The sequence below is a fragment of the Pagrus pagrus genome (genome assembly GCF_965226575.1).
Source record: "Pagrus pagrus genome assembly, chromosome: 6".
NCBI lineage: Eukaryota > Metazoa > Chordata > Actinopteri > Spariformes > Sparidae > Pagrus > Pagrus pagrus.
In genome coordinates, this window is record NC_140190.1 from 6,619,566 (window position 1) to 6,681,888 (window position 62,323).

At 41.6% G+C, this 62,323-nt stretch overlaps 2 protein-coding genes across 7 annotated transcripts; one reads left to right on the forward strand and one right to left on the reverse strand.

Annotated features, from left to right (window-relative positions):
• Nucleotides 1-1,727: 1,727 nt before the first annotated feature.
• Nucleotides 1,728-44,645, reverse strand: gabrb3 (gamma-aminobutyric acid type A receptor subunit beta3). Of its 4 annotated transcripts, none has more exons than XM_084355465.1 (11): nucleotides 44,601-44,645; nucleotides 44,086-44,276; nucleotides 29,447-29,494; nucleotides 26,713-26,804; nucleotides 26,528-26,595; nucleotides 14,797-15,017; nucleotides 13,606-13,688; nucleotides 12,530-12,667; nucleotides 11,040-11,192; nucleotides 6,732-6,976; nucleotides 1,728-4,473 (listed from the first exon to the last, which is right to left on the reverse strand). In XM_084355465.1, exons 2-11 carry the CDS (start codon nucleotides 44,172-44,174, stop codon nucleotides 4,126-4,128), a joined length of 1,485 nt encoding a protein of 494 aa, XP_084211591.1. In that variant the 5' UTR covers nucleotides 44,175-44,276; nucleotides 44,601-44,645; the 3' UTR covers nucleotides 1,728-4,125. The 4 variants fall into 4 exon arrangements, with proteins under 4 accessions (XP_084211591.1, XP_084211593.1, XP_084211590.1 ...); XM_084355467.1 differs by lacking the exon at nucleotides 44,086-44,276 and adding an exon at nucleotides 6,421-6,501 and having other exon boundaries at nucleotides 44,601-44,638; XM_084355464.1 differs by lacking the exons at nucleotides 29,447-29,494; nucleotides 44,086-44,276; nucleotides 44,601-44,645 and adding exons at nucleotides 6,421-6,501; nucleotides 26,880-26,971.
• On the forward strand, nucleotides 26,954-57,194 carry gabra5 (gamma-aminobutyric acid type A receptor subunit alpha5). 3 transcript variants are annotated; one of them, XM_084355469.1, is made up of 11 exons: nucleotides 26,972-27,045; nucleotides 29,834-29,884; nucleotides 32,438-32,522; nucleotides 32,712-32,836; nucleotides 34,415-34,482; nucleotides 35,600-35,820; nucleotides 40,555-40,637; nucleotides 48,610-48,753; nucleotides 51,360-51,512; nucleotides 51,654-51,865; nucleotides 53,147-57,194. In XM_084355469.1, the coding sequence occupies exons 3-11, from the start codon at nucleotides 32,440-32,442 to the stop codon at nucleotides 53,435-53,437; spliced, it is 1,380 nt and encodes a 459-aa protein (XP_084211595.1). In that variant the 5' UTR covers nucleotides 26,972-27,045; nucleotides 29,834-29,884; nucleotides 32,438-32,439; the 3' UTR covers nucleotides 53,438-57,194. The 3 variants fall into 3 exon arrangements, with proteins under 3 accessions (XP_084211596.1, XP_084211595.1, XP_084211594.1); XM_084355470.1 differs by lacking the exon at nucleotides 29,834-29,884 and having other exon boundaries at nucleotides 26,954-27,045; XM_084355468.1 differs by lacking the exons at nucleotides 26,972-27,045; nucleotides 29,834-29,884 and adding an exon at nucleotides 31,056-31,502.
• The last annotated feature ends 5,129 nt before the right edge of the window (nucleotides 57,195-62,323 follow it).

Here is a 62,323-nt window from a genome sequence, read left to right on the forward strand (position 1 = left end):
TACATCCAAGAACTTTTTCCAGTGCGTTGATTAATCTCATCTGTCACCCGAACAAAGCCATTTAATCAGAGTGCAGAGGAGTGGAGGTGGCTGAATACAGATTTCATGCTAATGCAGGAGAGAGAGAGAGAGATTTCAGTCCAGAAAATCTGCCGCTCGTGTGTCACATCATCATAACGTACAGCTCGCAGCGAAAACACACACCTGCTTTTCATTTATCTGAAGTGCGCGACTATAAATCAGATGTAATCTGCGAATTGAATTATTGCAGTGCCGGCGTAGCACGCAGCCGTTCATCCATTCATAAGGAACAAAACAGGCGTGGTGACCGAAATGAGATTAGAATGACTAATGTTTGTAGAGATATAATACAGCAGACAGAGGACGCAGAGGATACATGAAGAATGCAGATGACTAATGAATGAGTAAGGGCATGGTTACAGTTGTCTCGCAGCTTAAGAAAATAATAACAGTGCTGCTCATTTGACAGCCGCTGTGCCGTGACCTCACCGCCGTTGATGTAAAACTGTAAAACAGGGATCATATCACTGTTATGGTTTGTTTCTGCTGACGAGGTCCCGCAAGAAAATTGCCTCTTCTGGCTGGTTTATGGTATTTTTCTGCTGAAGATCATTTACGCTTTGACTTTATTACCCTGGAGCAGTAAATATACATGATATAAAAACAAACTTCGGTTTATTTCTAAGGGTTTGTGTGGTTTGTGAAGTTTATGAGTTGCCAAGAGGATTTTTTACCATGCTTGCAATGTTGGTAGTCCATGGGTGGGTCCACCACTTTGATCCGGACTGAACTATCTCTCTGTCATAGATTTTTTTACATTCAATGCCCCCAGAGGATGTTTCTACTGACTTTGGTGAAAATCTTCACTGTTTGCATGAGCTTGTGTAAACATCATGAGTGTTAATGAAGTCTTTTAACTTTTAACTAACTAGTCCCCATCTACTTCAATTGTTTAGGAGAACACTGCAACACTGGTTTGCTGTGAAGCTCCAGAAATGTTCTGTGGACTACAAAACTTCACCCGACTTTCCATCAGCATGAGGGTGGGGTAAATGAATTGTCCAAAGAAGTATTGGATTGATTTTTTATGTACCAGCCATGGTTTTCACATATTTTGCAACATCTACACGATCGATTGAGACAAAGTTTTGGACAGGCCCTTTATTGTCCCTGCAGGACGAATAAATGATCCTGGTGATCTATCTGCAAAACTTCTGACATTTCCATGAGCCCTATTTCTTTCCTTTGTCGAGTTTTGTCAAATCTGTTTTCTTTTGTTTATGACACACAGCAGAAACTTTTCTCTTCAGAGTCGTGGCTGTCAACACCTTGTTGGCAATTATCAAACATACTGACGAACAATTTTAAAGGAACATGCAGGAAATTCACCTGCAGTTAAAAAAAAAATAAAATCAAGCCCGACCTGGTTTATCAGTGATGCGTTTATGTTTGATTTCTTATGGGATGTTGGGCTCCGTCAGGCGGCTGCACATGGGTGTTGCTGAGCTCAGTGGACTCCTGACAGGTGGTGTCACTCCTACGCGCTGCGAGTCGCTCAGTCGAGCGGTGCAGATGGTGCGTCGCGAGCTATGTATGCCAAAAGTGGATGTTGTGGAGAGTCTAAAAACCCCCCACTCCTTTTTCTCCAAGAGCATTTCACGTCTATCTACTTACTTCTTCAGGAAATAATGGAAATAATCACAAGCTGTGATTTTGTGTTTTATATTTACAACACAATAGGAAATTATAATGTTGTGTCAAGACTGACAAAAACAAAACAGCGAGGCCAGAAATCACTGAGCAAAAACACTGTTGACAACAAAGCCATGTAATTAGTGTGAACTGAAAGAAAATGTTCAGAGTTACAGTATGTACATTAAATTGCATGGAGAATCAACAAATCTGAATGTGAAAGTTGTTTAAAATCTGACGTGAGACGTACAACAAGCAGTCTGAAAGAAAAAGAAAAAGGCCAAGTGAATTATGCTGCATTCAACAGGTGTTTGACAAAATCAATAATATATCGTGACAGCAGTCCTGAAAGCACAGTGACGACGGAGCGAAACAGTGTAAACTGACTGGATATTGTGCATATTTATGTAGAGCCCGGGAAGCTTTTTTCTACTGTCATGTGACATAAATTGACACATTTGTTTGTTGGGTATATGACATGCTGGGTTATTGTAATGGGTAATTGCAAATGTTACAGAAATAGTTTGATATTTTGGGAAATACTCTTTCTCACTTGCTTGTTGAGAGTGAGATGAAAAGATTGATACCTCACATGCCTATACAATAAATATGAAGCTACAGCCAATAGCCATTAGCCTAGCTTAGCATAAAGATGAGAGAACAGAGGGAAACAGCGAGCCTGACTCTGTCTAAAGTTAACAAAATTCCCCTACTAGCACCTCTTAAGTTGACCTTTTAACATCTTAAATCATGTTTGTTTAATCTGCACGCACTAAGAAATGTATGAATGACGAGTTGTTGACTAGTAGTAAATAGTTCCAGCGCGCAACTCCCCGTGAAACACAACATTTCATTTTTACATTCCTGTTAAAGTTTGGATTGAACAAATGAGATTAAACATGTTAAATAAAGTCATGCTTACCGTTTCCCCCTGCTTCCGGTCTTTATGCTAGGCTAAGCTAACTGACAAAGTGGTATTAATCTTCCCATCTAGATCTCAGCAAGAGAGCAAATAAGCATACTTACCAAATATCTTTGAATAATGGCAATGAATGACAGTTTTATAAAATGCTGGTCTGGATTCCATCAGCCTCTCTCCTGTTAATAAAAACTGGGCTTTGACATCAACGTTACGTTTTGACATCCTGACACAGTGTTACATCACCTGTTCATCACAGGAGCAAAGGTCACAGCATTTCCAGTGTCCACATCAAAAAACAACCAGTGAACAGTTGGCGGCATTAACTCCAAGGCAAATTAAAGGAATAGTTCGAGATTTTAGGAAATACACGTAGCTACTTACTCGTGCTTCCAGTCTTTGAGCTAAGTTAAGCTAAGCTAACCAGCTGCTGGCTTTAGCTTCATATTTTGCATACCTGTATGTGAGATATCAAAATTCTCATCTAAATCTCAGCAAGAAAGAAAATTTGAGTATTTCCCAAAAGATTGAACCAGAGACCGTATTCACATGGTGGCAACTGAAAAGATGATGGACAGTGAAAATCTGGAGGGACGTTAGGCCATATTGTAAGGTAAAACTTTGTATTTGATAATCTGTAAGCTAACTATAGCATTCAACCACTTTCTAGCTAACATACCCGTGCACTTCTGGGTTTAAATAAATGCATCTAAGGTGTGTGTTGATATTCAAGGTTGTGTAACACTATCAAAAGGTAATGTTGGCTAGAAAGTGGCTGAATGCTAACATCAGCTGTTTTACCTTAAAATACAGCCTGATGGCCCTCCTACGGCCTGTCCATTATCTTTTCAGTTGCTGATCAATCAGAAAGAGGTGAAATTACAACTATTTGTCAGATATCCCACGTTTATATGACAACCTGGACCACAGCAATACGACATTTGAGCTTCCCACCTTGAGCGGTATCACATGAAAATGGCCGCCTTGTGAATACGGTCTATTCCTTTAACTCTGCAAATCATTTCCAGATCATGAACTCAGAGTTCTGCATTCATATGATCGTATTTGTCCATGTGCAGATTAACTATAGATATATTGATGATATGAATCTTTGTCAGCTGTCGTGTCAATAGCAATCAGTTGTATTACAGTGACCACATTTCATACTGACATTACGGGTACAGTTGTAATAACCGACCCAACACAGCGTCCTGTAAACACTGCAGAGAGTCTGTGCCTCCACCCAGGAGGTACGATGTCCCAGCTCTTCACAGAGGTCATTCACAGCACACGAACGTCTGTAAAATACATGGTCTGTAGATCTGTGCAGATACAGACGCACACTGTCTGAGTGGCAGTTCGGTCATCAAAGTCTTCACGTGTATGATAAAAAAAAAGTTCAAGGGGAATTTACCGTATCGAGTTTCTTACATTGAGAAGTGTTCACTCATTCAAACAAAGACAGAAATGGGTTACAAAAAACAATCAGTGCATTAATTGACGTAGTAAAGCCAGTAGATGACGTTGAAGAGGGAGAAGCTGAAGGGGAATATTATCCGTGACCATCTGTCGATGGCGTTCACATCCGTCAGGTCTGGGATTTTGATTTTGAGCTGCGACGATCGTCTCCGCAGGCGGGTTTTCTTTAGGTGTGCGTTCCTGTCCAGGCTGAGGCGCCCCTGGTCTCGCGGCATGCTCGGCTTCCTGTACTGGACCCCCGAGTTGTCCAGTGTCATGGAGGAGGAGTTGTGGGTCTCGCTCACCGTGGTTGTGATCTCATTCCCTCCCACCTCGTTGTGGATCTCCAAGGTTGTCAGCAAAATGTTCCCCTGGGAGTCGACCTAGGTACAACAGACAAGAGCGCCGTTAAAAATGGGCTGCGAGCTGAGGCTTCGCTGACTGATGACACGGGTGCGGCATGCGTCAGGCCCCGGGGCCCGGCGTCTCGGAGCAGGCTGACAGATTACAGCCTGGGAAACAGAGGAGCGGCCTTCAGAACCAGGTTTCCTGTCCCAAAGTTAAATCACTTCTCACAAATCAGCTCAAGGTTAGACCGGATGCCTCTAATACTCGTGTCATGACAGATATTGCTTCCCACACAAAAACACATAAATCATTCGGAGCCGTGTGGCACAAATAGGAGGCACAGTATGTACACAGTCATATAACAGTGTGGGTACAAGACATGAGAGGAAGTGACAAGGTGAATATTTATTTTCTTGCTCTTTCCACTTCAGATGAATGAAAGAAACTGGTCCCTTTACATGAGCATTTTTCAGCTCAACCTCAGACCTCATGTATGTGATAAAAAAAACTAAAGTTCATGTGTTATTAAATCCTACAGCTGGTTGTTTGTAGGGGCGACACACAAAACATGTAAGTAGTATTTCTTTAACAGCAAATTTCAGTAGGCCGCTACGATATACACCACTTCCTTAAGCGTCCTCACCTTATAGTAGATCAAGAATTAAATCCTTAACATCTGCCTTAATTATATTTTTGATATATCTATCTCATTCATTTAAAGATGGAACTAGACCTCTTATTTATCGAGATATTTTCAAACGAGACACTCGATTAAGTTTATTTTGCGTTTCTTAAACAGCAATTTTCTTCTTAAATTGGTTTTAGTTTAAATAATAATGATGATGATAAAAAAACATATTTATGTTATGAACATTTATAAGTAATACATCTATTTTATGAGGCTTAAATGCAAAGTGGTAAAGATTACACTCAAAGTTTGTTATGTGTTCTTTTTTTATGAGACCTGCATACATTATACAGTTTATTACACCAGATATGAGTCACAATTAGTGGAAATGATCATTTCTGCATCACAGTTTTCATTTTCTCTGAAAAAAGCTATTAAAATCACACAGATGTGACATTTGTAGAAGATTTGTAGCTCTGCAGCTTCACAGTATTTCATTATAATACTGTTAATAAAACAATATTGCAGCTTCAGGTTATTGGATATTGCACATGGTCATATTACAGTCTTGATTATTTTTTGATGAGTTGCGAGCCCTAACTAGAAGATGTCATTTTTATGTCATGTTGTAAGAAACAAAAGTTTTTCTGCATATGTTTTGGACTTGTGACCTTCAAACAGCGATCAATATTTTATACATGCATCATGATATATCCTTATTGATGCTACTAATTAACTACTAATTGACCAGACAGGAGGAGTTCACACGATACAATATAAATTGATCTGGATCTATTGGCATGAGGGAATTGAACTGCGTCCTTCAGAGTCGTCGATTGAGGCTCACTGTATTATCACCAGCGTCTGAAGTGGGAAAAAAGTAAGTGCCGGCATTCACCTTCACATGTTGACGAGGGCGCAGGGGCTCTTGTCTAATCACACATGGAGCTGATCTCTAGAATAACCTAATGAATGTGTTACATGTAGCCTCTAATGTGTTTCTGGATAAACAGGACGTTGCTTCTTTTGCAACAATGAAGTTAAAAGGACAATAGATTCATTTGCGTGTATACATAATACATATGATAAATGAGATGTCTGGTTTGTTTACTGTCGAGGATACGAGGACCACAAACACACACCAACAATAAGAAGGTCAAACACTACAGAGGAAATGTAGAGATGAGTATATGCGATGGTGATTATGACTGTTATGACTGCTTGGTTGAGATGTTGTGATTCAACATGTCCGCTTGTTAAATGAGGTCAAACTTTGCCTCGCAGCAGCAGCAGCAGCAAAGTTTCAGCGGAGGGTTTCACAGATGTGACACAACAGGCAGTGACAGACACTCACCCGTCGTGAGTGACGACGCCCTTGTACCTGATTGGACAGTTTAACGGACGAAGACTTGCAATTGCCTCCTTCCAGAAAGGACTAGTCAGGAGAAACACAAACAGAAAGCCTTTTTGTCTGAGCTTCGGTCGGGTGTCAGCTGAGTGTTTGATGGGAGAAACAGGAAGTTGGTCCACTGCACGGAAACTGAAATTGCTGCAGCGGCCCTTTATTTTTCTCACATCATTTATACATCCAAACCATCTACTACTTGATGTTTTATCATTACATATAATCATACATGTACAGTATGTGTTAAAGGTCTTTCTCACCTTGGGTCTGTCAAACTTCTCCCGGTCGTTATTTGCCTTCTGCGCCTTCTCAGCCAGTTTCTTCTGCATCTGAGGGCCTCGTCCAAAGAAGATGTAGTTGACGAAGGCGTATTCCAGCAGAGCCAGGAAGACGAACACGAAGCAGCCCATCAGGTACATGTCTATGGCTTTGACGTAGGGGATCTTGGGCAGAGTCTCTCTTAAATGGGTGTTGATGGTTGTCATGGTCAGCACAGTGGTGATCCCTGGAGGAGAAGAAGAGGAAAACGAATTAGGAGCGCCACATAGATTATGTTCATGTCAGTAAAACAGCCAGTGTTTTATCTGTGTAGGGATAAGCTTGATTACAGATGTTCTCCTGAATCATTACTCATAAGTTAAAGAATAAGATGGCTCACTCCCATAATGAAAAAAGTTACCAATCATCCAATTTCTTTCACATTAAGCGAAGCCGGCACTCAGCCTTTGCTGCCAAACCTTCACTTTCCCCCAGTGCACGACCAGTTATGAAAGAAATGTATGTAAAACACTTGAAACTGCAAACAAGGTCAGTTATTTCAATTATTAATTCTTTGTAGTATGAATTTTTAAACCATGAAGGCTTATATTTGCAAAACTTTTCCAAGAGCCTGGAAACAATGTGTGTGAAGTCATCCTGCTGTGAAATCTATAGGCAGAGTGGGAACACACAACGTGACGTTTTCAAATTGCTTCTTTTGTCGAACCAACAGTCAGAAAATCCAAAGACTCTTCATTTACTGTCATTAATGACAAAGTGAAGCAGCAAATCCTTACTTCTAAGAGGCTGGAACAATTTTCTTCTTCCTTTTTTATCAAAGATTATCAAAATACCAAAGAAAATAGTCAACTAAATTTATTTTTATAATATTAATTAGGGAATAATACAAACTCAGAAATATTTATTTTTTCTATAACTGAATAAATAAGCTCTTCTGAGGAAAATAAGTTCCCAGAACACTGTTTGAAGCTAGAAAGGTGGCAGGGTCCGCCAAATATGAACCAAGTAAAACAGTATGAAGCTGTGTTGTCCTTTAAGGTCAGTTTGTTTATTCAGTCATGAAAACAAAGAGAGTTTGTTTATTTAGTTTGTTTAGGCATAAAAAAAAGAAGATCTTTCTCTTCCGTTTAAAATTTCTTCCACTAATTATTGCAGCTCTAATTATAACTTGAATTAAAAATCAGTTTGTGAAGCATTAAGGGCTAAATTTAAGAAAGAGCACTGTGCTCTTCTGTTGAGGTCGAACCAACAGGTACAAACATTTCTATCAAACCTGATTAGAAGTAGGTTTAAAAAAAGGTCAACATCAAGAAAAAGCTTTCTTTTTCAGATGAAAGCTCCTGGATGCCTCTCCTCTTCTTGGCGAGTCTGACCTTACTCAGCTCGGATAAGCAGAAATCTCTCCACAGCTCCTGTAGCACACGGCGAGTGAACGCACTCAGCAAATACACAACAAACAGCAGTGTAGTAATTCTCTCCATAATGTGCACCATCAACAATAAATGTGTCTGTGTTGTTTTTGTGTCTCCTGGATGGCTCACCGACCCGGACGGTGCGTCTATTTCTGTCGACTCAGGCTTACATAATTATAACCAAAATGTGGCACTGTACAGTACTGTATGTGTGGGGGTGTTAAGAGCACTGTGGGTTTTATGGCATCGATTTCTGCAGAACAAAAGCGAAGAGCAAGAATCTGAAGTCTCTCAGAGCTCAGAGGAGAGAGGGTTACTCAACAAATCCCTGGTATATTTTCAGTGCAGTGCTGCAGAGTTTACCGCCGTCTTTCACGTTACACCGGTAAAAGAAAGGTGCAGGGACAAGATCGAGCAGCGGTAATCAAAGGCGACATCTTACGGATGATCACCGACCGTTTGCTAAACCCCCTCCATTATAGCCTTAGCAGCTGTAACTAGTCACAGCAGGTCTGTCAAGTTTTTTGTTAAAACAGCTTGTGTACGGCTGTAGTAGGTGTGATATTTGGCATCTGACGAGCTTGGAGGATGGGGCCATTTTTAGCTTTTCAAAAGCAAAGACACAAGAGAAGAAGTATAAGGAATGGGATCAGCAGGAAGCTACAATCCTTAGCATGTCCACGATTGAAACAAGACAAAAATAATGTATTCATCTCTCCCTGTCCCTGTCCCAGGTCCCATGGGGCCACACTGGAAGGGGTAGGACTTTGCTTTTACAATCTAAAAGGTAGATGACGTCATTTTCCTACAGCCATTACAGTATTCAATCAACCATTACTTCATAATGATGGGTTAAAAGAAAAAAGGAGTCTACGGCCGGTTTAAACTGTCATTTACCTGATAGACCTGATCTACACAGTGAGATTTCAGGGTTTAATCTCCTCAGACGTCATTTTCCACTGCCCATCTATGAGGCTGTCCCTGCAAACTTCCTCAGGATACTCATTCCACTGTAATGGCAGAGTGAATGGAAACCTATAGTGAATCACCACATAGACGGTGATTGAATTTGGATAGTACAGTGAGTGTAAATGCTTTCTAACTGCATCGATCCCACCGTGTCTCAGACAGCGGTCTTCTCAATGAGGAGGTGTTACAGCAGACGTGAACCCTGAACGGCTCTGACCTCGCTCAGGTGCTTTCAACATCCAGCCGCTCAGCAGGGCCCTCAAACTGTACTACAACTATACAACTGAGATTAAATGAACGCTGCAACAACATCCTCTTTCTTACACAGCCATGCGCTCTGTGTGCATGGATGTTTTAATGGGGATTTCCATTAAGGAGAAATATTCTTGCAGGGATCGATGCAGTTAGGGATGGCAGGGTGTTTTCCTGTGGTGAGCTGAGCCTCGTATTCGTTTCAGTCCCAGAGGCGGGTGGAAAGTGTGAGTCTTAGATCCAGTTCAGTTCTTCTATTACAGCCTCAAACACACCAAGATGAACACAGAGGCATGATGAAATGTTTCACGTATGACTGAAGTGTGGGAAGACTTCATCAGTAGTGCTTTGTGTGCATTTAGTATCGATGAAACAATCTTTTTACTCTGAGACTCCAGACTAACACAGGACAGGAACAAGCAGTCAGTTTTAGAAACACAAATAGATCCAAACTGGGAGGGTCAGATCCTGTTTATGGTCTGCTGGCCAACAACATCCAACCTATCATCTGCTTGGGTCACAGTAAATAAAACATAAACATGATCTCCCAAAAAAAACTACTGCACAGCATCTCTGAGGGGGTGAAGAGAGCCCATCAGTTATAAAAGTATCTCACATAAGTCACATTTTCTTCTGTGTAGCCATCCATTCAAAACATCCTCGTTACCGCCCACTCACACGCCATCGCTCTCTTTTATTTCTCACTTCTTTTTTTGTTAACCTGTCCATTACCGCCTGCAGGAGTGAGATGGTGTACGACGATAGTGAAGTACAGGCAAACTGCTGGTGTTGAGGAAAGACGAGATTTGCAAAAATCACGTTCTGAAGAGAAAAGAGGAGTTGGAGCAGGAAAGATGAGCCTCCTCTGAGAGTCAATGCTTGTACCACAGTAATCTTTCAGAGGCTAGAGGGTTCATCTTTTTTTTGTTATGGTGTTTGTATAAAAGTGTATTCATTGCCACACAATTTCCTCTATAACCTGGTTTATGTGTCTCTTCTCTACCAATTTCTCTACCTTTTGTGGCTCAAGATAAAGCTGCCTCCAGTGATGTCACACAGTGGTTGCATTGTGGGTAACGTAGGCAGATAATAATACTTTGTGTTTTTTTCAGCAAATGAATATTTTGAATTTGTTTTTTAAAAAAAAGAGTTAACTGGGCAAGAAGTTTACAGGCTGATAACGTTAAAACGCCAATCGAAACATTTTCTGACTACAACAATTTAAACCACCAAACTACTGAAGCTTCTCATGAGCTCAATGGAGTCATGTTATAAAACTGCAGACGATCCCAGAAGTGTTGTTTGATTGACTGTCTTGATGAATAAATGCCGGGAGGCTTTTTTACTTTTTGCTCATCTCAACAGAACATGTCAGATTCTCTTTGTTCTTTAAACACTGTTTGACTACCCTCTCAAAAAACGGCTCTTGAAGTGCTTTGTGTCTCAGACATTTTGTACAATTTTGGTGCAAAGTTGCATAACGCTGAGCCAAACAAAATATGTTTTTTTTCCCTCCCAGTTAATCCACCTACAGCCACATTAACCATCAGTTCCCAGTTCACCCTCTGCAGGCCCAAACTGTGACACACTTCAGGCGTCTGACTGAAGGTGAAACTACAGCGCTGAGGTCGATCTCCTGCACGGGACACATCATACCTAATGCAACTCTGGCAGCCGAGGCATCATAATTTATCCAGAACGACACCCAGGATAGGATGGTGATGAGGATGGAGGGCATGTACGTCTGCAGGATGAAGTATCCGATGTTTCGCTTCAGCTTGAAGCTCAGAGACAGTCGAGGGTAGGCACCTGCAGGAAAACACAGTGAGGCTTTTTAATTCAAGAGGAACAAGGGGAATGTCGAGCACTTTGTTTTGGTTCCTATGGCAATGGCCTCATGAACTGTTTTTATCACCATAGAAACAAGCGAGCGTGGTTCAAATTGCAAATCATCTTATGAAACTTAGCCTTGAGATTGTCTGTGTGCATCACACCGATGAAAAGAAAAATATAAAACTTCTGTTCATTCAGTATACACACAAAAACACACACACCTATATATAAAAGTTTGACACCTTTGAAAACGCACTCATTTTCATGTAGAGGGCTAGACGAGTAGATCGTTACCATACACACCACGGTTCTATAAATATGAAGCTACAGCAACCTTAGCAGTTAGCCTAGCTTAGCATTAAGGCTGAAAACGGGGAAAATGCTAACTCTGTCGTTATCAAACTATGGTTTTTGTATGATTTAAACATAAACAAATAGATCTGCTGATAGGCAGATTTTGATACCTTAGGACAGAAAAAGGCTAGCTAGGTCCCCCTGTGTCTAGTCTATATACAAAGCTAATATCTAAGTTAGATTTAAGCTAATCAGCTGCTAGCTGTACCTCATATGTATCATACAAATATGAGAGTGGTATCAAACTTCTTCTCTAACTCTGTGCCAGACCTACCTTCTGACTGAAAAGATGCTAATAGCATCTGTAGACTCAACTTAGAGTTTTTTTTTATCAGCTGATCTGAGCTCTAATAGCCGTCTCAGTGTTTTCTGCTCAGAAATATTTGGACACTATCCATCCTACATGCTATTAATTCAGTAGTGGGGATAATCACTGTTTTGGTGGCACCCAGTTTGTGTATTATAAGAGAATAATTCATGCTGTCGGCACTCTGCCTCATGAATACATCACTTTACTGTAAGCACAGCTCCGATTACTTCATCAAAATCTTGAAGAAATACAGGGGAAATCGCCTCTCTGTTATTATTCCCAGCTCTGGTGTCAGAGTGCGGGAGGTCATGGTATGAAGTACATCCTATAATTAGGAAAGCCTATTGTGTACATGCAGTAAAACAAACAACACACACAGAGGCAGGCAGTTTGAAAAACAAAAAAGTGAGCTTTAATAATCAAGTCAAAGTCCCAAAAGACAAAACGCAGGTAACAAAAACAGAAGACACATAATGAAGCCATGAAGACCAGGGAACAGACACGAGAGACACAGACGGACCAAGATTTTAAGTTTTCTTTAAGGGCATGGGATTGAACATGGTGCAGGGGGATTTGATTTTTTTGATTAAATATTCTGATGTATAAACAACTATATAGCATGTTTGCAGCAGCAGTACTGTGAACTCACCTGTGGAAAAGACCACGTTCCTGGAAACCAGTTTGTAGTCGACGATGGAGAACTGAGGGAGCTCGATTCGTGTCACCCCGGTCACAGCAGTGTCTCCTCCTTTCCAGTAGAACTCTATATCATCTGTCGTGTAACCGTCTGCAGACAGCGACACAGGAGACAGAGCAAGGTGTGACGTGTGACGTGCAGCCATGTCAATTTGTAGAAGAGTTACAGTTGACAACAGATTTTTATTTGCTTAAAAAGGTGCAATATGTAAGAATTGACCACCTGTCAAATTCATGCTCAAAATAAACAGGTGGCAGCATATCACCAGAGTGACTGCTAATTGCTGCTAACAGTAGCTGCCTTAGCTAATTAGCTGAATTAGCCATGCAGCTAGCGGTTCAGACTGGGAGCTCGGGGATCAGGGGAGTGTTGGTGTTTGTGGCGCTAGCACAGGAGCTTTGGACCGGAACAGACTTGGGCTAGCCGATTAGAATGCTAACTTCTGTAGATATCTCTGCAGCAAAACAACACATAAACATTAATACATCAAAACTGCTATTTATTCACATTCTGTCAATAATTTTAATTAATTTTAATGTTCTCAACTAAAATTCTTACATATTGCAGCTGTAAATGAAATCTAGGGGCCTAACAGTTGATTTGCAGTAAGTCCCATGAATCATAGAGACTCGGCCGGCTGTAAGTGCTGATTGCATGAGATGTAAATCTTCATGGGGATGCGTGTCACTGCAGGCAGACTTGTGCCACATGCATGGGATCTATAACAGATAGCCAAACATGTCATCAAGACTGATGAAGTTAGACTAATCGTTAACGTGCTCCACTACGGAGATCACCGTCTGATAGTCACGGTGGCTCTTACCGGAGAGGGGTGGAGCAAGCAATCTCAGTGAGATACGAGCGCTTAATAAAGCGAAAGCAATTCAGCAGCGTGTGCAGCACGAGATGAGGAGGGTGAGAACATTTTTATGAGAACCCCGGTGCTGTTCAATATTTTTAAGGCATGAAAAAGTACAGATGCCCGCCGTATTTCTTTACCGGGCGCGAGATGTGTGGCTTAAACTTACAACTCTCAATTTCCAGAGTGCAGTTCTGTTCGTCCAGCGGGTATCTCCTCAGATCCATCATGCAGGCTGCTGTCGTCGTGATTCTGAATCAGAAGACAGGAGCGTATTACTCGGGTGACCTTGTTTTAAATGATGCAAAGAGTGATGTCAGATAGAGGAAGATACAATAGCAAACTCATCGAGATATGCTCCCTTGTAGTCAGAGTGCAGGGACTAGATAAAGGTAATTTCAAATAGATCAAATTACGATTTTCATACTGTATATTTGAGAGTCAGACACTGTCAATTACTGCTAATGGCACTTCCAGCCTTTTTCAGAGCTGCGGCGTTAACACTGAAAATCCAATTCTGAGCTGCACTACAAATAAACATGCGAGAGAAGTTATGCAATATGAGCTGATGAGACGAGAGAGAGTTTTCTGGCTTAAATGGCTTCAGCAAAACAGATAAAACACTCAGCCGCTTCATGCGTCTTGGGGCAGATTGGATAGCCGTGTGATAGCGTAAAAAGCCGAGGCTAAATGCAAACCAATAAGCATTAGTGATGGATTGCTTGCCAAACAGGAGGTGGTGTGAGAGGCTGAAAATGTGTAAATACATCCGTTGCCCTGAGATGCACACAGTGCAGCGCAAGTGGATCAGACTGGAGAGTGTGAAGGCGGAGGAGAGCCGAGACTCCTATCCTGATTTCCTGTCATGCTAATGGAGATGCATATACAGTAAGTGTAAGTGTTAATAGAAGTGCATCGTATCTGGATGTTATCAGGATACGAGACACATGTAAAAAGGCCTTCAGCCGTAATCAAAGTTCATATCTGTATTCAAGCAGTTGCTCCATTTTCTCTTTGCATAATGCTCCACTGGAATCAGAATGAAGATCATATCAGTCATATACGGCAAATTCTCGTATACTAACCAGAACTGTGGCGAGCATGAACACATTTCAGTGTCCACAGCAGCCATACGAGAACAGAGTCCTGCTATACTGTATTCACATGCATTCACTATTTCTGTTTTTGGCCTGAAAGTTTGGTCTGCATCTTTCCTCGAAAGGTGCTGCACAAGTAAAGACATTATTGGACATTATTCTGATATCAAGGCTATGAAAGCTACGGCACTGCAGTGACTGTGGAGCAGTTCATGCACCGAGGTAACAAAGGCCTGCTGTTTGAGAACAACAGCAGTGCTCACCTGAGGCCGTAGAGAACGGTGCCGTCCGGGTGTAGTCGGATCATGCGGTTCTTAACGGTGACACCGTGAACAAAGGACTTCTTGTCATTGAGGAAGTAGGTGTCGGGGACCCAGAGCTGGTCCGCTACTCTGTTGTCCAGCGTCAGGTTGAGAGGGATCCCTGTGTAGGCCAGTCTCTTATCTCTCCAATACTGCTGGAAGTACATTGTCAGCGTGTAGTCCTGTGGGGAGTAAAACAGCGTAATGTAGTTATACTCAACAATAAATATGAGTAATGCAGTGATGCTATAGATAGACAGCAGATGCAGTATAAATAAATACATTTCTGCGTCAGATGTTTGCAATCTGTTGCACAAACTGTCACAGTCAGACTTAATCACATTCAGCGCTGCAGTCCAGAGCTCAGGATGGATTTTTTTTTTGTAACCAAGGTGATATTTATAGAATTGTCAAACAGCTCTGATCCTCATCAGTCTGCCCGGGGTGACCATATTTCAAGACCTGTCTCCACGAGAAACCTCGCTCAGCTGTTCTGTGCACAAGACTGGTGTTAGCCCTCAGACTATAGATTTCAATTACTGCAGGCACAGCATGGACGCCAGCTCCACTCTATATACTCATGTAAAGGAAGATAAGTAGGTAGGTAGGCAGGTAGGTCGGTAGGTAGATTTCATTACATACTACCAGCCATACATGCAATGACACGAGGCCATTTCAATAATTCAGGGGCCGTTCGTTCGCAGCTGCCTCCACAAGTGTATCCATCAAATCACAAAAGCTTTTCCAGGCCTTTAATGGAGCTCTTTACTAGCTCACTTGGCTTTATTCTGCTGACTAATGTTCTCTTAAATAAATAAGCAGGAAATAAACAACAAAAAAACTTGGCCTGGTGCTGAAAATGCCTCCGTCTCAATCCTCCGGTGCTGTAACATATTTGTAATAAAGTGTTTGGAAAATGCCTGGATTTGCTTTGGATATAAAAATCAATACCACTTTTTCTGTTTTTCACGCTGAACTAATTATTAGGAAGGTGTAGTTCCTCGGCTCAGGAAACTGCTGACCTCATTTTGATAAAATAAAGAATTGCATTATTTTTTGTTGATTCTCTCATTATACACTGTACACAGCACGCTGGTGCAAAGAGGCAGCTGCAGGCTTGTTTTGTGTTTGAAATGAATTCAATGTGATTGACTGACAGTGTGATATAATATTAAATTGATTCCTATGTGGGTTTTCATTCGTTCTCTGGCCTTTTTGTATTTATTAGTTATGAGTATTTTGCCCGTTAAGGAATGAATTAATGATTCTCCTGAATACATTTCTAAAAGCGAGGCCACAGACTATTTTCCGAGCTGTCAGAGTAGGTGTAGGTTTCTGTAGTGATCAATGTTAAACAGTAAGTTTCCCTGGCTTCAGACTTGGCTGTTTTATTTTTTGAGATGCCTTCGCCCTCCCAGTTCTCTTTCACCCCCTGTGAAACACAAGATGATGCCCTCATTACGCTCGCTCCCACACGCAGCCGAGGTGTGGGCCGGCCGGGTGAATCAGCTTTACACAACAGCTCATATACTACAGAGATGGAGCCCATCTTCCAGCCCTCTCACTCAAAGTCTGGACCATGACTATTTTAGTCTGTTTTAGATCTTCAGATCCCACCTCGACTGCCTCAAAGACTGTTTTTTTTGTGCATTTTAGAAACAAAGCTATCATCATCAAGCCTCACTGTGCATGGTGTACAGTGCAACCTCCTGCTCCCCAGTACCCCGAGTAACCTGCCGGGTCCCACAGGGCTCTATTCCAGGCCTCAGTGTGTTCCCTGCAGAGGGTTTACAGACACCCTCTGGCAGCTGGAGGTCAGTGTTGCCATCACTTGTCCAATGAAACATGCTGCCTGCCACAAAAAGTGGGTTTATGATTATGACTACATCATACACACTAATACACAACAGCTACGTGTATTAAAGAGGTCATATTATGCAAATGTTCAGGTTCATACTTTTATTTGGGGGTCCTAGTAGAACAGGTTTACATACTTTAATTTTCAAAAAACACTCAACAAAAATACTTTTTCTCATATGGTGCACTGCTGCAGCACCCCGTTTCACACCGTCTTGAACGCTCTGTTTTAGCTACAGAGTGAGACATCTCGCCTCTGTTCAATCTTTGGTGAGAATTGCACATGCCCATTACTTAACGGGCCAATCAGAGGCAAGGTAGTGTGATCTAAAATAACGCCACCACAGCAGTAGCAACTCTGTACGTCTGCTGACTGACTGGAGTGACACGAGGAATAACAACCTCAATAACAAGCTCTTGTAGTGGACGTAACTTAACTGTCGGAGTTGCCCCAAAGGATCACACTGCACTAAAAATAAAGCAACTCCCCTTGAAGAAACTCATTAGTAAGTTGGTGTTTTTCCACCAGGATCCTCCAGAACAAATTCTCCTGGAGGGAGGGAACACCAGAGATGTTTTTTTAATGATGATGTTCCTGCAATTTGTCACCTGTCAAATAAAATCTTAGTTAAATCAACAAAACCAACGAGTTATGACACACGAGGAGGCTGGAGATTGGCGCAATGGATGTAGCTGTGGCTAGCATGCAGCGTTGGCACGAGCGTATCAGCAGGGTCATGCTGAGTAGCGTCAGCGTTAGCTGCAATAATATGAGCGGACATGTCAGCCGATAGCCACGCAGCTGGTGAATGAGCCGGTGACTGTGAAGCATGAATGAAACCGCTAATGCAAACGTGGCATCGGTGCACCGCCAGAACCTTATGCTATGATTACAATAAGCTTCTGCTAACAGATTTTGACTCGCACGATTTGTTCATATCGACGACTTCACTGAAAGTCGCTCACTGTATAATTTAGTGCAAATCGTCTCAAGAGTTTGAGTGTATTTTTCCCATCGAGGCAACGTCTGTATCTGATAACCACAAGCTCTTAAAGACCATCCTGTGGAGGAGATAAATGGTAACTAATTTAAATTTTGAGACTGTAGAATGAATGTACTCCCTTCCTCTGGTTTGTGTTTAGGCAGCCTAAAGGGTGCTGTTGTTTGTTGTCAGATATGTAAGACCTCATGAGACTGAGAGAGGTTTTGTTCTCAGCACCAGTGAGTAAATGAGGCCCAGTGGGAGGATGAGACTGTCGTGTCATCTTCGGCTCGCAGAGTGCACACTTTCATACTCGAGACGTGGTTACTGTGTGCCAGTCAAACATCGTCTACGTCAACTTAACACCAGGATATCTGCTGGGAATACAGGAATAGCACTCAGAGATGCCTGCCCCGTGCAGGAGGGGGGGGCTTTTCATCACTCCTTAAGACAGCTAAGAGTTCCCAGTGGAGTTTAAAAGTGTACTATATATGTTTTACAAACCATGCGTTTGATAATTTCACTCTCTGCGTCCTCCCACACGACATATTACAAAGCCTTCCATTAAGTGATTTCATTCCTTTCACCACCTTACAGCAGACTACTTGTCTGTACTATTATCTTACGATAGCAGAGTCGCAGGTGAGCTATTTTGGTGAAGCGAAGGGATGGAGGCTCAAGAGAAAACCTTTTTTCTGTGAGATTACTGAGGGGTGTTCAGTCAGAAGTTATTCCCTCAGGAACTGTCGCTGGTTCTGTGACAAACACTGGGTCTCAGACGAGCTGAGAGAAAACTTTTCAGATGAAATTGTCCTTTTAGTTCAGTTTAGAGAATCATTCAAGCACAACAATCCCAGAATACAGCAGTCAGATTTAGAGTTTTAAGCAGATGCATGTTGTAATCTTATAGGTCTTGTGTCGGGTTGACGCTGTCCTAACAATAACTATATATGAACCGTTCTTTTCGGTAGATATGGTCCATGATCAGATACATTTATAAAAACCAATAGCTATCATAGATCATTATAAGACATTGATATATCAATAACTGAGGAAACTTAAAACATGAACCAACTGAAGCCAAGATAAGACTAAAATTGAAAATTGTGAATTTGGAATAAGTACAAGTATTTTGTAATCCACTATTATGATCAGATTTATTTATTTATTTTTTTTACACAATGCAGGTTATTAATTTGCCTGATTTAAAACCAAAACAACGAGCTGAAAGAAGCTAAAGCACTCTGCAGAGCTGAGGGAAACTGTTGAGTCGAACTGTTGAAAACTCTGAGTGTGTTCACTGCTACAAGTGACCAATTTCACTTCACCAACGTCTCTTGGTCCACAGTTAAAATAAAAATATCGATTGGTGCAGCTTGAAAATGTTCGATGTTTTAACTGAGCAGTACATGAAACAGTTACTGCTAAACAGGATTTTAGATTTAGTGTACGAAGTGCTTTTCCAGCTTCGGATCTCAAAGGGTTCCACGTGCACAAAGCCAAAAGTTAACAATAAACGAGGCTGACTGTAACAAACTGATGTCTCTTTGGCAACTGTGCACACGTTTGAAGCCTCAACAGTGCAGCCTTCCTTCATATATAAACCAAACAGAGGAGGAAGAACAACACGTGAGGAAAGAGACGCCATTATACATTTTATTTTACCGCACTTTTATACTTCGAAAGGTAACAAAATAATACATTCACAGATGGACGATACGATTGTACTTATTCTAGCAGGAGGTCAGAATCTTTGGAGTGCCAAGTTGTCTGGGACACATCATCACATCGCAGAGTATATAATGGCGTGATTAAAACAGGAGTTGCACGGCTTGCGGGTTCACTTCAGTGTCAGCATTTCCGCACATTGCAACGCAGCTGATCGCAATAAATCAAAAGTTCTTCAGCCACAATTAGCTCCGCCTGATTCAGGCGTATTGACTCAATGAAAGCACTTGAAGTCCCATTTTTATTTTAAGCACCCTGTTCGAGTGACGAGCAGACGGATTCTGCTGCACAGAGGGTTTATATTCCTGTAGGGTCACATCCCACTATTGTGTAACAACAAAAAATGCAGCATTGTTCCAGCACAGAAGAAAACTCAGCATGTTGTGTAGAGACTACACTAGTATTTCTAGCTGAGTTTCTCCTCACTTTGTGGGTAGCTGGAGCCCGAGGCTATTAAGAGGCTGACTTATTAACCAGGCCCTTAGATATAAATCTGGGGGAGAACATCTGTAGTATGAGTTTTTTAAGGGTAACACTTCCTCCGGGCAGGAGGTGGATAATGTTAAAGTGTCAAAACGGATGGGTGTTTTAGCACATGATGGATCCGTCTTCCAGCTGACTCATACCGCGCCTGCAGAATAAATGTGTAACAACACCGCTGGGAGGATCTACTTTACACTTTAAGGTGCTTTATGTTTCCTGGACAGGTGCTTCTTGAAAAAGTGAAGTGAGACTCACATCTGATGGAGTGAGACCTAATAAAACACACACACACATATTGCATCCTGTTCCCAGAGCGCGCTTGTGTTGTGTAACATGAACGTCTGGTCGAGTTGGAGTTTTAAAATAACAACAGAATAGAAAAAGGACACAGAGCCATCTTAATTTACAAGCTAAAAATAAAAGGAGAGGAGCGAGTAAAGACAGAAATATATTAATAATCTCATTTCCTAGACAACAAGCTCTGCAGCTCGCCCACACACACTATAACGGGCCAAAATACCTTGTGTGACTCTGGCTGTTTGAAATCACGCGCAAAACACCTTTATCTCCTCCGTTTCTCTGAGGAGAAGTGCTGCTTTGGTCTGTATAAGGATTATGACTGAGCCTTCGTCATTGTCTTTTACATTCATTTTACTACTGGGAACACCTTTAAATCCAGGCCTGAGAAACAGAAGTGAAAGGCTTGATGGCTGTTGAAAGTCTTCGTTTGGTTTGCATTAAACGGCTTCATTATTTGCGATGGCACTGAGGCTCAAAACACAACATTTAGTAAAACCAACAATATTTTGTTAAAATGCAATAATTCGAAAAAAACATAACATTTCAGAAAACGCAAAAACATTTCACAAAACAGAACATCATGATGTGTCATCGGGTTTTGTGAAATGTTGTGTTTTGACCCTCAAGGCCACCGTAATTATTAGTCATATAAATATAATATCCTACAAAATAATGTATTTTCAAATTAAAAATACATAAAAATCTGTAATGAGCTGCTTTACAGCTGCTGCAGTTCTGCACACAAAGTCAATGAGCTCATTAAAACTCAGCGAGTAAACAAACAAAAACTATATCGACGATAGAGCTCGATCAACAAACCCGACAGTCTGACAGATTGGACGATATTTGTTCATTGCAGATGTATCATATTGTGCAGACTGTATGTCGGCAGGTGAGTGACAAGAAATCTCATCTGGTGGTGATACAGCTGTCACATCTGTCCTGTAGACTACAGCCAGCAGCTGGTTAGCTTAGCTTAGCATTCAGTAAACAACATGGAAACAACTCACTTTCAAGTAATGTTGAGAAAACTCTTTGTTTTGATGTTATTTGCTTGTTTCTTTATGTGATATTTAATGATGTTTGTTTTAAATCTGTTGTTTGCTCTTTTATGTGAAACGTGTTATGCTGCTGTCTCGGCTCTTGTAAAAGAGATTCTGAATCTCAACAGGAACATTCCTGGTAAAATAAAGGTTTTTAAGAAAATCACAAATCACATTTAATGGTTCGACAGGTTGAACTTCATGTTCACTTCTACGGAAAGCTGCAGAAACAAACCAGTTACTGAGCGTCAAGCTGTTGTTCTGGTAATCACCAAAAAGTCTTTGGTTCTGCTTTTAAACTACTTTTGATAAAGTCACACCCAACGGGAGAAAACTTCACCCAAGTAAAGAATAATCTGGTTCACTGGGACGTATTTGGAACAGAGCTGTGTATCACATCGAAAAAGCATCCAGCTAAAAAGTCAGTGAGATGAACTTGATCTTGAGCCAACTTCTCTCCTCTCTGCTCCTCTTTCCACCACTTCACACCCCGACTGTGTCAGAGGACGAGACACTGCAGCACACACCACAGTCACAGGTGAACATCAGCCCAGTGGACACATCTCTACATTTTGACTTGTTTCACTGACACAGAAGCAGCCTGAAATAATGTCACATTTCAAAATAAGAGCAGGGGAGTAATGGCTGCGATCCAGGAAACATCGATCAACACTCAATAATCACGGCGGGCGGTGAAGAGTGGGACTGGACTGCAGAGGAGTCGTGGAGACACAAGTTTCCTGCTCCTCTGGACCACGTGTGGAGAGAGTTGCACGACTAACAGGAGCCTGTTGAAGTGTATGAAAAGAGACAGGACGTGCACTGCACTGCAGATCTCATCTGTTTCCCACTCCTCTTAAAGCACAACTCTAAACTGAGCACCGGCGCTGATTTACTAAATGTAGGCTCTGATCCTGTTAACAGATTAAAAGTTACTGCTAAGAATAACACACACATGACCCTGCATGTCTGCACATACACACAGATATATACCTGGCAAAGCAACCAATCAGCAACGTGGGCAGGAGGCATCTCAGTGAGGCTGACGGTTTAGTTTCTCAACGTCTGCCCAAAGCTGTGACCTCTCACAGTGTGCTACCGCGAGGCCTCGGCCATCGCACAGGACAGATGTCTTTCCAATCGAGCGGTACAACAGATGAGTGACAGTTCTCATCTTCAGTCAGACATCACTACGAAGCCTTCAGTGATCTGAGTGGACACTGGACACGCCACTCACCACACTGTCATTTGTGTTTGCTTCAGAGTTCAAGCTACAGTGGCACGGCAGCTGGGTCTGGATACGTCACATTTTTCGCCACCAACTATTCATCGCGAGCAAAAAACAAAAAGCATGATGATAGTGTAATAACTCCATAAACGAATGTGCGCCTCATTTACAAGATGACCATGTTTTGAATGGTTTTTGAAGCATTAACTGAGTTGACTGGTCAGAAATGTGTAGGCTCAGGAGGTTCTCATTAGACTTGAATGTTATGAAAACTGAGCTTGTAAGATAAAGTCTGGCTTTGTGAGGGTACACTTTAACACTTAAGAAACATCATTTCTGATGACTGAAGCTGGAGCTGCTACAGGTGAAGTAACCCAGAGGGAATGAGGACATCATCTTCAAGTATTTCAAGAGCTTCTGCCATGGTTTGGGTTTTTTGGTTAAGTGATTTCCTGTTTTATTTTTGGTAGATTTATCCTCGCATGTCATGTTTTACTTACTTTGAGCTGTTTTTGTGTTTCTTCCCACCTTTCTGCTTGCCCTGTTAGTTTCACCTGTGTCTCTTCAGTCGTTCCTCCCTTGCGTGTTTCAGTCTCTCTTTGTCAGTTCGTCTGTTTCCCCACGTCAGTCCTGTTCTGTTCCCGTGTCTCTCGTCTGTTCCCCGGTCCTGTCTCCCTGTCGTGTTTTATCTGCTTTTACTGCCTGAGTCCTCGTGTTACACTGGTTTGTTCTTTGTTTTTTGGTTTGCACTTAGTTAAGTTCTGCTTGTCGCTAGCCTTTCTCACCTGCCCTTTGTTTTTGGACTTTTATGGACTACAGCTGTAGTTGCATTGTTGTTCTGTCACCTGTCTGCCTCTGAGTGTATTGTGTTTGGGTCCCTTTTTGATTAAGTGTGATGGCGTCATGGTAATTGTCAAACTACATTTTGGTCCCACTTCCATGTGCCTCTTAAAGTATCTTAAAAGCTTAAAATATGAATGTTTTGCTTATTTTCTTTTTCAGAATGAAATGACTTAAGTATTTGGAAATGAGGGATAAATGTGATGCATGTGAAGTTTCTTTGTTTTCACATGAGGGATTCCTCCCAAACACGCTGGTTCAGTCGAAGCCTTGAGATGCTCCAGTAAACAAAATGTGAGAAGAAGCTACAAACGTCTGAGCCCTCTGGACAGGAAACTGGATTACAGCTCAGACAGAATGGAGGCAGAGTCAGGTTGTTCAGGCCCACAGGAGGTCCACACTGTACGCTCCACATAATGCCTCGTGGACAGGATGCAGTCCTGTCATCTGTATCATGTGTGAATCATCTTTAGCGCGTTCTCTAGGGCCAGTGGTAGTGTGCGATTTCTGGATGTGTTCGATTCCTCCAGCAGGGAAGAAGGAGATGAATTTTCCCTCTGTCCCATCTGCATGCCTCGAACCATTAACACAGACAGTCTGATCTGATAGCCACTGAAAATGCTTTCATAAAGCAGAGCTATGCAGACGGCAACTCTCAAGTTAAAAGCGGGTGTGGTTTCTTCCAGGGAAATTAGGTTTGGTCCATTAAGTGCTGAGGCTTATTTAACGGATTATAGATTTTCAAAGCTGGCGAGATTGAAACAAATTATACGCACGTCTCTATTTACTTGGATTCAAAGGCTTATATTAAAAAATATTAAAAAGTCTGAATGGAAAAGACTAAATTTGTGCTTTCACAATAAAAGCTGCATCGATTATTAGGGTCGGTGAATTATTAATGACCAGCGTAAGAACAGTGAAGCTGGCCAGTGGGTGTATTCCAGAGGTTTTCCAAGTCTAACACTGCGAAGCCTTTAGACAATATTAAGAAAACTCTCCTCCAACAGCCCCCACTAATTGCCTAATTGGTACCATCGAGTATGCTGAATTAGCTGTTATCAGTTCCTGTTTGCTGAGTGCTCATTGTTGTACAGACAGCTATCACTGGGTTACTTTGATAATGTTGAAACTTAAAAATGTGATGATTCTCAGGCAAGTTCTGCAGTTAAAAGGAGATTTTTTATTCCTTTTTAAAACAGATTTATGGACGTTTATTTACAACTGACATTGGAGATCATGATATCCATGTTGCTCCATCCGCATCCCCCTTCAACTCTTGGGTGCACCCCGGGGAGGTGAGCACAGTTTGGAAACCTGTGCTGTGTTCATTTATTTTACCAACTTACTCAACTTAAAAATGCAAATTAATTGTACCAAAAATTATCTTAATATTCATGGAGGATCTCAACAAAACAAACTGATCTTTCTACTTCAAGTAAATAAACATGTTCTGTGTTTTCTGCTTATTATCGCACTATTTAACATGACAAACTTAATTTATCCAATTACAAATGATGTCAGTGGAAGTGAGTGTTTGGCGTCTCTGTGGTTCTCACGAAAGCGCCCTCGCTCTGCTGCTGTGTAGAGATGCATTAAGATGCACCGAGGGTACATTTCATCACACATACTTGTCAGGACAGCATGTCAGCGGCTACTTCCTCTTGGTAGCATGTGGCAGGGCACCGAGCTCTGTCAGCACTTCAGACCAATGATAGATGGCATACAGGCATTAAACCGTAGAGCCCGTGGTGTGCCAACCCCCAGCACACACACACATACATGCACACTGACACACACACACACACACACATCTGAAGGGCTGGCTTGTTTTTGTTTTTTTTATATCTGAGAGGAGACGACACGGCAGCAGAACTTACTGACCTCATCTTCTAACAGGACCATTAGGGCATCTGCTGCAGTCACCCAGCCGGTGAACCAGGATGTAAAACCACACAACGAGCCATAATCTGATACAGCAGATGACCAAACCACTCTCGGCATTACAGCCGAGCCTCCATAAACCGCTTTCTGTTTACAAACTGGACTGGAGCTGTTCAGGATGTTGTACAGATTATTCTTTGTTGACAATGTTGTTCTAGATTTGAAACCACTTTTCGATAACTCAACTTTTTATAAAGTGTTTGGACGTATTATGAATTGGTTGCCAGGTTGTGAAGATTCATTTCGATACCCGATTTGATTCTCACTTTTGGACGAGGCAGCAGTCGTTATAGGTCGGTACTAACGGCTTTATTTATGGTCAATAAGTCATTTACCAATAATTAACACATCACTTAGAGGCTACTGATAAGAGACAGTTCAGGGTTGCCAAGTTAGTTGGAGCTAAAGGCTTTTATTAACAACTTATTCACATACATTCACAGCTGCTGTCTGGATGGTTTATTGTGAGAAACCTATGATTTATTAATTTATCACCAACATTTACAAAATAAGATTTCTCCAAATTGGGCAAATACCAGCTAAGGGGATTTTTTTTTTATAATCTGGCAACCCTATCCTTCTTCTTAATAATAGAGTATAACTGGTTTATAAAGCATTAGTAAATGATTAGTAAAGTAATAAAGTGATTTCAACTTATAACAGTTTATCAATGAGTGATTGTTATGAACCTTTTAGTACTAGGCGACACTTTTCATGAATTAAAGGTGCAGTATGTAGATTTAGGGAATAAATTGTAATCTTCACTGACTGATTCTTTTATTATGCATAAACAAACTAAATAAACAAACTCTCTTTGTTTTTATGACTGAATAAACAAACTGACTTAAAGGACAACACAATTTAATATTGTTTTTACTTTTGCACAAATTGTATACTGTGATTTTGTTGCTCTGTTCGGTACATGTGACATCTACTGTACGTCTGTCCGTCCTGGGAGAGGGATCCCTCCTCTGTGGCTCTTCCTGAGGTTTCTTCCAGGGAAAAAAAACCTCAGGAGCTTGATTTGATTTACTTTGTTTATATGTGGCGGACCCTGCCACCTCTCTAGCTTCAATCAGTGTTCTGGGGACCATATTTTCCTCTGACAACAGCTTGTTTATTCAGTGATGGAAAAAATAAACATTTCTGAGTTTGTATTAGGCTATTACCTCATTAACTACATAGTGCTCCTTTAATGGCAAATAAAAAAATACATAAATATAAAATAACAGTCCACTTTCACCACAAATGACTCAAAAACAATGACAGAGGATTTAAACAGCACTCACCATATTGACTTCTGACACCATGTCTATGCTCGCCACGTCTATACTCATGCCAACAGCCACCGGGGCACCTTAAAAAACACACACAATAAAGTTAAACATGGACCAAAACTAACACAAGAAACATTTGGGGGGACGCTTTAGAGTGAAACACACCGAATTTAAAAGATAACGGTTGCAGAACATACCTCCAAAGTCCGGACGGAGACGGATGTCATAGCCCTTCAACAGTTTATCCACCGTCTCCTTCACGTACGACATGTTCCCCGGCTCGTTGACGCTGAAAGACACAAGACAACAAGGATGAGGACACTTTGCGGAGGACGGACGCCATCACTTTGCCGGGACCGCTCACCTCTGGGCGCAGCACATCACGGCCACGACCAGCGGCAGTGACAGGGTATCAACGAGCCCTGCTCCCCGGGCTCCCCGCATCCCCTCTGCGTGCTGGTGCGTTCACGAGTCCGGCGCTCGACTTTGACGACTGAACGGAGACGCCGCGGCGGGGCTCGTTAAATCAGGTGAGACTTCCTCCACATGGTGTCTATGAAGGCGGAGGCGCGGTGACTTGTGTGTTCACACGGCAGCGGAGCCTCGCACGGGCTGCTCCTCACCTCCATCCTCCTCCTCCGGGCGGCGGGGTCCAGCTTCTCCTCCGCCGGGTTAGCTCACTGTCAGATATCCGTCATCGCACTTCCACAGGTCCGCTGTCCGTTGATTGTCCCCCCAGGTTTGAAAACAAACCCTCACAGAGCCACAGCCTCACTGCTGAGTTTTACAGTATGAGTCCTGGATGTCCACCTGATACACTTGTCCTCAGACAGGGCAGGAGTTCATTTATGTGGACATGCAGTGGCGGAAGAGAGGATGGCTCTGAAAGCATCAGGCTCCAACAGTGTGTGTGTGTGTGTGTGTGTGTGTGTGTGTGCCACAAACACACCTAACAGATGTGCACTCAAGCAGCCTCTGGTTGTCTGTCATGCACAGTTACATTACTTTATATTACATTACATCTGTGAGTAGTTCAGGTCCCTGGTCAGAAATCCCACTCAAACCCGCTAAGATCAGGCTTTTTTGTGCAATGGGAACGTGTAAACTCTGCAGTAGACCCAGGGTTTTTTATCACCTCGGCTCGGCTCTGGTCCAAACGTAAGACCCGGTTGAGCACGCTAATGATGATGCATTATCAACATTGGGTTTTGGCCCGTAAATGAAGAAGGAGTTTGGGATGCAGTCTGTTTAAGGATGTTTTATTACTGGACACAGTGTTGGAGGTGGAGCCCCGTTCATTCCTATGAAAGCTGCTCAGTTGTGTTATGAAGCCAAAAAAGCTCGACTTCCCGGTGATGAAAGTACCTGGATCGACGACCGAGCCGGCTAACTTCCAGTTCTGGGGATGAAAATTATTTAATCGTGCGGCTCTTCTAGGCTTTCCAACCGTTATTGGATCGAATGGCTCAAATTATGATAGTGAAACGAGTCATTTTGCGGAGGTTGTGACACCATCGTTTTATAGATGCTTCTTTCAAAATGGGTCTATTGTTGTTTTCTCTTCTGTTACAACTGTTTCCGGCGATTCGTGATCTGAGACGTGACGTCAGTGGCATCCAACAAGTTTTAAGACGGGAGGAGGTGAGGAAAGTGGTCGAGTTCAACTGATCGGGGCCTTTCTCTGAATAAACTGAATAAATCTCTAAGAGTTTTTTGTGGCCCTGGTAGTCAGCTGGACAACAAGAAGGAGGGAGATCTGTGGACCCAGGCCCACAGCCGATAGCCTGTTCTCAGCTCTCCTTGGGTCTCCACACACCCCTGGGTGCCCTGGTAGTCCACTGGACAACCAAAGGGAGGGAGGGAGGTCAGTGGGCCATGATGAATTTACCGTTTTTATCTTTAATGCAATATTTTACTGAATTTTTAGAACAAGGTATTTACTCTTTCACACCACAAATGAGACAAGGATTAGCTAGCTAGCGTGCTATTTCCTAACTGTCTGTTCAGTGGTTGTCTGGTGTTAATTGGTTGTGTCTGCTTTTTCAGCGCCAGAGCTGATACAGTGGATTGCGAGCTGTAGTTTTCCAGGTAAACACACCGACCTCTTCCACTGTCAGAGCTGCAGTGTCACTGCCTGGCAGCCGCCCGCCCTGCAGACACCCTGCCTGTCCGCTCTGCCTAGCAAGCCCAGAGACACTCTGGCAGGAAAGAGCTGCTCTGGAGGATGAGTGACCCCAAGAGGAGCAGCAGCAGGAGACCACGAAGTAGGCTGAAGAGGTCAGTGTGTTTACTGGGATTAAGCGTATTATGTACCAGGGCCCACAAACATACTGGAATGAATAACCATGCAGGGAGGGGCCCATAGGGTCCAGAATTTTGTGCTACGCCCCTGGATGTACGCTATAGATCGAGAAATCATCTGACTACTACTACTATTCAAATGTTTTCAGGGTTGAACAATGGCAAAGATCTGTAGACCGGGAATATGGGTTTTGGAAGGACACATACAGTGCCTGTATTAAAAATATCTCCACAAAATATCTCCTGTTGTCTACAGAGTTGCTTGAATCTAATCCTGATAACTTTGAGAGTTTATTCTTGATTCTTGGCAGCAAAGGTAAGAACGAGCCTTTGGATCCAGTGTGTAATACTTTTGTGTCGCTCATTTTAAGTTATTCATGTAAAGATTTTCCAAATGCTTTCTGTATACATTCTCTCTCAGCTCTTTTTTTCCTGTTTGCTACAGTATTTGCTGTAGTGGAAGAAGTTCAATATTACTGCGGGGAATGAGAGTGAGCCTGAACTGGACTCTTCCCAACACATTTCTCCTTCCATTTCTTCAGGAGATAGAGGGCAGCTCTTTCTCTGCATTTCAGAATTAACACTCTTCAGAACTTTATACAGAACTTTTTTTTAGAGAGTGATTCTTACCTCGTGTCATAGATGGCGAACAGCTTCTTGTTCCCATCGACAGCATTCCTGTAAATAAAAAAAGGAGAATTAATTCTTTGTGTTAGTGTTGTGCAGACTTTGACTTAGATGTGTCTGAATCCAGCTGTGAATCCACCCTGTCAGGAGATACGGGCAGGAGGCTTTCACCTCGAGTCACAACTCTTCGCACTTGATCGTATCTTTTTAAACTTTAAAAAGAAATCCACCTCAAAACTGACTCCGTGTGAAGTGAGTTGACCCTAATCGTGGTGGAGATAAATGCACAATGATGAAATGTGGAGCTCTATTTGTGCTGCTGGCAGACGTGTGTGACATATTGTCTCCATAGACCATTAACCACAAAAATCAGGACTCTGTTTTTTCCAGGTTTGTGGCCCATTTAAGTCAGGAGGACTACAATAGACTGCACTATCAAAGGTGAGGAAATAGATGGCGTTTATATAAAGTCGTTTCACAAAAAGGGAAACCCAACACTGGTGATACACCGTTTTCTCCTTGTCAGTACTGAGTCTTACACCTAAAATCAGGTTATCTGCAAAAAACGATATCCAGTTGCGATGTAAATTAATACAAGGCTTTTTCTGCATGTTTTAGTTACTGTTACTGGGAAATGGACTGATATAATACAGTTAAGATGAAGAGTTCATTTTACAGCTCGTCACATCATGTAACAAACACAGCTCACGCAGTCCGAGCTGGTACCAAACTGGTCCGAACAGAATTATTAACTGTACTGAAGGATCAATCACATACATGATCCATGATGAGTGCATCCCGACTCTCAGCCCACTCGCAGGGATTAAATGTTGGAGCCCGACCGATACATTGATTGGCCGATATTGGCGTATCGCAGATATATCGGTATATAGTATATTATCTGATAGAAAAACATTTTTTGTGAGATTATAATGCAGAAAAGACGTGAAGTCTCCGGGGAGGTTTATTGTTTCAATGGACTGATGTCATTTTTGTGAAAAAGTTTGTTAAATTGTAAAATACATGCCTACGTTACATCTCCTAAGGGGCCATGGCCCCCCGATACAATCAATGGCCACCCCACTGCCCGCCCCTTTTGCGAGTGCCTCCCCTCCCCTAGCGAGCTGCATAATATGCTTCTGACATTCAACATTAGACACTGTTCATTAACACTAAATCAAATAATTAACACCACCCCTGGCTTTCGGTGGCCACCCCGAGGTCTCCAGTGGCCCCCCTGGGGTCCCACTACACAGAAATTCTAGGGGCGCCCCTGTCACAAAATGTGTGTATATGGACTGAAAAAAGGATATAAAACACTTCATAGCCTCATGGCTGTGACGTACCCGATCAAGTATTGTTTCTTACCTTTAACAGACACACTTTGATATTTTGTGGCTGTAGTTTTGCTGATTAATCGTCAGATTAAAGCTTTAGTAGGTGTGTGTTGTTGTGGAGACCCCTCTCATGGTTGTAACTGCTACTACTCATTCTCCTTTGTATTCCTTCCTCTCTCTCTCTCTCTCTCTTCCTCTCTCTGTGTCACCCTCCCTCCCCTATCTGTCTCCACCATCTCTTTCCTCCACCTCCTCCTCTTCCTCCTCCTCCTCCACCACACTGGCCGTACATCCTCCTGCTTCTCTGTCCGCACTGCTCACACTCACTCGTCTCGTCTCTTCTTTGTATTTTATATTTATTTTAAAGTCTTATTTGCATTGTGCACTTCGCCTTTCCGGACCACCACTATTGGATTTTTTTTGTGCAAAGCTTGCTGTGTTTGCCGGCGGCTGCTCCTCGGAGACCAAACTAAAAAAAAAAAAAAAAAGGATGGTCAGTCAGCAGAAGTGTTGGGGAGCCTTTATTTCTTCGCTGCCAGCCTTTTAATCGCTCTGGGGGGGCTGGAAGAAAAAAAAAAACCTCGCTGACAGTGAAATTAGTCCACATCTTCATCCCCCTCTTCCTCGGTGCTCGGATGGAGGAGACGCTTCTGCACATTTGATGCCAGATACTGAACGCTGCGATCTGCGTGGAGAAGTTTGACTGCGCATCGTCTTGTGTGGTAAGCTTTTGGGCAACTGCGGCTCCACCACCACCACCACCGGCGCCTGTGCAGCAGAGCGGCTTGTCACAGGCCAGCGTGTACAGTACGAGATGTTAGTGGGATGTGTGGGTACGGGAGGAGAACGGGGTTTACAGTAGAGAGGAGCTGTGGATGCGAGGGGGGTGTTTTTCACAGTCGGTCGGCTGGGAGTGAGTCGTGAATGAAGAGGGGATGCGGTGCAGGCAGGGTGCGCACACTCACAGCCACACTGAGGGGGTTTTACCAGCTGCAGGAGGTGCAGGCAGGATTGTTGCGGGGTTTATTGTATTGGATGTTGGATGGTGTGTGTGTGTGTGGATGCATCTACTGTCAGAGGCGTTTCACACCTTCAGGTATCCAGTGGTGGAGGATTGCAGCCCAGCTCAGCCTGTCAGAAGTCATCAACTTCTCTAGACAGGGTTGGTTTTAGTGAAATTTCAACAGAGGCTCTCAGCAGTGAGCTGGGCGGAAGATCTGAACATCCAAGAAAGAGGAACTTTGCATTATCATCTTTCTTCAAACATCTGCAGCTCCCGCCAGATGTTGTCCTGCACTGTTCAGAGAGTGCTGGAGATTGCTGCATTGGCTGTTGTGATACTGTCAGCTCATCAGTGTGTGTTCGCCTCTGGGATGTAGTAGTGAAAACATTTGTGCAACTGATGAAGATTTATCAGCGAGGGGTCAGATGTTACTGTAAAAGCTGCTGGCATCAAACTATGAGAGATACACGCCTTATTTGATATTTTATTATAGTTTCCACTGTGAAACTGCTCGGAGGAGGCAGGTTAAACAATTAGTTATTCTATTAATACTGTTTTTCATTTGTGATAGAAGCCGGAGTGCTTCTTTCTCAACTGTGCTGTGATAAAACCCAGTTTTTGTAGTTTTGATGAAGTGAGGATGTGTCGTTTCAGGAATGGGCGATGGAATGTGCTACAGCCTTGCAATGAGACGTCTGTGGGTCTGTGTCTTGCTTGTGAGCATCACCTGCCGTCTGAGGTGAGGAACTGACTCCCGTAACTCTTATTTTGAATAATTCACCTTGTAGTAAAATAAACATGGCTTCTTTTAATATTTGCTGGATTGATTGGATTTAATTCCACTTTTCAAAGTGACGTATCATCTCACATTACCTCAGCTTCGTCTGTTCATTTGAAGTCGTTATTTTAAAAATGCTCTTCCATCCAGCCTCTCCCAGGATGTGACTGGAACGCCCAAAGAGGCTGAATTGAATGACAACATCACCATCTTCACACGCATCCTGGACGGACTGCTGGACGGCTATGACAACAGACTCCGCCCTGGACTGGGAGGTAAGGTTTCCCAGCGGACAGTCAAACTCCAACACCTCTGACATTTTTGGTAATTAAAACAGTCTCACATATGCGAGGTGAGAACTGATTATGTCCCTGTGAGAGTGAATCTTTAGGGGGGTGTCTGTACTTTTGGATATAGATGAAAAGAGCCTCTGCATCGATAGCTCTGCAGGACAGATTACAAGAGAACAATGCTCTGCACTGCAACATCTGTCTTCTGCTGGATCCAGACGGGGGGATGTGTCTGTTATTCATGAAGTCCATGACAAAGAGACACAATCAGATGTTTACACCTCCTCTGAGTATGATTTAATGGCACTATGGACATATAGCTGAAGCAGTGTGTCTGTGTGACCTTGAGAAAGCCATTAGTCCTGTCAACAGCAGCTCCTTTGTTCTCAGCAGAAGCAGGGCGAAGGAGGCAACGACTGAAAAGTTTTCATTGTGGAGCAGAAATGAAAAGATGCAATAAGCAGAGAGAACGTCTTCTCTTCTTCTGCTCTGGTTTTGGCTCTATTAAAGTATAAATGTTGTGCAGCGTGTGGCTTCACTCCGACTGTATCGCACTGGTCCTGTAGGTGTTTGAGCTGCTCCGATAACCTCAGGGTGTTCAGGAGAGATGCTGCATTTATCTGGAGTGTGCCAGTGAATAAAAAATAAAGTTACAGTGGAGTAAGAATTCTTTCCAAACAGCTATCATCATTTGTCTAATCATAAAGTTTGGTTGTTCAGTTTAATTTTCCAGTATGTACTTAATATATTGAGTATAATCAAAGAAATTATCTTTTAATTCAACTCTTCTTCTCCTTTGAAAGACAACCTGGAATTTTATGTAGAGTTGCCAAAGTCAAACTTTTTTAATGTAGAACTTAAAGGAGACATATTCTGCTCATTTCCATGTTTATAATTTTATTTTTTTATCACTACTATAATATGTTTACATGCTTTAATGCTCAAAAAACATGTTTTCTCATACTGTCCAGTGCTGCAGCTCTGTTGTAGCTCCTGTCTCTGTAAGCCCCCCCCCCGAATACCCAGTCTTCTCTGATTGGTCAGCTCACACACGCCTGAGCCAGCACCGCCCGGTCGACTCCGTCATGTTTTCAGCTTCTGGTTATCTTCACCTCTACTGTGAATGTGGGCATAAATTATGCAAATGAGTGACATGGTGACGTAGTGTGATGTCACAAAGTCACAGGAATTAAAGGCGGGGCTACTGACGAGGCGTTTCAGGAGCAGTGTTTTCTGTGGGAGAGAGGAGCTCCTGTTGTTGCGCTTTGGGCTTTTTAACTTTTAAGACATTTTCAAACACGCAAACCTGTAAACATGTAAAACACTGAAGGAAAGAACAAAAACTAATAAGCATAAATATGTCTCCTTTAAATTAAGATGTATGTACAGTTTCTTTCCGTTGAGTGATTTTCTCATTTAATTTGCTTTAATCTCATAATTTCTCGTTGCAGAAAACAGAACCTACATTATATCTTCCTCTGTAGAAAAGATGTTGTTCAGAACAATAATGCAACATATGAATGAATTGTAAAAAGGTTCGTGATATTCTGTCTCTTCTTACAGAAAAGGTGACAGAGATCAAAACCAACATCTTTGTCACGAGCTTTGGTCCGGTCTCTGACACTGAAATGGTAAGAATCTCTCCTCACCTTCACAGGATGTTTACAAAATGAAATTTGGGGGGAAGCAACCACAGCGACAGAGTAGCCTCCAGCCACTAGGAGCCCAAAGCGCCATAAGACCTTCTTCACTAACGTCTCACTGCTAGAGGGAGGTCGCAGAAGTTTCACACTGCAGGTTTAAGTTACATTTTTAACTTGTACTAAAGGGATCAGAAGATTTGAGGTCATGTGAAATAATTTATTAACATTCATTTTACATAAAACTGTAGTTTATCTACAAAAAACTTCTATTAAAATACACAGTGAGTTCAGTTTGGTTTTACAGGCCATTAAGTAAGATTGAAAATCTGAGTCAAGTAACTACAAAACAATAATGTTGGATGGAAAGGAAACTAATTAAAACAGGAACCTTACATTCTGCCATTATTATTATTATTATTATTATTATATTGGAGGCAAGTATTGCACTTTTTACTCCACTACATTTATTTGATAACTTTTAGTTACTAGTTACTTTGCAGATTACGTTCTGCATCAGAGCCAAAGTAGCAGATTTTCACATAAATTGAATTACTTTGTCGGCAACTGCATAAAGAAATACAGAGTCTGATAATGTGAACAATGCTGAATATCTGGTCAGGCTGATAATCAGTCAACCCAAAGTATATACAGTATATATATACCGACTGTATATATGTGTTTTTTTACCTTTAGCTGTACTTTTTGTAAGTATATTTAATATCAGATACTTTAAGACCTTTTACCCCCCCAAGTACTGTTTGTAAGGGTGACATTCACTTTTACCAAAGTTAATATTTTGACACGATATCTTCACATACTCATGTAAGACTTTTGGGTACTTTTAACAACACTGCGTACTGCAACTTTAAATTACACACACATTCAACGTATTATGGCTGATTGTATCCACCTACCATCCTGACTTTTCATTAACAAATAAAAGCTGTGTTTGAAAAATACGTGTTTAACATGTGGAAAGCTTTCGTCAGCTGTGGTATACTGTGTATCAGACATCACTCCTTACAGACATCTGCAGCATTTCTCAGACTAATCAATGCATGTGTGTTTTAATTCCCACGTGTTAATTGTGTTTTTTCCTCTGCAGGAATACACCATCGATGTGTTCTTCCGTCAGAGCTGGAAAGATGAGAGACTTCGCTTTAAAGGCCCGATGCAGATGCTCGCCTTGAATAACCTCCTGGCCAGTAACATCTGGACTCCGGACACCTTCTTCCTCAACGGGAAGAAATCCATCGCACATAATATGACTACACCTAACAAGCTGCTGCGGCTGAAGGATGACGGGACTCTGCTCTACACCATGAGGTAACCTTAAAAATCTTACTTTGGACCGCAGCCGGAAAAACATTTCTTTTCCAATCTCGACTATGAATCGACGAGTGGCGACTCAGAGATGTTGTGTAATCCAATTAGAAGTGGAGAGATGACTAAAGCATCCATCAGGCTGTAATAACTTCTTTGGTAACGGTTTTTAAGACCCCTGCTGCACTCACACAGCCCACACACTCGTACTACACATGTCTCAGTGGTGCACTGATGCGTCATCATGTTGTCCCGTTCTGTAAACTGGAGGTCAGAGGAGCTTGAAATATTTGCTTTGACCCTGCGCTCTGTCACAGGGAACTGGATGCTTCACTCCTCCTCCGTACTACATCACAGAAACCTTTACTTTGACAGGAAAACAGCAAAACCTATCCTGCTTAGTATTGCTCTCACACCTACAATTCTTGTCACAAGGATTTAAATGATGTTTAGTCATATGAGCTGCTGTAAAGTACCTCCAGTTTGCATTTTCTGTTACCTGAAAGCAGATGTGGGAAGTAACAAAGCACAAATACTTGGTTACTGTACTTGAGTTTTTATTTTCAGGCTGGTTACTTTATCCACTATCAGTGCAAATCACGCACGGTGGACGTAGTGAGATGAAACAACGTAAAAGGCAGGAAGAGACAGAGAGGGAGACTCGAATGGGGAGAAAAACTATTTAAAGTATTTGTACTTCTACAGTACTTGAGTAAAGAATGTGTGTACTTTTGCCATCTCTGCCTAAAAGTCACCTTTTCTCCAGTTGAAGCAGTCTAATCCAGTCATTATTCGTGCTTCATGGTGCCATATGAGGGCAACACATCACAGTAGAAAGATATCGAAACATCTCATTTACATCCACTTTCATCGGTATCATCATCATCATCATCATCATCCTATCACGGCAATAAATCCCCCAGATCAGATCATAACAGAGGAAGTTGGAGGAAATGGACGTCATGTCAAAAACGACTATTGATCCACCGACTTTAAAATTGCTACAAATCTGCAGCACATTTGCGAACAGCACAAGCCATTAGAAATAGCATCGCGATGGCCCATTAATGCTTTTTGTGTTCTGGGAACAAGGATATTAGAGAAACATTTTATGCATGCATTACTCTCCTACGCTGGAACAAGTAGTGTGCAGCGCCCCGGCTAGTGTACCATGAAAATATCTCTCGGAGGAAAGGCAGGGTTTCGATCCAGGCGGCGAGTGCCTGTAATACACAATGAATTCCCATGAATCTAAAACATAATACGTACCGGTGCAAGATAAGAACAATGATGGCAGCGTTTTAGTTTCAGTCGGTGATTCATCTGCTTGTCTGCACTGTCCTTATTGGTCATTATGATTTATTACGGTGCCTCTACCTCATATATTTGACTGCACTAATTAAAGCCATTCAGCGCTGCCCATTTACTGTAAAGTCCCTCTGTGGATATTAGTCATGCTGCTCAGAAAAATGTCAGAGCGCTGCAGAACTACACTAACCTGGATGACCTGGATATCGTCCTGTATTCTGCTCTTTGATAATAACTCTTTATGTTCGCAGTTCCTCTCAAATATACACTAGAAAGAAAAAAAAGTAAAATGAAGAAGCTGATTATCATCTTCATCATTTATCAAAGGGGCACTATGTTGTTTTGGAGAAAAAATAAAACAAAGAACTTTATTATTTACAATATTATTTTTTTCCACAACTGAATAAAGCAGCTGTTCTCAGAGGAAAATAAGGTCCCCAGAACACTGTTTGAAGCTAGAAAGGTGGCAGGGTCCGCCACATATAAACAACAGTATGAAATTGTGTTATTGTGTCCTTTAAGGTCAGTTTGTTTATTCAATTTATTCCATCATGAAAACAAAGAGAGTTTGTTTATTTAGTTTGTTTAATAATTATAATTATAATTAATAATCAATTATTTTCTTGATTATTCATCTTTTTTCTTGAGATAATGACCAAAATCCAAAGACACTCATATTTACTATACTATACTATACTATAGTCATATTTGAGGAGCTGGAGGCAGAGAATCTGTTGAATTTAAAGACCTATCATGTTTTTTTTTCTTTTCCTTTCCTTCAGTGTATTATCCATTCCTGTGCGTCTAAAAGATCTTAAAAGTAAAAAAGGTCAAAGTCCGCACCAACAGAAGTTCCTCTCTCGCACCGAAAACACTGCCCCTGAAACGTCTCGTCAGTAGTCCCGCCTTTAATTCTGTGACTTTGTGACATCACACTACGTCACCAAGTCACACATTTGTATAATTTATGCCTAGCAGCTCGTTTGCTACGTAAGAATTGATTCAGCACAGCTGTTGTGTTGTTGTTAGCAGTGGTGGCTCAGGCGTGTGTGAGTTGACCAATCACAGAGGAGGCTGGGTAGTCTGGAGGGGGGGCCTTAAAGAGACAGGAGCTAAAATAGAGAGTTTCAGACAGAGTGGGAACACAGAGCTGCAGCACTGGACTGTACGAGAAACCTGATGTGTTTTTTGAGCATTAAAGCATGTAAACACATTCTAGTAGTGACCCAAAATAATATTGATATTATTGATATCAATATTGATCAATCGGCCCTAATTAATTATTCATCTTTTTGTCTATGTGCATTCAGCAAAAGCAGCAAATCCTCACAATTAAGACTTTCAGCTAATCAGTTAATCACATCTGGTCCCTGATACTACACAGGGAGTTTTTGTATGCAGAACACATTCACACATAGCTTCAACTCCTTGGCTGAGCTTTGCATAATAGACCACTAGAGAGTGATGTAGGACATAACACAGACCCAGTGAACAGGACTGATTATTATACAGTGTAATGTCGTGCTCTGTAATACAGCAGGCTCCGTATAACGCAGTGACTTCCACACTCATCAGTATTTCTATTCTCTTTCTCCTCCTATCCTCTTATTCACTGTTCACAGATTGAGGCTGCTGTGTTGATGTGGGGCATATTTTTTTTTACCAAAACAGCTGAGACAGCAGATGGCCTTTAATATACTGAAATCCCTCCTCTGCAGCCAATTTTAATCTTATTTATGCATTATGTTCGTATAATGCAGTATAAGGTATTACAGTGGTGCTGGATGTAAAGAAAAAGTTAATGTAAAAAATAGAAATACCACACTCAACACTATCCTTTTCAAATGTGGTATCTTATTACAGTAATATACTATATTATTTGAATATCATTACTTATGTCAGGTAATAGTGCATCAAGCAACGGGTGAAGCTGTCTCAGCTACCACACTTTCTCCCAGTGGGAGTTTCCCCCTTTAGTTTCTCCTTAAAAATTAAAAATGGTCCTTTTTCACTAAAACTTCATGTTTCTTATGTCTGCACCATCCAGCAAATAGAAATATTCAAGATTTCTTGCATATTTTTTTCAACATTACACAAATTGTCCTAAATTTTAGCCTCACATATATCTTAGGGCATCTGTTGACTCCCAACCAGAGTTTAAGGTGCAATATATATCAATTTTGGTTCAAGACATTCAAAAAAATGAACCAAAAGAAGAGAAATAACAGGATATGAGACATTTATGTACTGTGTTGCAGAGATTTACTGAAGTTAGCGTGCTAACCAGCTAGCCCCGGCCTGTCCCGTCTCATAATACCACTCCGAGCTCCCAGTCTGTACTGCTAGCTGCACGGCTAACTGAGGCAACTGACTAAGTGCAGCTACAGAAGTAACAGTTAGCAGTTACTCTGGTGATATGCCCTGACCTTTGACAGGTGGCCAATATTTACATATTGCACCTTTAAAATAATGTAATATTACAACACATTACCTGCAAAGCTGGAGTTTGTAATCACTCACCCATTAGTGGACTTCAGGGCTTTTTCATCCACAGAAATGGAGCATATTTTCTAAGATAGTTGTATGATTTGTGTGTTAAATCTTAATCTGCAAAGTCATATAGCTGTAAAAATACATGTACAGTAGTGAAGGAAATAGTACAATATAATAAAAAGTATAAGAAAGTAGAAACTTGTAGAAAATCGAAATACTCCAGTAAAGTAGAAGTACCTGAATCATATTCCAGACACACTTTCCATCCAACAATCGCAAAATGATTTTGTTTTGTACCATCGCATGCAGCCCTACTCCTACTGTCCCTCAGTATTGTGGTACACAGTCAGTGTCACGCATCTTGTTTAGTCTGCTGCTGCCAGTGGGCGTCTGTGTGGATACACTTTGATTTCCATGGTGATGACAGCAGCTCTGACTATTATTAGTCCGTCCAGCAGAGGGCAGCATCAGATCAGACTCTGTGTGAGCTGGTCGTGTAGATGAGCTCATTTTCTTTGTGTTTTGTTTCCAATAAAGCTTTTTTTATTCATGCTTTATTGCTCTCCCACAGGCAGGTGGCAGCCTTGCTACACATAAACAACCCTCAATTGATTTCTAGAAACAATTCTCAAGCACATTTTTTGCACACACAGTCCTGGATACTGTAGGTGCTGTATCATCAGGGGACCCTCTGGTGGCTCAGTTGTTTATTGCTCTGTGCTTTAGACGCACTAATGAAGACAGACTATGATTTTCATCGGTTAATGGCTGCGTAGAAAATGACGCATAACCCAATGAAACAAATTATTTATTATAAGAAGATACGCTAATGTGTGTATGATGATGATGATGATGATGATGATGATGATGTCGTCCCATCTCACACAGTTGATTTATTTGCTCTCTGACTTTGGATGCATGACTTTCTCCTTTCAGACTGACTATATCAGCGGAGTGCCCCATGCAGCTGGAGGATTTCCCGATGGACGCCCATGCTTGTCCGCTTAAATTCGGAAGCTGTGAGTAAACAAGCCCATGAGCAAATGCACACATTGAGTAACGGCATTAAATAATGCAAAGAAAAGCTGCAGTGTAAATGTGTCACGTCAGCAGCCACACGAGTACAGAAAGCGTCCCCCAAAATCTCTTTCTAAAAATACACAAAGGTCACTCGTGACAAAAAGTAGCATGTAGTTTTGACGTGGCATCAGTTTCCGTGACTTTATCCGTGCGGCGGATGTGGGGATGGATGTACCTGGGTGTGTTTGACAGCCTGTGTCCCTCAGGTGCAATGCTATTGTTGTGGCGATGCAGGAGATAGCCATGTAGACGCTGACACACTGCTCCTGATTAAGCCATTAATCAACATGTCAGCGCTGCTCTCCTGCATCCTTCACTGCCTCAACTACACTTAATGGGAAATATTGGAAACACACAGAGTGGAAACAGCAACACACACACACACACACACACACACACACACACACACACACACACACACACACACACACACACACACACACACACACACACACACACACACACACACACACACACACACCGAACCTACATTTACCACCAAGGTAACCTTTAAACGTCATACACTTTGTACATGCACAGCTAAACCACACTTATAACTTTTAAGCTAGTTAGGTTGCTTCACACAGCGCCAGAGGTATAAAAATACCTGGGGAGCTCCAGTCAGGTAAGCTTAAGATTAGCATTGGAGGTGTTCCCTGCCACTCGTACGTATGCCGGGTTATCTCGGGCCTAAAGCGCTGTCTGAGGCAGAGCTACAGTACCCTGCATGCTCGGTCAAATGACGTTTAGCCACTCCCACGACTACTTTGGTCACATCAGAGCAGGGATAGGGATAATCAGAGCGACTAACTGAGACTAGATTGGCTGCTGTACTTGGCGTCAAGCTATCTGATGTCGATTAACTTATCAGGGAGCCCAGAAAGTCGAAACCTGCTGCTAATTAATTATACAAAGTTTAAATACAGGTCTTTACCGGGTGTCCTGTAAACTTCTTGTTACTGAGATTACAGGTGACTTAGACACTCTAACTTCACAGTATTTATTTGGCAGTTCCACCTGTTTTTTTTCTGTGGGTTTTTAATTTGTGCATAAAGAAACTGCCCTAACAAACAGGAGAAAATAAACGATATGAAATGTTGCATAATGTGGCAAAGTGTTAGAATGAATAGAAATCAAGGATGGAAACACCTTTTCCTGCTTCCTTGTTTAAACCCGCCAGCACAAGAGCTTTGGGCCAGGATGGGCTGGGGCAAGCTAGTTAGCATGCTAACTTCAGAAATCATAATGTTAAAGCTTTTGAATGTTTTTAACTTAATTTCTTTGATATTGCAGATTTAAATAATAAATACACAAAGTAAATCAGCCACACATTAGCATTAATATGATATTATGTTCATATTTCTCAGACTCATTTACATATTACACATTTAAAGGATTATGTACTTCGCCTTCAATTTTGTCCCAGCTCCTGTGCTAGTGGCTCTCTCCCTCCTCGTCCTCAGAGCTCCCAGTCGAGGGAGCTAGCTGCACGGCTAACTGAGCTAACTAGCACGTACAGTTGGCAGCAGTTAGCGGTTATTCTGCTGTTGTGCTGCCTCCTATTTGAGTATGAATTCAACATCCTTACATATTGCACTTCCAAGTTTCATGGTGATATCTATGAGTTGACCTTTGACCTTCTCACCTCTAGAGTCTGTTCTTAAAGAGTTTATATAAGATGTCTGAGTGTAATCCATTACATCAGACGTGACAAAGTGAACCGCACGATATCCAACAAAAACCAAGACGCTAACTTAAGAACAAGAAGCACTTTGCTGAACATGAAATGATTGTGAAGACCTCGTGTCACAGTAACACAACAGCCTATGCGAGGCTATAAGCTGCAGAAGTTGCCGCGGTGCTGTATATCCTGTTTTCTCCGACTCCATTAACCCTAGCTAATCCTTTGACCGAACGGATAGCACTCACCCATGAGCTCAAGGCTTTCAGAGCTACAGTAGACCTGTCCTCTGCTCTTGTGTTAATCACCTCTCATGGACTCAGCTCTTCTATCATCAGTCTCGCTCTCAGCCTTATGGTTCCTTTAGATCGAAACAGTCTTACAGTATACAGATGTGTCTGTGGCACAATTTAAAGGAAGTGTGTGACGGATAGAAAGTGGTTGAATAATGTTAACACACTGGCATGACACGATGGTGTGAAGCTAGCCATATACATCACATACAGTGCATTGTTTTATGCATTTAATCGCTTGCCGTACCCCTTTGGTTGACAAAAAGACTGGTATACAGTACATTTACTCCAAAGTCAGCTATCAGCTGTCTTTTCAGTTGTGCCTGCTTTGCTGCTGGGCTAATGTGCTAATGCTAAACCTAATGTGCTAGTGCTAATGCTAAACCACTCTGCCTTCACAGTTGCAGTATGTGTCTTCTTGCAGAGAGTTAGACAAAAAGAAAAACTGAAGCTACAGCTGGGACATTTTAGCTGTGCCTTAGCCTAGCATTAAAAAAACAACAGCTAGCCTGACTCTGTCGAAAGGTTAAAATATCTGCCCACCAGCACTTCTAAAGCTCACTAATTAGCATTTTAATCTTAATCTTGTTATTTTAGTCTGTACAGAAGTCGAAGGGTAAACAACTGTTTCCCCCTGCTTTGAGTCCGTATGCTAAGCTAAGCTAAACATCTGCTGCAGCTTCACATTTAATGGGTAAATGAGTTATGAATTTATGGGCAATTCTTCTACATTTCGGCAAAAAAACTTTAAAAACAATATCAGAGGTGAAGAAACGACACACAGCAGCTTACATGGACCCTAATATTCCACTAATAATCAGAATAACAGCCCAATCAGAACAACGTTGCTTATGTTTCTGTCAGATTAGACACTTCACACTTTGCGCATTTCAAACAAGTTAAATTCTGATTGAATACATGTAACAACACATCTTATCGGATCGCTTTTTTTAGCGTTCATGTACACAGTTTGGTTAGAATCTCGACTCAGAATGATTTCAGTTGGATTGAAGAAATATTGTTGGTACCACAGCAAGCGAGAGGAGGAGACGAAAAGATCAATTCATTGCTGAACTATTAAACTTGCTCCTACAAATGAAAAAAAGAAAGAGAAGCACCTGTAAATGACCTGAAATGCAACTAGAAAGCATTTCAAATCATTTCTTATTTCAGATCACATCCTGTTTCTTGTTAATGTTTGTCCCACAATGAAGTTATGCAGATAAACCGCTGCTTGTGAAGCTGTATTCCTACATTTTCATTAACCTATATCTCTTTGCACTTAAAGATGCACAGAAGAAGTCATGGGCTGGAATGTAAGATATATATCATCATTTACCAAAGCCAGAGTAAAAGCAGCTTCAACTTTTCACTGAGATGTGTTGTTGGACTAGCCTGTGTGGAGGAATTTACCTGAAGGGCAAACAGCAGGAGCAAGACTTCAAATCAGTCAAGGACCTGGGAAAACGCTGCGTGTCTGCAACTTCACAAAGTGCCCACATTCACTTTTGGCTCCTCACAAAGGATCAGAGATTTGAGATCCAGAGATCCATTTGAAACGGCACGGCTGCTATAGACTGGGAGTCATTTTAAATCAGGGATCCCTAAATGACAGTGACATAATAAGAAGTTAAGTCTGAAGTTATGTTATTAGCCCTCCACCCAGATTTTTCACTTCACTGTTGGGGGCGGGGGCAGTAAACAGAAAGCATTCTCAGGAGCGGTTGCTGAAGGTCTTTACCGGCACCCCCGGGACATTTTGTAGCCCCGTTTGTCGCAACAAAACCAGGTGCTTTTAACAAGACCTCAAGTGATCTACAGCGCGTCTGTGGAGCTGTTTTAAGCTAAAACTCAAGTTAAAAAAACTTTGTGACAAGACAAAAAGAGCTGCTTCCTTTAAAGTCAACTTTTGCAAAATATCTACTTACTGTGGTCGGCCAGCACCACCAGCACACTCAGAGACCTCCACAGAGACAGGTGTGTGAGGAGCAGGTTGATTGGCGGTGGACCCAACCATTGTGAGGCACAGAGCAGGGGGAACCAATCTTTAGAAACTTAAAAACACATTGTTGTGCAAGTGTTTTCAATGCATGTTACTATATAATTTCAAATGACATTTTTTTTACTGATAAAGGTTATTGAGGGGGACAAATCTCTCTTTATCCTAGGATGGGGGGTGTGCCCAAAGACAACGACTGGAGTCCACTTGTTCTGTCTGACGGTGCTGCCATACATGAACCCAAATAATTGTTTGGCTTCTCAACCAGATTTCTGTCTGGTTAAATTAGGGAGGAGGGACATTTTATTGAAAAAGTTCATCTTTAAAAGGTGCAATACGTAAGAATTTGCCACCTGTTGTATTCATACTCAAACAAATAGCAGCATATCACCAGAGTAACAGCTAAACTGCTGCCAACTGTAGCTGCTGTTAGCTAATTAGCTCAGTTAGCTGCGCAGCTAGTAGTTCGGACTGGGAGCTCAGAGCATCAGGAGAATGTTGGTGTTTACACTGCTAGCACAGGATCCAGGGCCGGGCTAGCTAGTTAGCATGCTAAACATGCTTTGCAACACAACGTTGGTTACGTATTGTAACCCCAGAATCTATAAGTATGGGTGCAGACTCAGAGAATGATGATATTTAAGTTCAGAAAATGGGGTAATAGAGACAAAATAGGTCTGTCTGTATTTTTTTATCATGTACTTGTTCGTGCTGTTTTCATTCAGGTTCGTCCAGTGGAGCTGCTTTACTAAACGTACAGTATCACATTTTTGGAAGTATGTGTCCTCACTTACTTGCCTAGAGTTAAAGAAGAAGATAGATACATCTGTCGGGTTGCTGAATATGAAGTGAGAGCAAACAGCTTAGTTTCGTAGCAGCTATAGCAGGTTAGCTTAGTACAAAGACTGGAAATGGGGAAACAGCAAACAAAATCCAGCTAGTGGCACCTTATAAAGACATGAATGGCTAAAACCATTACATAATGTATCTTTATCTTCCCTCATACAAAACTGTGGTGGTAATCTACAGACAAAGCACTCTGGACCGTTCAATTGTGGACAAAATCATTAGTAGCAGAAGGAGTGAAGTCAGTTTTTGCCATAAATTGTGAAAGTACAACTAATGTGTTTGTAAATTCAGCGGCTCATGTGAGGCAGCTCTGCAGAGACGTGTTTGAGACAATGCAGCGTGTCTTTGAGACGATAATCCACAGACTGGTTGACTCGGGTCAATCTAAATTGCTGTGAAGTCTTCTAACACCACAGTTGCTGGATTAGTGCAATACTGTTAGATTGGACGCTGCACTGCAGTACAATTGAGAGAGAGACACACACACAAGCAGGCACACACACACACACACACACACACACTAGACACAGATTTAGTGCATCTACAGTATGTGTGCGGTTGTACGACGGTACAGTACGAGCCACTGAGAGTGTTTTTTGCATTCTGCAGGCTGCTGAAATAGTAAAGCTACAGTAAAAAGGTCAAACCCCCGTGAGCGAACCTCGAATCATTCAATCCGTCGAACTGTGCCAACATTCACACATAACATCACACCATTAGTAACATCTGCGTATTGTGCAGCGCTCAAACTGATTACATCAGATCCAAACACGAGCTCTTAACAGTGACACCAAAGTTAATCTCTGTGTAATGAAGCAAAGTGGGTCAAAGGTCAAGTGTTGTATCACAGCCACGCCACATTTCTAAGCTAGATACATGATAAAGCCGAGGAACACAGTAACACAACATGTAAACAGTTAGCTGCTGATGTTTCTGGAGAGCCGGAAGTAAATTCTGCTACAACAGGAGAATATTTGACCCGAACTCTCTGGAGCTTGTAAATATATGAGGTCTGTCAACACTAGTTTCTGCCCTCCTGCTGCAAATACTGTGTAGAAACCACTGAAAAACACTCCTTAAAGGACACATATTACTTACACAATGTATTATCATTTTTACTACACTGTAAAAAATTAAAAAGTGACTTTACTTTAAAAAAAAATCGACGAAACCTATTACCTCAAAATTATCATATAAAGTAGACTAATAATTTTAAGTTGTTCAAACATTTTAGCTCATACAACTTAAATTTAATATTCTACTTAACATGATAATTTTGAGGTAATCTGTCTGAGATGCTCTGTTTAAACCCTGTCTCTTTAGGGCCCGCCTCCCAAATACCTAGTCTGCTCTGATTGGTCAGCACACACCAGCCTGAGCCAGTTCGGTTCTGTCGATTTTTCAGTTTCCAGTTAGCTTCACTTACACTTCTATAAATTATGCAAATGTGTGACATGGTGACCTAGTGATGTCGAGAAGTCACGGAATTAAAGGCGGGACTACTGACGAGGCGTGTCAGGCACTTCAGGAACAGACTTTTTAACTTTTAAAACCTTTTACATGCACAAGATTTATCTTTTCCATAAGTGAATAAACAAGGTGTTCTCAGAGGAAAATAAGGTCCCAGAACACTGTTTGAAGCTAGAAAGGTGGCAGGGTCCGCCACATGTAAACAAATTGTGTTGTCCTTTAAGATCAGTTGTTTATTTTGTTTATTCAGTCATGAAAACAAAGAAAGTTATTTAGTTTGTTTAGGCATAAAAAAATAAAAACAGAAAAATAGAAACAGCTCTGAGACCACATCACTGATCTCTGTATCGGCGCTGTGTGGTCACTGAACATCAGTGACACAGTTTCTAGTTTACTTTCATCTACTTTGTTGTGCTGAGCTGAATAAAGTGACATGAGAATGGCTTGTCCATTTTTATTGACAAAAACAACTGAGCGATGTGAGTTTATCTGCTTAACGGTTGAGTCCATGTTCGTGTTTTTATGATATCAAAGTTCACAGCAGGGGAGCTGAATATGACTGTACCTGGAAAACTAACATGACCAAAATGCAGCTCTTACATAATTGTAATCACGTAACATGTAATTTATCAAACTCATCTTTGGTCGAGAGGAAATAACAACAAAAGCTTAGAGAGAACATGGAAATCATGTAGAAAAAACATTCATTCATGTTTCTGGGCTGATGGGGAGCGACGTTTTAGTTTCAGGCTGCTGTTCAGGAAATGATGCAGTGAAGTATTTATCCAAAGTGACTCTACGTTTGACCCCCGATGCATCAGCAGCAGTGTGTGGATCAGTATTTGGCTGAAGTAATGTCTGTATTTCATTATGTACAATTTAGTGATTCACTGATACAGCTTCATGTCACCTTAACCTTCAAAGAGCCGGGACATTTGTGGGTCACCTGACTCTCCTGTATTTATATTGTTTTCCTACCCTATTCTAGCAGTCAGCGTCAAGTGCCGTACATCTTTTTATTCAGGGGAATTTTCTTTGTCTGATAATGGATGAATGATTTATCACTCCCCTTCTCTTCATAAAAATATAAAGACATATATACATATTTATAAATGTATACATCCATCCCAGCCACAGTCTGCTCAACCTGCTGCCGCCGGCCAAAAGATACAGGAGTACATATCACATATTCTGCAGACATTTAAACTGTAGTGAGGCGCTGGCAGGATGACGATACGACTGTCGGTTTCAGGTCTGTTTTTTTCAGAGAACAGTGCGCACGTCTGGGTAAAAATAGGCGAGACCCCAAATCTCTAAGTGAAGCGACGTAGCAGCCTCGATTGACACGCACGTGAGAGGCGCGACTCATGCATCCGGTGTGGCCGGGCTAACCTTTTAACCCTTGACGCCGAAATGAAAAGCGAGACTTAACGCCACATTCGCTACAACATTTTGTTGTAGAATGACAAATAAATGAACCTTGAAACAAACCATATTGGAGATGTTGGAGCCAGTTAACAGTGAAGTCAAACCTTAAATTTACAAGTGAAACAAAGATACTTTTATTTAACTTCTTATGAGCAATTTTGTTTGTGCTTCTTTCTGTTTTGTTGTCACAGATGCGTATCCAGTCTCGGAGGTGGTCTACACGTGGACTCAGGGAGCAGCCAAGTCTGTGGTGGTGGCGGAGGAAGGCTCTCGGCTCAATCAGTATCATCTGATTGGTCAGACGGCAGGAACGGAGGACATCTACACCAGCCGAGGTACGGTGAGGCGAGGCGAGAGTAAAACCGTCACATGACCCTGGACGACCAGGCCTCAGATTAAAGATAACCTACTCTAAATCATACACACGCCCATCTACACCTCGGCTCGAATTCCTGCGGCTTAATCCCTCCGTTATCTTCCATCACTCACTTATTTCCTCCTTTACAACAGCGCTGGTACAGTAGCTTCAGACAGGAGCAGGGATGTTAAGCTCCAACCCTATTATTCAGCTCTGTGTTATTACAGTGTGTGCCATCCAAAGATGTTGTGAGAAGATTTTTTTTATTTTTTTTTTTTCAAATCAAGCTGGATAGAGACAATGAATGAATCACAAGGATTTGAGGACGCCTCCCACACATAGCCAGCTGTCTCTGGGGCAGCCAGAGAAGAGAAGAGTAGAGGAGGGGAGGGGGGCAAAAAAAAATCACTTATCCGTGGTCTGAGCCATTGGGTCTGTAGGGTTAATCCGTATGCAGGCCCATCAGTTGTGCTTTTACCGAGTGACGTCACGGCCCGGGGATTGGCTGCGGCGGCGGAGACACGTGGAGGGGGGCCGCGCGGCATCTGCTTAATTCTGTTATGTAAAGAAGTATGATAATACATTCCTCCCGCTTGTTGCTGCTGAGTTTATTCCTATAGCTGTAATGTATACAGAGCTCGCCGCTTTATCCCGAAAGATGCTGATGACACTGGATAATGCGTGCGACTGTATATTTAGCGTTAAGCGTGCGGTTATAAGCAGCAGGAGGAAATCCGACAACGCTGCCGGTGAACGACTCGAAACGCTCAACAAGTTCACGAACACACAGGTTGCTATATTTCTCTGTCTCACTTCCACCCCCCCTCCCTCAGCACCGCTCAGACACACAGACCCAGCATGGCCTTAATTAGCATTGCTAATCTGAGGTACAAACCCTCTTTAACAAGCCGAGAATAGCTCAGCACAGGGCTCACACTGGGCAGAGGCGACCTTTGACCCTGACAGGTTAATCTGAAGGGGATGAAAATATAGACACAGGAATGGAAGCGATGACAGGGGGAAACCTTGTGAATTCATTACATTACACACACGCCAGCGCCTTTCAGATCACAAGAGATCAACAGATGGTTTTTTTTTTATCTGAACTTACCAGTTGACCAACATAGCAGCGTTGTTCTCCGCTATGAACGGCAGTTCCCCGCAGACACTCCAAAAACCAAACAGTAAAATCCACCACAACCGCATTTTCACGCCTTGCAGATTTCCATCCACTTTCCAAGCCCAGCAGGCAGTCAGATCAGAGCGGGGCTCGCCCAGTCGTGCCCGCACGGAGCAGGGCTGCCGGCTAGTAGTCCTCGGAGCAACACAGGTGCCCTTTTCATTAAGGACATGATGCTTGTCGCCGCATCGCACGGACCATCCAAACTTTTCCTCCAGCCCCTCTCAACCCCCCTCTGCGTCAGTCATCTGTGCACCTGCTTGTAATCACCGCTGATCCAGGTTCTGTTTTAGTGTTCGAAGCTCAGGCAGGCAAGGATGTATGTCCCCCAATCAAGAGTGGCCCGGCCTGACAGGACGGGGATGGACTGTCTGTTGCGCACACACACACACACACACACACACTGAAAGAGAGAGAGAGCGAGTGAGCCAGAGAGACAGTGAGAGAGAGAGAGATACAGGATGCAGATTGTGACAAGGGATTAGTGAGACAGAAAAATCCGATTTTGCCAGGAGAAAGCAGCAGTCATCTGTGGATTTTCTATAGTTTATCAGACTCCATGGCTCGACAGGATTTTTGAGAAAAAAAAAAAAATCCTTCAAATGCAATCTTCAGTTGATTAACAGGATGTGATGATTTCCCCTGCCAAACTGTTTTTCAATAATTTTTGCTCACACTGTTCGTATTTAGAGGCGTATTCTGGCCTGGAGGTCGACAAGTAAAGTTGACTTAATCACAGCCTCCGAGGATGTCACACCACCCACTGATTGAAGGAAATGAAAACAACACATCCCCAGACACAGATTTTTAATGACAGCAAATACAAAAAAAAGAAAAAGGAATGAGAGGAATCCCCAGGCACAATATGTCAGAGATAAATAAATGATTATAAAAGAACATTAACAACAAATAGGTTATCCTCATCAGTGTCATCATAGAGAAGTTACTCGATGTGGGAGGTCAGCATGAACTGTCTGTGACATATGTGGCATTACGCACCGTTCTGTAAATGGGCCAACAGCGACAGGTGTAAAGCACACAGGTAGATTTACAGTAGAGTGATCTGATGAGTGAAAACAGTATTAATGTTGGCTCAGAACAGACAGTTTGACACTTTGTCAGACAGGAACTGAGTTATTTTTTAGTATGAATGCAGTTCAATAAACTTTATCCCCATTGCAGAAGACCCTTTATTTCATATTGTGTTATTGCAGATATATTGTATTGAAATCTTGTGTACTATGTTGGCAACTCCACCAATTTTACACATGACAGTGTGTTTACAGGTGTTGGGGAGTAATACTGCATATGTGAAAAAAGTAGTATAAAGCCTCTTGTGGCTCCAGAGGAAGCTGCATGTAATCTGAGTATTTCCTCCGCTTATGTTCTGCTGCTTGCTGCAGGTCAATACACCGTGATGATGGCTCACTTTTACCTGAAGAGGAAGATCGGCTACTTCGTCATCCAGACCTACATGCCTTGCTTCATGACTGTAATCCTGTCACAGGTTTCCTTTTGGCTCAACCGCGAGTCTGTGCCAGCACGGACCGTCTTTGGTGAGTTTGGACCACACAGACACATTTACTAGTGTAAATGATCTGAAGCGTGCCGTCTTTGACAAAGACTCAATCTGTTGGAATAAAATCTCAGTAGTACGTCTGGTTAGTAAGCGTGACCCAGTTTTTCTCCACCACCAGGCGTGACCACAGTGCTCACCATGACCACTCTCAGCATCAGTGCTCGAAACTCGCTGCCTAAAGTGGCTTACGCGACAGCCATGGATTGGTTCATCGCAGTGTGCTACGCCTTCGTCTTCTCCGCTCTTATCGAGTTTGCCACAGTTAACTACTTCACCAAGAGGAGCTGGGCCTGGGATGGAAAAAAGGCGATGGAGGCCCAACAGCCCAAGGTATGTACTGTTTATATGTGTGTGTGTCCATGTTGATAACACATTGTGGGGACCCGGACCTGGCAACTCAGGACCAATTTATTCTGGGGACCAAAAAGCTGGACTCAAGTTTAACAGTTTGTTTTGAGGCTAAGACTTTAAAGTTAAGGTTAGTAATGAAGGCTAAAGAATGAGTGTAATCAGTGGAGGGTGTTTGGTAGTAGCGAGATTGCAAATACCAGAAATGCATAAACAAAAAAGATAAACTTGAAAAGCATCAAACTCTGCCTGCAGTTGTTAGAAGTTGCCATATTTGGATCACACTAAGAACTTTTGGTCCTCAACTCCAAAAAAACAAAAACCCGTCTTTTTAGCTGCTACACACTTCCCTTTGTTCACCAGCTGGTTGCTATTTTTGTCTTTCTGACGTTTGGCGTTAGACAGGTCGTGTGTACAGTTGGTTTGCTAGAGATTTTTTGCTGAAAACAGCTGCTTGATGCACCTGGAAATAAGGCTGATGAGAGCAGTGACAGCGGACCAAAACAAGTCAAGTTAAAGTGGCGACTGTAGCCAAACAAAGTCTAGAAAGACCCTGGAAAACTGCAGAGTTGGGTTGATCCTTTACTGTGGATTTGACACTATAAGCGACACCTTTCATATTAAACATCTGCCCCATCGTTTATATAAAAATATTTATCAGCGCTGCTTTAACAAGAAAATATACGATCCAGAAACTGACATTTCTCCTGCTGCAGCACAAGTTATCCAAGGAGCTAAGAATGTGAAGGTAACTGCTCCAGAGGCGGTCGTTTCCAGAGCATACGCTGCAATAGAAAAAGAAAAATGTCACAGCAGCTTTAAACCTTTCTGTGGGTTCAGGCTGTGTCAATAGCTATTTAAAATGACTCACTGGCATTTTTCTCTGTGATCTATTCATTCTCTCCTCCCTATCACCTCCTAGTAGAGGAGTAGTAGTGTAGAAAGTTGGAGAAAGAGGAGGGATGAAAAAGTTGATGTCACACATGATTATAAAGTAAGAGATGAATTAGGGCGAGATGTAGGAGTTCAGAAATAGTGGATCAATACATTCACTGTGAGGTGCCAGATTTGTGGCACAGAGCCACTTCATTATTGCCCAAGGACATTGATCCTCGGTTTCCACCTGCACTGGCCATCTTTTACTGTTCTCTCTTTTTCTGTTTGTGAGCCCGTGTTATTAACTACCTGTTTTATTATGTCCGAAGAATGCACAGCACCTGTTGTGGTCTACGCTCAATCAATGCCTTTTCTTTCTCCCTACAGAAGAAGGACCCTTTGGCTCTGTCCAAAAAGCCAAACAACACTTGTTCGGCTGGTGTGAATTACACAACCAACCTCACGAAGGATGCGTCCATCTCTACCATTTCAAACAGCACGGCTGTACAGCTTAAACCCTCTGAAACCAAGGCCCCAGACCCCAAAAAGACTTACAACAGCGTGAGCAAGATTGACAAGATGTCCAGGATAGTGTTCCCAGTGCTGTTTGGCACCTTCAACCTGGTCTACTGGGCCACGTATCTCAATAGGGAACCAGTGATCAAAGGAGCTGTGTAAGCTCTGCGACCTTTCACCCTCCTGACAACCACTTCAGGATTTCATAACTGGAACGCAATCAAAATCAATGCCAAGCACTTAGTCCTCGTATCATAGTTGAAGAATGAGTTTTTTTTTTAGGTCATTGGATAACATTGCATGCCTGTCGCTTCAGGAAAAACATTGCCATGTTTGCCTTGAGTTTGTACGTGTGTGTGTTCTACAACTTTTTCTTAAAGGTCCCATATTATGCTCATTTTTCTGGTTCATACTTTTATTCTCTGTCTACTAGAAAATATTTTGATGCTTTAGTGTTCAACACATTTGTTTCCATCGCTGCAGCACCTCTATTAACCATCTGTTGAAAGCTCCTGTCTCTTTAAGGCCCGCCCCCCGAAAAAGCCGGGACTGGTCAGCTCTCACAGGCCTGAGCAGGCCCACATCAGCTCTGCCGGGTGTTTTTTTGTAACCACGGTTGTGCTGGTGGCTGAACATTTACATTACAACGTTACAGAAGTCCTGAAGACTCGTTTAAAGGGACAGTTTCTGAAAAAAGATTGTGAGCATTTGATGCTGTACTTTAACAGTATTTATGTCGCACCTAGACCTTTGTATTCGTCAAAAAAAGACAGGAAACATCACTTTTTATAATATGGGACCTTTAAAGACAGTTTAATTTATCTCATTTTAGGACTCCAGTCACGGATCAGTTTCTGCCTAATTCTGATATTTTAAAAATTTAAGCATTTGGCATTTATATATTTTTCTTGAGTCTACGGTAGGTGATGGTACAGCAAGGCCAAATGCTATGCAAAACAAACATTTTTACTGTGTTATTACTCAAAAAGCGGCTTTTACCTTTATAACTCTTACTTTGTACAAATGGGCTTGGAGGTCCAGGTATGCGCGGCTGGGCCCAGGCACATGGGACTTTGCTTCCTTGTTATAAGCAGATGAATAGCCATGCTAAATGTGTTGCCTTCAGAGTGTGATAACTCATTATGAATGCACTGAAATCTCCTGCAGTTACTTTTTCAGAAGCCATTAAATCATCTCCTCCTTATGTTCATTTGTTTTCTGTGCTAGTTTTCTGAATGGCCAGTTCCCCATGTACTAATTCTTCTGTTTTTTAAATGGGGACAGATTTCAAGCTTAAGTGATAGTGGCAGCTTCTGTTTCCAGGTCACCATGTCGAGAATCCTGTATGTATGTATGTAGTTTAAGGAATATGTATATATGCCCTGCTTTTAGAAAAGCACCACTAAGCCGGTAAAGGTTAGCTTCTATGTTATGCATATACAGCAACACAGTGTTACTCTTAGTCTAGTGCTTCATTGACCAGATATTGAGAAATGAGCAGAATAGCTTGAGCTTTAGCAATTTTTGACCGAACATACAATGCTCTCTTAAAAACAGTTTTTTTTAAAATCAGTTTGTCGTTTCTATTAGCTTTGATGACACCTTGCAAATATTCTTGATAAATATTTGAATGCTTTGAGCAGGATCACTTTTTTTAGAGTAACTGCTGTACTGAAGAGTTTGACTTGAGCTTATCAGGCTATCAGGTCACAATGACTGGGTTATTGTATTTTGACCATTCTTGACCACATGATGCGTTGATTTTTTTATGGTTGCAGGCAAAAAACACAAGATAAGCATTAATGTAAACTTGTCAATAATGTGGGAATGTTATCGTAAAGGGGGTCGTTTGAAATGAGCATTCACTTTCTTGCTGGTAGCGAGTGGAGAAGATTGATAACACTCACGTCTGTCAGTAAATCTGAAGCTTAGCTTAGCACAAAGAGGGGAAATTTCTGAAAAAGAGTACTTCGACAATTTAGAAAATATGCTTATTTGCTTCTTTGACAAGGCTCAGATTAGATGATTACATGTCTGTACTCTGTAGTAAATATGGAGGTCAAGCCAGACGAGAGTTAGCTTAGCCTATCATGAAGACTGGAAACAGTGGAAAAGCTAGCCTAGCAAAGAAACGCACCTATTAGCTCCTTTAAGTCTGACTCGTAAACACCTTGTATCTTGTTTATGTGATAAATATGTAAGTTTAATAATGACAACATTTCACTCCTACTAAAGTGAAGGAAAACATCTGATTAAAATATAAAGGGACTAATTTACAAATGAAACAGGTGAACAGGAAAAAAGGTGGGAAAAAGACAAAGACAGGAAGTTTCGATTAAATCATGAAACATGAGAAGAGACTTTCAACATAAAACAGGAAATAACTAAACTGTAACCCCAAATCATGAAAGCAAGTTTCTCTCCACTCCAGTCTTTTGATTATGGTCGACTTAAAGCATCGCTACAGGAGAAGTGGTGCAAGTTGAGACTGTGGCAGTTTGTTTTGACTTTATTCTTCCAAAAAAATACTTTCCATATCTATTCCCTGAGCCAGGTGCGTGGAAGAGGGAGGAGTAGACCAAAGGTAGCAAGCAAACTCCCACAACACTAACTAACATGAAAAGATACATTTATTTGCAACATTTTGGTTACAAGACCTTTGCCTGATGAAGGTCTAGTACCAAAGCGTAGCAAGTTAGACAGTGTGCAGGAGTTAACTTGCAACTCTAACTTGCAAAAGGCAGCAAACAAGGGTTAGTTTCAGTTTTTAATTACAGTTGTGAGCTTTAGAGGTGCTAGAAAGTTGATTTCTTTACCTCCAGACAGCCAGGCTAGCTGTTTCCCACTGCTTCCAGTCTTCATGCTAAGCTAGGCTAACTGTCTCCTGACTCTGGCTTCATATTTACAGCATTTGCAGCATCGATCTTTTCTCTCAGCAACAAAGCGAATAAGCATATTCAAAGGAAGGTAAAGTGCTTTTAAAAGCCACCTCATGACCACAGAAAGTCCAGCTTTTTGCCTGACACTCACTGAGAAGGCTGCATGCACGACACTCACCTCAGCAGAGTTACGTTCTTTGCGGTCTTCACAGTTCTCACATGAACAAACACGTAGAATCTGAGCCTGTTGTTTGTTTGGGTGAAGGATTAAAATACGAATGTGATCTACTCATGCCTTCTATTGAATTAGTTTATGGAGCGCACCGGTTGTATTGTATTATTACATTTAAGTGAACTTTACGTACAGGCTGTTCTTTAAGTGCAAATATCTGAAGCAATAAATAATGCTCATATGAATAATGACTTCTGTTGATGGTAATATGTGATCCTTTGACCTTTGACCTTCATGTCTTTTTATCCAAATTCGATCCTTTTGGCAATAGTCTTTTTCTATATATGGCTGTACTCTGATTCTTTTTAGCTGATCCCGTCCCTCTTTGTAAGCACAGTGCTCTCTGACCATGTTTAACGAATGATTTGATTTGATTTAAAGGGGCACTTTGTAGTTTTGGAGAAGAAATTAAAACTCTTATGTGATACGACAGACTCAGAAATATTTATCTTTTCCATAACAAGCTGTTCTCAGAGGAAAATAAGGTCCTAGAAAGGTGGCAGGGTCCGCCAAATATTAATAAAAGTAGAATAGTATGAGATTGTGTTGTCCTTTAAGGTCAGTTTGTCAATTCAGTGTATTCAGTCATGAAAACGAAGAGTTTATTTATTTTGTTTCGGCGTAAACTGCTTGTAATTTCTTTCCCAAAACTACATAATGCTCCTTTAAAACTGTCTTGTTTTTTGTTTTTTTTTGTAAAAAGACCTGTGCAGATGACCAGTGTTAAAGGTCTGGGCCAGTATTGAAACCATTTTTCTTTCCTAATTGTTATGCATACCTGATTTCAAATAAAGCTTCACTGACTCCAGTTGTGTGCCGTTATTGCTCAGTGATAATGAAACACCTTCATCATCGTGTGTCATCTGTGGCCCAACATTTGCTTATCTTGCGCCGCGAGATCCCAGATAAGTGCAGCGTGATTCAGTAGAGACTGTATGAATCTACAGTACATATTTAGATACATTTATGCAGTAAATCACAGTGGATGTGATAGATAAAAAAAAAAAACGCTGCCTTAATCTTGCTTGATGGAACAAACGGCCTCGCACGTGCCGTCTCTCCTTTGATTATACGCATGCACATCCAGATCATGCAGCCTCTACAGTCGGCCCACTGGTAAATCCATCTTGGGGGTCTCTGTGGCGGTAACATCTGGCTCACATCTGTTTGTCAAGGATTTAGCTGCATTTAAGTTGCTTTTTCCATTCTGCAGGCCCGTACTCTACACCAAATTAAGCTGTCACTGATGGCACCAAATGACATCAATCATAGTGTATAGCTTGAGAAGCAGAGATGGGCTACAGCGCTGGTGAAGGAGGGCTGTCCTCTCACATCCACCACATGATCAGAATGTGCTGCTGCTTTCTGACCTTTGTGCACACATGTTTACATATGACATACTTATTGAGCCAGTTTCAGTTGTTATTGAGGCAGGTCAGTGCAGTAAAATGGTAACTTTAAAGACATTTTCTATCCTTATTGGGTAGCTGATTGAAACGTAATCATTCAAAAATGTTCTGCAAATAATTCTGTTGCTCTCTCGATCAATCTGAAGTACAATTCATTTCAATAGTTTAAATATAGCAACTTCTGATAAACAAATAACAATGTCAGGTTTAAATTAACATGTTATGGTTTGAGCCTGACCTTTCCGAGTATGGATACAGATAATTTAGTTGGCTGAGCAGAAACAGAGACAAATAATAGTGTACTTGCTCATCCATCATTGCTTTCTTCTACCAGTGGTGAGAAACGTTTAAAATCCTACACATCGTGGCTTTAACTATTTTTTTTAGGCCCTTCCTCTGATTCAAACAATTGAAACTTGACTTACTTTGATGTAGGGTATGTTTTTATTTTTTAAAGGAGCGAGACTGGAGGGAAATCACATAAAGAACCAGAATTTCTGGTGAGTTCTGAAATGAGTCAGAGGCTGAGCTGAACGCTAGCTAGCTTACAGCTACTGTCTGTACAGATGGGACTGCGTCTGTCTGGAGCAAATTAACAAAAACACTCCAGTGGTTAAAGTGATGTAATTGTGACAAGCCACAAACCTCCTTGCGTTCTTCACGTTGGCGTGGATGTGAAGCAGTAAAACCACTGGAGGGCGCTGCTACGAGTCAAATTGGTCCCATTCAAGCTAGTTCAGAGCAGCTTATAACAATATTAGTGTTTAAACTTCTGTCATTATGGACATGCTATACATGGTTAGTTCAGTTAGATTCTCCACAATTCAGTCGTTCAGTTTCATTTAACAGAAACCAGAAGAGCCGACAAATAATTTACTCAGATTTACCGACACTAATCTAAAAGAGATTGAATGAAGTGTTAACTTCCTGTCTCCGACAGAGCCAGTGTAGCTGTTTTATGCTAAGCTAAGCTAATCACCTACTAGTTATAGTTTTACATTCATCATACAAATGTGAGCGTGGCAACAATCTCTTAATGTGACTCTCAGGAAAAAGAAATCAAGTCCATATTGAGGACTTTTCATGTGTCAAGAGATACCTGGTACCAGCACCAGTCAGGCTCCTACAGGCTGCGGATCAGGCCCGACTGAAGAAGTAGAGAAGTGTTGAGAGTGAAAAACCTGTGTGTGTGTGTGTGTGTGTGTGTGTGTGCACTTCTAATATAAGGCACTATTCATTATGGCTACTATCTATGACACGTCTGCAAAACTGCTTAGTCAGTGGGGATGAGAGGACACTCGCTGTATCTTATGTTCAGACATATACTGCAGCCACTTTATCAGCATACAAACTATCTGCAGCTCCTGCATGTAGCTCACTGATGTAATTTGATTTCTGGAGTGCTGAGTGAGCACTCTACACTGTTACTGCACACTCCAGCGTGAGTCCACCTTTTCCTCTGCAGAGGCACAAAGGGCTGCAACACTGTCAGTGTGTCAATGTAACTGACATTTTCTCTCCATGAACCCTTCAGCATGCAGCTGTTGATTATATCTCTGTATTGATCTCAGGAAGCAGACGTCAGATCACGTATCCCCACGACAAAAATACGACGTCATTACAGAAGTGAATTATAATGTTTCTAAAAAAACATCAGGTCACCTTGATTCAAACCCTGCAGGTGTACACAGGTAATAAAAAGCCTTTTTAAAGTAATGTAGCACTTTTAAATCTCAGTAAACAAGATTCAAGCGCCAGACAGAGGATGACAAACGGAAACGGAGAGCAAAGTTAAGAAATATAAAAATACTACATGAAAGCAAGCGTCATAACAGGGAGGTCAGAACAAGACCGCTCCATAAAAACACAGCTACAAACAGAGTTTAAATAAGTTATTTGAGTTAAAGCAAAGTTTGAGCAGTTATAACGAGTTAGCTGAGTGAGCTGAGGACTCTTGTGTTTGTATGTGTTGTACATCTTCAGTTTGGGAAACCAACGGTCTCCAGAAAGCATTAACGTTGGCTCAGACTCGGCCTGAGGGGTCGGCCTACATGCTGGAGTAGTAAACTAGGTTTCATTACGTATAGGAGTCTACTGTTGGGACTGATTGGTTTCCACTCATTAGTCAGACCTCATGTATTTCCATGGAAACAGATTTTATTATTATTTTTTTTAAATTTCATTTTGATTTATTTAAAATTTTCCATTTAAATAAAGTTTTAATGATTGATTGGCGACCTCATCACCGTCGTGCCACACATGAGGGTGCAGCCCACCTTCTCCTGTAACATTGTGGTGTTCTGCTGTTCCTGGTCAGTGCACACGGTGCAGCTGAGTGTCATGTGTGCAGAGACTGCAACAACATTAAAAATTGTAAATCATAGATGAGACATGTGCTGTGCAGGTATGTTATCTTTGTGCACTGATGCATTGTTAAAAAAAGAAGCATTTTGAAAGGTCAGTAAAAAACCTTAAGTTCAGACTATTAGTCGTAACTTTATGTACTTTATAAATAATGCATGACGACAAATGTCAACCTGCTTCTGGAGGTGGTGACGTTTACAGCAGAGTCTACGTTTGCAAAACTCTCACTGTGGTAACTAACAATGGCACTAAGGCCCAACACTCCTCTTTAATGTAGTCAAGACTAAACTTTGAGAGTGATTTAGGATTATTGAGTTTAATATTGGATTAAACCACCCACAACTGCTAAAACATCATTTAGCTCAACAGATCTGAAAGGATCTGCATCAAATTGATACCAGCCACCTAAATATTCCTGATTTTTTTTCATCAAGATCCATGCATTATTCCAAGGAATAAACAAAAATGTAAAAAAAAAAAAAAAAGCTCTTTCTCACAATGTTACAGAAAATGAGAAATAATTTCCTGGATCTGTGCCTTCATCTGGATCCACTGAAACTGAAAGGGGTCTGTTCTCGTCCTCCATCCAAGTTTCATGAAGGTCTGTTCAGTAGTTTTTGTGTAAATTTCAGAGGCAGATATTGAACCTTTTACTCCACATTTATTCGACTAGTTACATTGAAGATTACATGCTGCATCAGAAAGTGGCACAGTTTAAAATTAATTTATTTTATTGACAGTCAGAAAAATGCTGAATATCAGTTCCGATAGTTTGCAAGCTCAATAGTGGGTCAACCCATTGTATACAGTATATATAGATATAAATATATAGATCATTTTACTTGTACTTTTGATACTTAAAGACATTTAAAGCCTTAAAATTACTTTAATAATTAATTTAATAACAGATACTTTAAGACTTTTACTCAAGTATGACTTGAGAGTACTTCTAACAACACTGTATAAAAGGTCCGACTGTAAAATGTTTTCCACTTTTCATGTTTTGCTACGATGAGAATTAATATGAACAATCATGCTAAATAAACAAGTTTGATGGTAAACATAGATAATTACAGTATTATCTCTAATATACAAAAAACCCATTAAAATAATCTAAAGTCATTAAAACGAAGCACCACCCAGGTTTATTTCTTGCACATGACTCTCTGGTAAACAGGAGGCAACGAGGTTCCAGTTGGTTTATACAGATGATGTTTGCTCTGATTATGTTCACATGAGCTCCTCCTGCTGCTCTGGCTGTGTCTGCATTTCCTGTTTTAACCAGCAGAGGATGACAGCAGTCAGACAACAGCAGCACAGGATCACTGTCTGTTAGACGGTGTGACTGTAGCTGACCACGGCCGTGCAGCGGTCTCGGTGCTACTGTTGCTGTGAGAGGTTCGGGGTTGTGTCAGGGTGAAGGAGAGTCTGCTGTTCTGATGCTGCAGAGACATTATTCACAATCTAAACTATATTTATGGGTTTCTGGCTGTTTACAAGGGATTATTTATCTCAAGTGCTTGAGTCTCACGTATCAGAGGAAAAACACAAGAGGCCGACAGAGGATATATTATTGTTCCCTTCTTGGTGCTCGAATGTTTCAATGAGAGAGAGAGAGCCACTTCAATATCTCCTAATAGGACCTATTTTATACAGCATGAGCTCATTGGTGTTATTCCCCGCCTTATTCACTGGACATTTTATTTAAAGGGGAACCGTGAAGGGGGTTTTACAGAAGTCTGAAGAGAAATAACCCTGAGGATGTTATTGTGATGTTTTCTTTATAATGTAAAACCTGCATTATGTACTGAAAGTGTGGATATTAAAAGAAGTGGGCATATGCCAGAAATGCAGGATTCTGTGTGCCTGTGCTTCGTGTCTGACAGTCGGTATATCTCGGCCTCTGTTGCACAGATTTTTGAGTGTTTTGTTTCAAACTTTAAAAAAAAGTGCATCACTAAATCACTCGAGTTCCCCTTTAAAGTCTCCACTGCTGGTTGTCGACACCACTGTTACTGTAGGTACAGGAGCAGACAATATAAACACAGTATGACAAGGGCCCTCAATTACAGTTACACACACTGCTACAAAGGCTGCATGCCAATTAGTAGAATTTGGCAGCTATAAAGGAGCTCGACAGCACTTTGATGTGTGAGCTTTTCAA

Excerpts from the sequence above, each read along its gene's own strand:
- gabrb3 (XM_084355464.1), bottom strand. The coding sequence starts at position 26,959 with ATGCGGGGAGCCCGGGGAGCAGGGCTCGTTGATACCCTGTCACTGCCG. Across the intron at positions 26,596-26,712 it reads TCTCCGTCCGGACTTTGGAG|GTGCCCCGGTGGCTGTTGGC; the intron begins GTATGTTCTGCA and ends GTGTTTTTTAAG. Across the intron at positions 13,689-14,796 it reads ACCGTTCTCTACGGCCTCAG|AATCACGACGACAGCAGCCT; the intron begins GTGAGCACTGCT and ends CTTCTGATTCAG.
- gabra5 (XM_084355470.1), top strand. The coding sequence starts at position 32,440 with ATGGGCGATGGAATGTGCTACAGCCTTGCAATGAGACGTCTGTGGGTC. Across the intron at positions 32,523-32,711 it reads AGCATCACCTGCCGTCTGAG|CCTCTCCCAGGATGTGACTG; the intron begins GTGAGGAACTGA and ends TCTTCCATCCAG. Across the intron at positions 48,754-51,359 it reads GGACATCTACACCAGCCGAG|GTCAATACACCGTGATGATG; the intron begins GTACGGTGAGGC and ends TGCTTGCTGCAG.